Below are 60948 nucleotides of genomic sequence, written 5' to 3' on the forward strand. Positions count from 1 at the left end.
CATTCTATTAATGCAGTAAAACTGTCCCCAACAATATTCTATTAATGCAGTAAAGCAGTCCCCAATAATATTCCACTAATACAATACAGCTGTCTCCAATAACATTCCACTAATACAATGCAGCTATCATTCATGATGTTCTATTAATATTCACTTTCCCAGCAAAACTGTAGGGGGCCTTACTTGTTTGTCCCTGTGCATCTTAGCAAATGACTCCTGACCTTCCCTTTTCCCCACACTGTAGCAGTGCTTGGCAGCTCTCCCCACCTGTGATGCATCTCCTTTCCTTTAGTGCAGAGAAAGCCATGCAGGTGCTTTGCTGCCACCTAGTGTTGTGGTGGTCAGGCACACTGGTGCTCCACGCACCGGCATTAAATATTGTCTTGTAATCCAGCACTGCTATATGCTGCACTGTGGTATGCATTTAAAATGGCTCAGACAACTCAAAATAAAAGTAAAATGAACTTAAACATTGAAGCACAAAATGAGGCGCAGTGCACTTTGGGAAATAAACTGAGAGGCATGTAATTATTTTGTTATGTACTGTAATTTTATTATGGGTTCGGGATTAAAAAAGATTTCCTTCATCTGAGGGAGTCCTCACCCAAGGATAAACGAAGGGAGTTGAACTCACTCTGACAGGAAACACAAACTAAGACAGAGAGATTCTGACCAACCTGCAGCTTTAATAACTGCAGTGGTGACAAGCCCAACTTCAAATGACAGGCTTTTTGTCAAGATCTGAGGCCATATTCATAAACATCCTAAACACTGAAGAAGCAAATAAATTTCTCAGAATAGTAGGGAGCTTTCTTCCATGAGAAGAATCTGCTTGGTGTGATGTATAATGTCTGTAAGAATAAAGAATGTCCTCATAAAAGGACTCCAGCACCAATAAAAACTGAAGAACTTTTATAAAGGGCAATCAGAACTGTAACCCATTAGGGGTGTGTCTTTATCATGATGTGTAGATGGGTAGTAGTGTATTATGCTGTTTGTATTGAAGTGCTGTATTTTAAGAGTTTAGTCAGTGGTGCGTGTGATCATATGATTATGTTCTGTGGAAGTGATATTGTAGAAATGAGCATAAATAACATTATATCACTCAAGCCCCAACAATACACAAAAACAGACACCTAATTTGTGCTTAAAACCCAAAAGTCAAACATTTGGAATGCAGTAAATGTACTTCTCTGTGTTACGCTTTCCCTGAAAGTTCCTGTAACCACAGTAACACCACATTTTCAGTTGTGTATGTCATGTATTTATACACTCAGAATCCTTAAAAATACAAATAACTTTTAACGTTTTTACATACTCTGAGGCAACAGATTGGAATGTGTCATGAGAGGTGGCCTACACATAAGACAGAAATATAAAGGTGGAGAGAGTGTTCTTCACAGCATTTCCAGGTGCAGGGTGTTTCAGTCTCCTCTCTGTGCTAATGTATGACCCACCATGTGACACTGTGAGAGTGCTGTGTCTGTGTCTTCAGTGGGCATCCCAGCAGGCATGTTCTTGCTGCAGCTGCTTACTGTGAGAATGCACGAATACTCCAGACACCATGGTACGTTCTCCAGGTGAGGAGGTGGAGGGAGAGAGGAAGAGGAGGTGGGGGAGAGGAAGAGGAGGTGGAGGGAGAGGAAGAGGAGGTGGGAGAGAGGAGGAGGAGGTGGAGGATGAGAGGAAGGGGAGGTGGAGGGTGAGAGGAAGAGGAGGTGGAAGGTGAGAGGAAGAGTAGGTGAGAGAGAGGAAGAGGAGGTGGAGTGTGAGAGGAAGAGGAGGCGGGAGAGAGGAAGAGGAGGTGGAGGGTGAGAGGAAGAGGAGGTGGGAGAGAGGAAGAGGAGGTGGTGAGAGGAAGAGGAGGTGGGAGAGAGGAAGAGGAGGTGGGGGTGCGAGGAAGAGGAGGTGGGTGAGAGGAAGAGGAGGTGGAGGGAGAGGATAAGGAGGTGGAGGGTGAGAGGAAGAGGAGGTGGGAGAGAGGAAGAGGAGGTGGGGGAGAGGAAGAGGAGGTGGAGGGTGAGAGGAAGAGGAGGTGGAGGGAGAGGAAGAGGAGGAGGGTGAGAGGAAGAGGAGGTGGAAGGAGAGGTCAGTGCAGCTCGTGGATTTCCTCTGCTTCCTGTCTGCAGATCACGTTTCTCTGTCAGACTCTGATGATCGAGGTTCTGTGTCTCACAGCTGAGCCTCTTCTTCTTCCCTGAGAGCCTGAACTCTGTGCTCAGCAGCCTGGCTGATGGAGACTGCACCGTGGGTGCGAACAACCCCCATGCAGATCCTCTCTGGAAAGCAGAATGCAGATTGTGAGGCTCAGGTAATACCACACAGACCCACAGGGGGGCGCTAACACTGTTTTAACTTTCATGTGTCACCCGGTGCTGACTAACAAAGATTCTGGTTTATCCACCAGGTGTCACTATGACTGTCCATACTTTCTCTCAAAGTTTCACAAGGCAGAATAGTAAATATCCACGAATGTTCATGCTCTCATTTGCATATAAATGTGGTTCAGTGTAATTGCTCAACAGCAGTCACTGCATCAGACACAGGTGTGTGTGTGTGCGTGAGTGTGTGTGTGTGTGTGTGTGTGTGTGTGTGTGTATATGAGTGTGCGTGTGTGCGTGAGTGTGTGTGTGTGTGTGTGTATGAATGTGTGTGCGTGCGTGCGTGTGTGTGAGTGTGTGTGTGAGTGTGTGCATGTGCGTGTGAGTGTGCGTGTGTGTGTGTCTCATACAGGACATGATGTCATTTCTCTTCTCATCCTCACTAGAGTAATGAACCTTGAGTTTCTGTTTACATCTGTACTTTTAAAACGTTCTTGTTTTTGGTATTAAGGCTGAAATCAAGTGAAGTCAGACTTTTTAAAGCTTTATTTACACATTGTGACCAACAATATCTAAGTGAAAAAAATGCCCCAGTTTTTCAAAAAAAATATTAAAAGTAAAAACCTTTGAATGTCCTTCAATGGGGTTGAGGTCAGGGCTCCGACTGGGCCATTCCAGGACATTGATCTTCCTTTTTTCAGCCATTCCACTGTAGATTTGACTGTGTGCTCTGGGTCTCTTCCCCTTCTTCAGTTATTTTGCAGAAGGTAAGAAGTTTTTCTCTAACATATTTTGGTACTTCGCAATATTTATTACCCCTCAATCCTCACCAGAGCTTCTGCCCCTGGTAAGGAGAAACAGTCCCAGAGTCTTTCCACCCTACCGCACAGAAAAGACAAAGATGGTTCCTTATATCAGATTCAGCTATTCACCTAGAACCATGTTTGATCTGCAAAAAAACATTTGACGAATACAGGGCTGCACACCAAAAGGTAATGTGCTGTTTGTAGAATACAGGACTGCACACTAAAAGGTGATGAGCTGTATGTGTAATACAGGGCCGCACTCTAAAAGGTGATGTACTGTATGTGTAATACAGGACTGCACACTAAAAGGTGATGTGCTGTATGTGTAATACAGGACTGCACACTAAAAGGTGATTTGCTGTATGTGTTATACAGGGCTGCACACTAAAAGGTGATGTACTGTATGTGTAATACAGGACTGCATACTAAAAGGTGATGTACTATATGTGGAATACAGGGCTGCACACTAAAAGGTGATGTACTGTATGTGTAATACAGGGCTGCACACTAAAAGGTGATGTACTGTATGTAGAATACAGGGCTGCACACTAAAAGGTGATGCATTATGTGTGAAAACCAAGCTGGAAAGGGCTCTGGGAATACACTTTAAAAATATTTGTTATGCTTTTTTCCCCCCTTATAAATCCCTTTTTTGGAACCACCAACTCTTCCTTGGGTTCATCTCACTCATGAGTGTTAGAGCAAGTAAAATGCTGTTGGGAAGCTGGCTTTGCTGTGCTGGGGATAGGAGCTGTTGGGAAGCTGGTTTTGCTGTGCTGGGGATAGGAGCTGTTGGGAAGCTGGTTTTGCTGTGCTCTGCGCTGGGGATAGGAGCTGTTGGGAAGCTGGTTTTGCTGTGCTGGGGATAGGAGCTGTTGGGAAGCTGGTTTTGCTGTGCTGTGCTGGTTATAGGAGCTGTTGGGAAGCTGGCTTTGCTGTGCTCTGTGCTGGTTATAGGAGCTGTTGGGAAGCTGGCTTTGCTGTGCTGGGGATAGGAGCTGTTGGGAAGCTGGTTTTGCTGTGCTGGGGATAGGAGCTGTTGGGAAGCTGGTTTTGCTGTGCTGGGGATAGGAGCTGTTGGGAAGCTGGCTTTGCTGTGCTGGTTATAGGAGCTGTTGGGAAGCTGGCTTTGCTGTGCTGGGGATAGGAGCTGTTGGGAAGCTGGCTTTGCTGTGCTGGGGATAGGAGCTGTTGGGAAGCTGGCTTTGCTGTGCTGGAGCGAGAGTTTCCTCCTTCTTCCCTGTCAGGCTCCAGCGGTGTGCCGGGTGACATCAGCAGAGTAAAATCATTTTTAAAATGAAATGAATGAAGTTCTACAACTAAATGTCACTAATGCTTAAGCATGAACATCCATCTTTCTTAAAAAAGTATTATAAGGTGAAACAACTACACAACAGTGAATGCACTACAAATATCTAAGCATGTCCATTTTACCATGTGTGTAAATGATATAAGATGAAGGCCAGATCTTTCTAATGAGAAAGTAAATGATTTTGGATTTTTGAGTAGGTTGCACATTGTCCTGGCGGTTATGTGTGTGTGTGGGGAAGGGGGGGGGGGGGGTTTGAGTGGATGTCTATAGGTCTGAATCAACCTCTGGATAGTTCCTCTTCTCTAAGTGCTGCCAACAAAAAGAAAGAAGAAGAAGAAAAAGAAAGCTTGTATTGATAGTAGGAACATTACTGCTACTGGTAGTAAGAATACAGAAGGTTTGTAAGTTCAAATCCCAGGTGGGGTAAAGCAATTGAAATCCAATAGCAGACATGAGGTAAAGGCCAGAACTTTCCACTATGAAAAATGATCTGGGATTTTTCACCAACTCAGTTGCAAGTATTGTCATTTGTGTGTGTGTGTGCATATGTGTGTGTGGGCATGTGTGTATGTGCATTTGTGTGTTTGTCTGTGTGTGTGTGGGGCATATCTGTATTTGTGTGTGCATATGTGTGTGTCTCTATGTGTGTGTGTGCATGTCTGTGTGTGTGTGTGTGTGTGTATGTTTGTGGTGCATATGTGTTTATGGTGCATATCTGTATGTGTGTCTGCATGTGTGTGTGTCTCTATGTATGTGTGTGCATCTGTGTGTTTGTCTGTGTGTGTGTGTGTGTGTGTGTCTGTGTGTGTGTGTTTGTGTGTGTCTACAAGGTTGAATCTGTCTCCTGATATTTCCTCTTTCCTCTTCTCTCAGTGCTGCCAACAGAAAGAAAAAAGAAAAGAAAGACAGAAAAGACTGTTAATGTTGTAGTTTAAATTGCAGGCCCAGGTTGGCACTGCTGTTGTACCTTCAGCAAAGCTCTGCACCTGAATGTTTCCACTAAAGGTCCAGCTGTACAGATGGATAATATGTATAACAGACTGTGGTGATTTATCTGTACAGGTGTGTGTGAGGTGATGACAGGTGCAGTTACCTGTGTTGAGTCTGAACTCTTCCCTCTCTGTAGAGATGGATTAACAGCCCCACTGCCAGTGTCACCAACACAAACTCCACCAGCCTCAACACAAACATCACATACAGCACAACACTAGCAATAAGGGAGGAAAGGGTATCTATAGAGAGAGAGAGAGAGAGAGAGAGATGAGGAATGTGAAATTAATGCTTTTCAAATGGAACATGCAATTTAACAAACCATTAACCTGGTTCTGCACATCCACAGTAACAGTGGCTGAGAGAAAACAGATGGTCTTTACCAGGCGCTTTGTGGTCACATTGGTCAGTGCACTCCACTCTACAGAGCTCTGAGATGCTGAAGAAGCTTCTCTCCTCACTGACTGGGTTTGCAGCCACACAGCTGTAGGTGGAGCTGTACTTTTCTATCTCCAGAGGGAGAGACAGGGGGGTGTTGAGATCAGGGCTGCTGGTGTGGGACAGTGTCTCCCCCTCTCTCTGCCAGGACAGGGTGACCTCTCTCCCGTTCTCCACAGAGCACAGCACACTGCAGGTGGGTTTCATCTTGTTCCTGCTGGACACTTGAGGTGTGGACACTGGATCTGTGCAGAGACACAAAAGTAAGGAGAGCCTTCAGCACTGGTCATTACACACTGGCCCCTGACTCCACCCTGTATGTGATTTAATATTTCATATTTTAGTTACACTTCATGCACGACTTAAAATGTTTTAGTAATACAGCTGACAGCACAGTAAACCTAGTCATGATACTTACTGTACACAGTCAGCTGGTAGATCTGTGGCTTATTACCCTGTACTTTATACTCTCCAGAATCCTCCATCTTCAGGTCAGTGATGGAGAAGCGTCCAGTGCTGTTGTCCCACTGCAGTCTGCCTCTAAATCTCTCATTGTACCTGAGTAAATTATGATTGTTCACTTTGGCAACCCTGCTGTTGTCTTTGATTAAGTATCCAATCTGACTCACTGCAGCTGGGAAAGTGATTGTCTCTCCCACAATGCATCTGAGGTCCTCAGACAACACAGAAGACACACACACCTGGAGAGAGAGACAGAAGGAGATGTGGAAAAAAGAAAATTTTATTTTAAATGAATATGTCCTTATTGTATTATTGTATTTAAATATGTATTATTGAAATTATGTCCTTATTGTAATTGGTGATTGTTACAAGTGTTCAGTTTATTACTGTATACAAGATATTTTAATGAGATCTGCAGCACTCAAACCTTTTCAGTCATGATAAAACATGTACGAAATTAAGAGATCAAACACCAGTTTTCTCTTAGATTTTCAGGTTTGTAAGTAACACAGCAATTGACAATATAGTGGTTTTGTATACATACCAGCCCTTTGAATTACAGCATTTAAACATATCATGCCATGTATTCTTTATATGGCCTGAATTCTCAAAATTCATACCTGTGTGCAGAGACATTTTATGAAGGCATCTCTGTGCCATAGCATCCCACATAGGAACTAGTTTAACACCAGGACAGTGATGGTGAGGGAGTTGTAACATATTATGGTCTATTATACACATGAGTAATTTGGTGGTTCAGATCACTGGTTCACCAGGTCAGTAGTCCAGCCCACTTCCTGACTTTCCTCTTTCAGCTGTTTGTGCTCTGAATCAGCTCTCTCACACAACTGTGCCCTAACAAGCAGGGATTCTTTTAGTTCAGTGTGGATGATCCAGTAAAATGTATTAAATGTTGTCTAACCTGGCCAGCTAGCTGTCATTTCAGGTGTAGCTTTATTACTATTTGATACTGCAGCTGTATTGCCTTTCAACTTAGTCTGTTCATCACCATTAATGTTTTGTCTGGATGAATTGAAAATGAGCCCCTCTACCTAATATCACTCCTGCAACAACAAGCAGGTAACCATCAGTATAACAGAGTCCTACCTGCACTTCAGCAGGTAAACATCAGTATAACAGAGTCCTACCTGCACTCCAGCAGGAAAACATCAGTATAACAGAATCCTACCTGCACTCCAGCAGGTAAACATCAGTATAACAGAGTCCTACCTGCACTCCAGCAGGTAAACATCAGTATAACAGCAGGTCTCATGTTGCTGACTGGAGCTCCAGTGTCCAACACTGTCTGCAGCCTGGACTCACTGACTCTGCTCTCTGTGTCTCTGTAACAACACTTCCACCACACTGACAACCACAAACACAGACACACACACACACACACACACACACAAACATACACACATGTAAACTTCTGCTTTATTAACTTCATTTTTCTCACAGTGAGGAGCTGTGAAACATTTTGTAAGAAAAACTGTTTGTCTGTGTGAGAGAGTCTTTGCTCTTTTAATGTGCTGTTTGTTTCTTTAGCTCTTTACAGCAGCCACTGTGAATGTGAGGAGTGAATTTTGTTGTATATGGGATACGTAGGACAGTGTTTCTCAATCCTACTCCTGGAGCCCCCCTGTCCTGCATATCTTCTATCTATCTTTGCTCCAAACACACCTGATTGAAATTAGTGATTACATCAGGTGTGCTCAGCTAATCAAAAGTGCCACTGCTGTATTCACTCAGGTAGGTGGAGCAGGGAAAGATGGAAAACGTGCAGAGCAGGGGGGCCCCCAGGAGCAGAACTGAGAATCAGTGACGTAGGACGAAGGATGTTCAGCGCCACCCTCTAGAGGAGGAGGTGTGAAGTGCAGAGTGAGAGATGAGTGTGGAGAATGGGGTGCAGGGGAATCTCTCCTCTCTGCTCTGGAGCTGTGGGGAGCTGCTCACTTCTCAGTACTGCAGGGCTGCTGGAGCTGGCTGCAGGCTGCAAGATAGGTGCTACCACCATGTGAACAGTGTTGTCATGGCTCAGAGCTTTCCTCCTGCACATTTTCAAGAGCATATTTCAGATGAAGAAGGAAATGAAAATTTATTTTAAAAACATGTCAGCTATTTTCTCTGTGCTGACTACTTAACTTCCTTTTTCAACAACTGTTTGCACAATTTCCTCTTTGCTTGGTGATAAAAAGTTAACTGCAACCTTAAACCTCTTATGATTTAATACTTATTTGATGTAAATGTGCATTCAAGAATTAACTAATTAATGAGGCATAATTAAAAAATTAATTTGTAAAAAACACATGTCACAAAAGACAAAATTCAAAATTCTGTTCAATTAAATACAAAAAAAAAATCAGCTTTCTACAGATCCATCAAGAAACTATGTAATGCAATGATGTGTCATTCAGGATGTACATATCAAGTCTAATCATATTCTCCTATTAGACAGTGAAAGAAGAAAAACATCCCTGGTGGCAATAATCTGCTGTCAGTTAGATCAGGTTTGAGTGCAAGTAGCATCTACAGCCACATCCCGTTACTGTATGATCAACATGCGCCACCATGTGGTCACTGCAGGTACTACCTTCACATGGCCTCAGTATCTGCTAAAAATCGTCTGGAACAGAAAACCTGCTTCTGGTACCTATCGTTAAATATTTCTGTAACCACAAATTTAAGGGCTAAAGAGAAATCTGATGTAACCACCCTCTCTATCTCTCTAGAGCTCCTAATCCCTGACCGCTACATGCAGTGGGTCTTGTTAGTGCTGTGTTTGGCACTTACACACCTGACTGGCTGCACTTTGCGCTGACACTTTGCAGTTTGCCCTGTATAAGAGCACCTGGGTAAATGACAAAATGTCATGAGTTCATTTTTTTAACATTGTCCTCATAACGACCACATCTGGCTCACATACCCAGCCTGTGGGGTATGAACAGCAGGCAGTGTAGCAAGGTGGTAAGGAGTAGAACTCGTAGCCGAAAGGTTGCTGGTTCAATTCCCTGCTGGGGCACTGCTGCTGTACTGTTGGGAACTTAACGTATTAATAGTTGCCTCAGCTGTGTAAATAGATGTTTTTGCAGTCAGTAACACTGATATACTCCACTCCTCTGGAGAGGCCCCACTTCCCCAAAATCATTACATATTCATCACATGGAGATCATTAAAGTATAGTTGTTTATTTGATACATTTTAAAACAGATATTTCAAAGCACAGCAAATATGGAAAGCAGGATAAAGACTGATATGCAGCCATTTTCTCATGAAATGTTATAACAATTTCAAATTGCTTTAAACACGGAGACAAAAGCCTGATTAATATTGCAGGGACCCCGACATGTTGGCGCTAATTGTGTGACATTTGTTATGTGTCGGGTAAACCTCAACCAGTTAAAGACGGAAAATGAAGTTCCACATTTGTCCACAAGGTTAAACTAATGCACAATGATAAAAATCAATCTTCCAATCCAGACCTATCCAACATGTGCCACAAGTCAATAATGTATAGAAACAGAAAAAGTTACATATATGCAAATATCCAGGTTTACCCATGTTTCAAAGCATGATTTAAAGGAGGCTCAGTGTAATTTCTTGACCGCAGTCATTTCTGCACTGAGTAGCAGACATGAGGTGAAGGCCAGAACTTTCTGCTGTGGAAGTGAATGATTTGGTAGAATTCACCTAATGGGTCTCAAGGTGTGCGCGTATGGGTGTGCGTGTATGGGTGTGCGCGTAAGGGTGTGTGTGTGTCTGTGTGTGTCTACAAGGCTCAATCTGTCTCCTAATATTTCCTCTTTCCTCTTCTCTCAGTGCTACCAACAGAAAGAAAAAAGAAAAGAAAGACAGAAAAGACTGTTAATGTTGTAGTTTAAATTGCAGGCCCAGGTTGGCACTGCTGTTGTACCTTCAGCAAAGCTCTGCACCTGAATGTTTCCACTAAAGGTCCAGCTGTATAGATGGATAATATGTATAACAGACTGTGGTGATTTATCTGTACAGGTGTGTGTGAGGTGATGACAGGTGCAGTTACCTGTGTTGAGTCTGAACTCTTCCCTCTCTGTAGAGATGGATTAACAGCCCCACTGCCAGTGTCACCAACACAAACTCCACCAGCCTCAACACAAACATCACATACAACACAATACTACCAACAGAGGAGGAATGGGTATCTATAGAGAGAGAGAGAGAGAGAGAGAGAGAGTGAGAGTGAGAGTGAGAGAGAGAGAGAGAGAGAGAGAGAGAGAGTGAGAGGGAGAGGGAGAGGGAGAGAGAGAGAGAGAGAGAGAGAGTGAGAGAGGGAGAGAGATGGGGGGAAAGAGAGATGAGGAATGTGAAATTAATGCTTTTCAAATGGAACATGCAATTTAACAAACCATTAACCTGGTTCTGCACATCCACAGTAACAGTGGGTGTGAGATAACAAATGGTCTTTACCAGGCGCTTTGTGGTCACATTGGTCAGTGCACTCCACTCTACAGAGCTCTGAGATGCTGAAGAAGCTTCTCTCCTCACTGACTGGGTTTGCAGCCACACAGCTGTAGGTGGAGCTGTACTTTTCTATCTCCAGAGGGAGAGACAGGGGGGTGTTGAGATCAGGGCTGCTGGTGTGGTTCAGTGTCTCCCCCCCTCTCTGCCAGGACAGGGTGACCTCTCTCCCGTTCTCCACAGAGCACAGCACTGAGCAGCAGCTGCCCCTGGACCCTGCAGCTGTTGTGTTTGTGATACGGGGCTTTGACACTGGCTCTGTAAGAGACACACTGATCAGTGCAGTCACTGGCACACGCGCGCACACACACACACAGACACACGCGCACACACACATGCGCGCACACACACACACACACACACAGACACACATACACACGCGCACACGCGCACACACACCCTGTGTCCCTGTGAAGTCTGAATAGCTACATACTTCAATAAGAGCTCCCTCTTTGTATCTTTAAGTCTCTTTAACCAGAAAAATATTGCAGTATCTCACCAAAGCAGTCCTCACCTTGTGTGTGACAGAGCAGGATGGCACTTCATACTGAGCTCATATTTCACATACTTTATTTACGCTCCACACACAGTGAATATCTCAGTAATGCAGCACATTCCCACAAACTGAACATCTCTCATTGACACAGGAGACACACACACAAATAGTGAACATCTCTCTAGAATCCAATAAATAAACTATAAACTAGGCATAATGACTTTCTCTCAGTAACAGAGTAGAAAGGGCAGTGAATGTAACACAGGTACTTACTGTACACAGTCAGCTGGTATGTAGACCATGCATCATCAGTGTATACTGTATACTCTCCTGAATCCTCCATCTTCAGGCCAGTGATGGAGAAGAGTCCAGTGCTGCTGTCCCACTGCAGTCTGCTGTGTAAAATCATACTGAGATTATGCATTTTACTACTCATCACCTTGGCAATCTGAGTGCCATTTGTTGTAATGAATCCCTGCTGTTTCACTGCAGTTGGGAAAGAGACTGTCTCTCCCACAATGCCATTCAGCTTCTTTGACTCAGCCTGGGCAGATGGCATATACACACCTGGAGGGAGGGAGAGAGAGAAAAAGAGAGAGAGAGAGAGAGAGAGAGAGAGAGAGAGACAGAGAGAGAGAGAGAGAGGGAGAGAGAGAAAAAGAGAGAGAGAGAGAGAGAGACAGAGAGAGAGAGAGAGAGGGAGAGAGAGAAAAAGAGAGAGAGAGAGAGACAGAGAGAGAGAGAGAGGAAAAAGAGAGAGAGAGAGAGACAGAGAGAGAGAGAGAGAGAGGGAGAGAGAGAGAGAGAAAAAGAGAGAGAGAGAGAGAGAGACAGAGAGAGAAAGAGAGAGAGAGAGGGAGAGAGAGAGAGGTTTTTGTTGAAGAGCGTGTCTTTGTCATTGGCATTTCTTCCATTACGCGTGCTCTGTTCATTACTGTCTATTAGTCTGTTGCAGCATTCAGAACGTTTCCATTATGATAAATCATGCATGAAATTAAGAGATGAAACACCAGATTACCGCGCTATGAATATTAGAAACCCTTCATTTGAAATGTTGCTTCTGTTTAGGGGCTGTGCTGCACTGGGTGATTCTGATTTCCACTCGTCACATGTCCGTTTCTCAGTTTTCTATATTCAGACTTCATCAACATTCACACACAGCTCTTAAAATAGGCTGTACAAAACTGCGCTCTGTGAATAAACTCATATCTCACTGGAAAAATCACACCTCCCCTGTTTTTATGAACGTATGCTGTGCCAAATACATATACTCCACAATTAAATAGCGGTTAGCAAATGTGCTTAAAGAGTTTTATGGATAATATTGCTATGATTAGGAATGACATATTTCCATCATTAATAATGGGGGGGGGGGGGGGGGGGGGGGGGGGGGGGGTAACCATTGTCAGTGTGAACTGCTGAAACTAAAACTGGGGAACTTTAGCTATAGTTCAGACAGCAGCCAGGAAGGCAAGCAGCCCCACATGCTCTCTGTCTGTGTATAATGCTGCCAGCTCTCTCATGGTACTGCGGCCTATCAGGCAAGCACTCTTTCCTGTGGTCCTGTCTGATCCAGCTACGGTCTGACAGAGAGCTAAACACACTCTTCATCACAGCACTGGAGACAGGATGGTCCTCTTTACTCTAGTGATTTACTGCAGTGATCAGAAGGGGGAAAGTACACCAGAGGAAGGTGTGCACATCAACAACAGCACAGAGCTACTGAAATACTGAAATACAGGCCTGATACACAAGCTACAGAGAGCAGCTTGTGCATGAGAATATGTACACCAGTGACAAAATGCAACAAACAACCAAACAATTCACTTTCAATTCAGACATAAAGTATGTTAAGTATTTTCTTTTGGAACACATCTTGTGTTTTTCAGTTCCTGGGATTCAATCTCCTGAACTAATTGACCATCAGCATAACAGAGCCCTACCTGCATTCCAGCAGGTAAACATCAGTATAACAGAGCCCTACCTGCATTCCAGCAGGTAAACATCAGTATAACAGCAGGTCTCATGTTGCTCAGAGACTGGAGTTCCAGTGTCCAACACTGTCTGCAGCCTGGACTCACTGACTCTGCTCTCTGTGTCTCTATAACAACACTTCCACTACCCGCCTGCCCGCACGCACGCACGCACATTCCTGCCTATCAGTATTTGTTTGACATCAGTGAAAATAATCATCTTGTCTGTTTAACTCAGGTTGTGGAGTCTGACCATCTAAAAACTGAAGGACTCTCTCTGCATCTCTGTGTCTGTTTAAATAAAGAAATATCACAGTATCTCACCAGTGCAGTGCTCTTCAGGTCTGACTGTGACTCTCTCGCTACTGGCTGGGTTTGCAGCCACACAGCTGTAGGTGGAGCTGTACTCTTCTATGTCCAGAGGGAGAGACAGGGGGGTGTTGAGATCAGGGCTGCTGGTGTGGGACAGTGTCTCCCCCTCTCTCTGCCAGGACAGGGTGACCTCTCTCCCGTTCTCCACAGAGCACAGCACACTGCAGGTGGGTTTCATCTTGTTCCTGCTGGACACTTGAGGTTTGGACACTGGATCTGTGCAGAGACACAAAAGTAAGGAGAGCCTTCAGCACTGGTCAGTACACACTGGCCCCTGACTCCACCCTGTGTGTGACAGAGCAGGATGTCACTTCTTACTGAGCTCATATTTCACATATTTTATCTACACTCAACACACAGTGAATATCTCAGTAATGCAGCACATTCCCACAAACTGAACATCTCTCATTGACACAGGAGACACACACACACACACACACACACACACACACACACGTAAATAGTAAACATCTCTCTATTATCCAATAAATAAACTGTGGATAAAGGCATAATGAGCTTCTCTCAGTAACAGATTAGAAAGGGCAGTGAATGTAACAGGTACTTACTGTACACAGTCAGCTGGTATATAGAATTCTGCTTTGGCTCATCATCACTCTGTACTCTATACTCTCCTGAATCCTCCATCTTCAGGCCAGTGATGGAGAAGAGTCCAGTGCTGCTGTCCCACTGCACTCTGCCGTGTAAATTCATACTGAGGATATGCATTTTACTACTCATCACCTTGGCAATCTGAGTGCCATTTGTTACAAAGAATCCCTGCTGTTTCACTGCAGCTGGGAAAGAGACTGTCCTGCCCACAATACCATTCAGCTTCTTTGACTCAGCCTGGGCAGATGGAATATACACACCTGGAGGGAGGGAGAGAGAGAAAAAGAGAGAGAAAGAGAGAGAGAGAGACAGAGACAGAGACAGAGAGAGAGACAGAGAGAGAGAGAGAGAGACAGAGACAGAGAGAGAGAGACAGAGAGAGAGAGAGAGAGGGGGGGGGTAGGTTTTTGATGAAGAGCGTGCTTTCTTTGTCATTGGCATTTCTTCCATTACGCGTGCTCTGTTCATTACTGTATATTAGTCTGTTGCAGCATTCAGAACGTTTCCATTATGATAAAGCATGCATGAAATTACGAGATGAAACACCAGATTACCACACTATGAATATTAGAAACCCTTCATTTGAAATGCTGCTTCTGTTTAGGGGCTGTGCTGCACTGGGTGTTTCTTATTTCCACACGTCACATGTCCGTTTCTCAGTTTTCTCTATTCAGACTTCATCAACATTCACACACAGCTCTTAAAATAGGCTGTACAACACTGCGCTCTGTGAATAAACTCATATCTCACTGGAAAATCACACCTCCTCTGTTTTTATGAACGTATGCTGTGCCAAATACATATAATACACAATTAAATAGCGGTTAGCAAATGTGCTTAAAGAGTTATGGATAATATTGCTATGATTAAGAATGACATATTTCCATCATTGATAATGGGGGGAGGGAAACCATTGTCAGTGTAAACTGCTGAAAGTAAAACTGGGGAACTTTAGCTATAGTTCAGACAGCAGCCAGGAAGGCAAGCAGCCCCACATGCTCTCTGTCTGTGTATAATGCTGCCAGCTCTCTCATGGGACTGTGGCCTATCAGGCAAGCACTTTTTCCTGTGGTCCTGCCTGATCCAGCTACGGTCTGACAGAGAGCTAAACACACTCTTCATCACAGCACTGGAGACAGGACGGTCCTCTTTACTCCAGTGATTTACTGCAGTGATCAGAAGGGGGAAAGTACACCAGAGGAAGGTGTGATCTGATCAACAACAGCACAGAGCTACTGAAATACTGAAATACTGAAATACAGGCCTGATACACAAGCTACAGAGAGCAGTTTGTGTGAGAGAATTTATACAACAGTGACAAAATGCAATAAACAGTCTCACCATTCAGATAGAGGTAATTCAGACATAAGTTATGCTAAAGCATTTTCTTTTTGAACACATCACATCTGTGTGCTTCAATTCCTGGGATTCAATCTCCTAAACAAATTCAACATCAGTATAACAGAGTCCTACCTGCACTCCAGCAGGTTAACATCAGTATAACAGCAGGTCTCATGTTGCTCAGAGACTGGAGTTCCAGTGTCCAACACTGTCTGCAGCCTGGACTCACTGACTCTGCTCTCTTTGTCTCTATAACAACACTTCCACTACACTGACACACACACACACACACCCTCACAAACACACATTCACGCAAACATACCAACACAAACTTCTGCTTTATTAACTTCATTTTTCTCACAGTGAGGAGCTGTGAAGCATATTGTAAGAATAACTGTTTGTCTGTGTGAGAGAGTCTTTGCTCTTTTAATGTGAAGTTGTTTCTTTAGCTCTTTACAGCAGCCACTGTGAAAGTGAGGAGTGAGTTTCGCTGTATATGGGATACGTAAGATAACTTAGGATATTCAATACCGCCCTCTAGTGGAGGAGGTGTGAGGTGCAGAGAGAGAGATGAGTGTGGAGAATGGGGTGCAGGGGAATCTCTCCTCTCTGCTCTGGAGCTGTGGGGAGCTGCTCACTTCTCAGTACTGCAGGGCTGCTGGAGCTGGCTGCAGGCTGCAAGCTGGGTGCTACCACCATGTGAACAGTGTTGTCATGGCTCAGAGCTTTCCTCCTGCACATTTTCAAGAACATATTTCAGCTGAAGAAGGAAATGAAAATTTATTTTAAAAACACTTTTTATGTCAGCTATTCTCTCTGTGCTTGAACTGACTACTTAACTTCCTTTTTCAACAACTGTTTGCACAATTTCCTCTTTACTTGGTGATAAAAAGTTAACTGCAACCTTAAACCTTATTTAATACTTATTTGATGTAAATGTGCATTCAAGAATTAGCCAATTAATGAGGCGTAATTAAGAAATTAAATGTGTAAAAACCACATGTCACAAAAGACATTGTCAAAATTCTGTTCAATTAAATACAAAAAAAAAATCAGCTTTCTACAGATCCATCAAGAAACTATGTAATGCAATGATGTGTCATTCAGGATGTACATATCAAGTCTAATCATATTCTCCTATTAGACAGTGAAAGAAGAAAAACATCCCTGGTGGCAATAATCTGCTGTCAGTTAGATCAGGTTTGAGTGCAAGTAGCATCTACAGCCACATCCCGTTACTGTATGATCAACATGCGCCACCATGTGGTCACTGCAGGTACTACCTTCATATGGCCTCAGTATCTGCTAAAAATCGTCTGGAACAGAAAACCTGCTTCTGGTACCTATCGTTAAATATTTCTGTAACCACAAATTTAAGGGCTAAAGAGAAATCTGATGTAACCACCCTTTCTATCTCTCTAGAGCTCCTAATCCCTGACCGCTACATGCAGTGGGTCTTGTTAGTGCTGTGTTTGGCACTTACACACCTGACTGGCTGCACTTTGCGCTGACACTTTGCAGTTTGCCCTGTATAAGAGCACCTGGGTAAATGACAAAATGTCATGAGTTCATTTTTTTAACATTGTCCTCATAACGACCACATCTGGCTCACATACCCAGCCTGTGGGGTATGAACAGCAGGCAGTGTAGCAAGGTGGTAAGGAGTAGAACTCGTAGCCGAAAGGTTGCTGGTTCAATTCCCTGCTGGGGCACTGCTGCTGTACTGTTGGGAACTTAACGTATTAATAGTTGCCTCAGCTGTGTAAATAGATGTTTTTGCAGTCAGTAACACTGATATACTCCACTCCTCTGGAGAGGCCCCACTTCCCCAAAATCATTACATATTCATCACATGGAGATCATTAAAGTATAGTTGTTTATTTGATACATTTTAAAACACAGCTATTTCAAAGCACAGCAAATATGGAAAGCAGGATAAAGACTGATATGCAGCCATTTTCTCATGAAATGTTATAACAATTTCAAATTGTTTTAAACATGGAAACAGCCTGATTAATATTGCAGGGACCCCGACATGTTGGCGCTAATTGTGTGACATTTGTTATGTGTCGGGTAAACCTCAACCTGTTAAAGACGGAAAATGAAGTTCCACATTTGTCCACAAGGTGGCACTAATGCACAATGATAAAAATCAATCTTCCAATCCAGACCTATCCAACATGTGCCACAAGTCAATAATCTATAGAAACAGAAAAAGTTACATATATGTAAATATCCAGGTTTACCCGTGTTTCAAAGCATGATTTAAAGGAGGCTCAGTGTAATTTCTTGACCGCAGTCATTTCTGCACTGAGTAGCAGACATGAGGTGAAGGCCAGAACATTCCACTGTGGAAGTGAATGATTTGGGAAAACTCACCTAAGGTGTGCTGTCAATTGTGTGTGTATTGGTGTGTGTGTGTATTGGTGTGTGTGTGTGTTGGTGTGTGTGTGTATTGGTGTGTGTGTATATTGGTGTGTGTGTATTGGTGTGTGTGTGTATTGGTGTGTGTGTGTATTGGTGTGTGTGTGTTGGTGTGTGTGTGTATTGGTGTGTGTGTGTATTGGTGTGTGTGTGTATTGGTGTGTGTGTGTATTGGTGTGTGTGCATTGATGTGTTTGTGTGTATTGGTGTGTGTGTGTGTTGGTGTGTGTGTATTGGTGTGTATGTGTATTGGTGTGTGTGTGTGTGTGTGTGTGTGTGTGTGTGTGTGTGCGTCTGCGTGTGTGTGTCTACAAGGCTCAATCTGTCTCCTGATATTTCCTCTTTCCTCTTCTCTCAGTGCTACCAACAGAAAGAAAAAAGAAAAGAAAGACAGAAAAGACTGTTAATGTTGTAGTTTAAATTGCAGGCCCAGGTTGGCACTGCTGTTGTACCTTCAGCAAAGCTCTGCACCTGAATGTTTCCACTAAAGGTCCAGCTGTATAGATGGATAATATGTATAACAGACTGTGGTGATTTATCTGTACAGGTGTGTGTGAGGTGATGACAGGTGCAGTTACCTGTGTTGAGTCTGAACTCTTCCCTCTCTGTAGAGATGGATTAACAGCCCCACTGCCAGTGTCACCATCACAAACTCCACCAGCCTCAACACAAACATCACATACAACACAACACTAGCAACAGAGGAGGAATGGGTATCTATAGAGAGAGAGAGAGAGAGAGAGAGAGAGGGTTGTGGGTTTGAAAAATGGGACAAACACCCAGTCGAAACCCTGCATGCAGAGATCTGTAAGTGTATCCTCAAAGTACAGAGGAGCACACCTAACTGCATGCAGGGCTGAATTAGGCCACTATCTCCTATCAATTAAAATTGAGAAACGAGCCATCAAATTCTGGAAACATCTCAAATCAAGTGACCCCAACGCTTATTGTTTTAAAGCCCTGAAAAGCCAAGAGATGAGCACAGAAATAAGTCCCCTCTGCCAGCTAGTCTTGAGGCTCACACAAACTAATACGACAAACAAGAATAACCAGACTAATACAACTAACAATCAGCCTCAGGACTATGCCACCCTCGCACAAACAATTCGGCCTAACCAAATTATAAAAACACAAAAAGAAAACTGACATATTGTATTGAAACAACAAAAAGTCAAAGTAAACTTCAATGCTATTTGGCCCTAAACAGAGAATACACTGTAGCAGACTACCTGTCCACAGTGTCTAATACAAAACAAAGGAAAACCTTGACCAGGTACAGACTAAGCAACCATAACCTGGCTATTGAAAGAGGCAGACACAGGCAAACCTGGCTGCCCACAGAAGAGAAACTATGTACCCATTGCAGCCAGGGCATGATAGAAACAGAGCTCCACTTCTTGAGTGAATGCTGCAAATTCAAAGCTATCCGGAAGAAATTCTTTCCTGAATTCAAAACCATCTACCCACACTTTGAAAAGTTTGAGGACAGTAAGGTTCTAAGAATATTACTAGGCAAGGAACAAGATAGTGCCAGAGTCGCAGCTAGGTATGTGGATGCCTGCCACAGAGAAAGAGAGTCACTCCATCGGTAAAACACTTCACACACACACACACACACACACACACACACACACACACACACACTTCTGTATTTGTTGTTTGTTTGTTTTAATGTATGTAGAAATGCTTTGGCAATACAAATGGAGTTTTTGTCATGCCAATAAAGCTCATTTGAATTTGAAATTTGAATTTGAGAGACAGAGAGAGAGAGAGAGAGAGAGAGAGAGAGAGAGGGAGAGAGAGGGAGAGAGAGAGAGAGAGAGACAGAGAGAGAGTGTGATGGGAAATGTGGAATTAATGCTGTTTAATGGGTGCATGAAATTAAATCTAAAACATTAAAATGACTCTCAATATCTAACAGTTACTGGGAGATAAGAGGTCGTCTCTACCAGGTGCCTTCTTAGGGACAAACTGTCAGTGCAGAGTCACTCGCACACAACCACACACACACACACAAATTTATCAGCACAGCATCTTGCATTCAAGCACACACACACCAATCTCTACAAGCTCTTTTATACACACACACACACACGCACACATACATACACACATACACACACACACACACACTCAGGCACGCACGCATGCACGCACACACACACTCCTTCCTTCCTATCAGCACTTCCGTTTACCTCTCATTGTGAAGTCTGAATGTCTGCATACTTCAATAAGAGCTCCCTCTTTGTCTCTTTAAGTCTCTTTAAACAGAAAAATATTGCAGTATCTCACCAAAGCAATGCTCTTCAGGTCTGACTGTCACTGTCTTGTTACTGGCTGGGTTTGCAGCCACACAGCTGTAGGTGGAGCTGTACTCTTCTATCTCCAGAGGGAGAGACAGGTTGGTGTTGAGATCAGGGCTGCTGGTGTAGTTCAGTGTCTCCCCCTCTCTCTGCCAGAACAGGGTGACCTCTCTCCCGTTCTCCACAGAGCACAGCAAAATGCAGGTGAATCTGATGTTCCTGCTGGACACTTGAGGTTTGGACACTGGATCTGTGCAGAGACACAAAAGTAAGGAGAGCCTTCAGCACTGGTCAGTACACACTGGCCCCTGACTCCACCCTGTGTGTGACAGTGTGTGTGACAGAGCAGGATGTCATTTCATACTAAGCTCACATATACAGCTAAACCATCATATTTCACACCTCATTTACACTCCATCCACAGTCAATATCTCAGTAATGCAGCACATTCCCACAAAACACACAAACCTAATACCTCTCAATAACGCAGCAGACACACACGAATAGTAAACATCTCTCTGTAATCCAATAAATAAACTGTGGATAAAGGCAAAATAAGTAACTCTCAGTAACAGAGGAGAGAGAGCAGTGAACATAACACAGATACTTACTGTACACAGTCAGCTGGTATATAGTCTCCACTTTCTCCCCATCACTCTGTACTCTATACTCTCCTGAATCCTCCATCTTCAGGCCAGTGATGGAGAAGAATCCAGTGCTGCTGTCCCACTGCAGTCTGCCGTGTAAAATCATACTGATTTTATGCATTTTACTACTCATCACCTTGGCAATCTGAGTGTCATTTGTTGTAAAGAATCCCTGTTGTTTCACTGCAGCTGGGAAAGAGACTGTCTCTCCCACAATACCATTCAGCTTCTTTGACTCAGCCTGGGCGGATGGCATATACACACCTGGAGGGAGAAAGGGGGGGGGGGGGGGGTGGGGGTGAGAGGGGGAATAAGAAGTAGGTTTATATAATATACATTTCATTACTGTATATTAGTCTGTTGCAGCATTCAGAACGTTTCCATTATGATAAATCATGCATGAAATTACGAGATGAAACACCAGATTACCGTGCTATGAATATTAAAAACCCTTCATTTGAAATGCTGCTTCTGTTTAGGGGCTGTGCTGCACTGGGTGTTTCTTATTTCCACTCGTCACATGTCCGTTTCTCAGTTTTCTGGAAAATCACACCTCCTCTGTTTTTATGAACGTATGCTGTGCCAAATACATATACTCCACAATTAAATAGCGGTTAGCAAATGTGCTTAAAGAGTTTTATGGATAATATTGCTATGATTAGGAATGACATATTTCCATCATTAATAATGGGGGGGAGGGTAACCATTGTCAGTGTAAACTGCTGAAAGTAAAACTGGGGAACTTTAGCTATAGTTCAGACAGCAGCCAGGAAGGCAAGCAGCCCCACATGCTCTCTGTCTGTGTATAATGCTGCCAGCTCTCTCATGGGACTGCGGCCTATCAGGCAAGCACTCTTTCCTGTGGTCCTGTCTGATCCAGCTACGGTCTGACAGAGAGCTAAACACACTCTTCATCACAGCACTGGAGACAGGATGGTCCTCTTTACTCCAGTGATTTACTGCAGTGATCAGAAGGGGGAAAGTACACCAGAGGAAGGTGTGATCTGATCACCAACAGCACAGAGCTACTGAAATACTGAAATACAGGCCTGATACACAAGCTACAGAGAGCAGCTTGTGCATGAGAATATGTACACCAGTGACAACATGCACTATTACAACCAAGCTATTCACATGGAGATAATTCAGACTTAAGGTATGGTAAGTGTTTTCTTATTGAACACTAATTCAACATCAGTATAACAGAGTCCTACCTGCACTCCAGCAGGTAAACATCAGTATAACAGCGGGTCTCATGTTGCTCAGAGACTGGAGTTCCAGTGTCCAACACTGTCTGCAGCCTGGACTCACTGACTCTGCTCTCTGTGTCTCTGTAACAACACTTCCACACACACACACACACACACACACACACAAACTTCTGCTTTATTAACTTCATTTTTCTCACAGTGAGGAGCTGTGAAGCATATTGTAAGAATAACTGTTTGTATGTGTGAGAGAGTCTTTGCTCTTTTAATGTGAAGTTTGTTTCTTTAGCTCTTTACAGCAGCCACTGTGAACATGTGGAGTGAATTTCGCTGTATATGGGATACGTCGGATAACTTAGGATATTCAATACCGCCCTCTAGAGGAGGAGGTGTGAAGTGCAGAGAGAGAGATGAGTGTGGAGAATGGGGTGCAGGGGAATCTCTCCTCTCTGCTCTGGAGCTGTGGGGAGCTGCTCACTTCTCAGTACTGCAGGGCTGCTGGAGCTGGCTGCAGGCTGCAAGCTGGGTGCTACCACCAATGGGTGAAGAGTGTTTATCATAACTTACATACTTCAGCTAGTGAAGGAAATGAATATTTATTTCATAAACACTTTTTCTTATGTCAGTTATTCCCCCTGTGCTTGGTCTGACTACTTAACTTCCTTTTTCAGAAACTGCTTGCACAAACTCCTCTTTGCTTGTTGATAAAAAGCTAAAGTTAACTGCAACCTTAAACCTCTTATGATTTAATATTTATTTGATGTAAATGTGCATTTAATTAGCTAGAGGGGAGAGGGACAATACACCATTTTGATTTTGAATTAAATTTTGAATTTTAAAATTCATTTGTAAAATACTTATTTCAAAAAAGAAATTCTCAAAATTATGTTCTATTCTATGATTCTAGTAGCCGCCAAAACCAGTAGCCAGCAAAACCAGTAATCAGCCACCTTCATTATCTGCCCTGGAGCTGTGATTCAGACCTGCTACAAAGCAAATCAGCAGGCTGCACTGAGGCACATTGGAGGCTGAAGCCGAATCCAGCAGAACCAGCATTCAAACAGGAACCAGCAAACGGCCTCTGCTCTCATGCATGTAAGCACTAGCTAGCAGCATATCAGCAGGGGGCTGCCCTCTCCAAGAGTTTCAGCTTTGATTTCTGACACCATCTGCATGGTACCTGCTGCAGGTTAACAGGAGCTGAAGGCAGACCCTTAAACTGAACGCTCTCCCCTTCCCCCTTTCCATTCCACACTGCTGCGCAGCAGGGCTGATAGGCTCACTGGGCCACACTGCTGCACTGCTCTTCACTTCTGGATGATATTCATACCCAGCAGAACAGCAGCAGCCTTTTACTCCTTTCAGACAGCAGTTTGCTACCTGCACCCTTTACCTTTTTAACATTGTCCTCACAACCAACCACGTCTGACTCACATACGCAGCCCGTGGTGTATGAGGTGAGTCTCTTTGTGTCTGAGCCAAGCACAGTGTCTAAGAAGGCTGAGAGCACTTTGACCTCTACAAAAGGAAGTGATGTATTCAGAGGAGCCAAACCTCAGGCGTGTCACAGAAAGCCTGCACAGACTGGCTGTGTCCATCCAGGTCTCTCCCTCCGAGGCCAGCAGCCTGATGAAGGCAGCCAGCCACACCTGGGCTGATTATCAGTGAGCTGCAGGTGAGTGTACCTGTAGGAGAGGCTGCTTCTGTCCACCATCCTGAAGGTGTTTGGGTTTGGAAGGAAATGAGAGTAACCTTAAGTATTCCTGCCAGGTAACAGGTTGGCAGAGAAGCATAGTGGCAAAGGAGCAGAAAGTGGCTGGTTTGACTCCCTGCTGGGGCACTGCTCTTGTATGCTTGGGCAACATGCTTAACCTACAATTGCCTCTGTCAATATCCAGCTGTATAAATGGATAACATGTGGAATTGTAACCTATGTAAGTTGCTCTGGATAACAGTATCTGCTAAATGACAATAATGTGAAGTATTTGCATTTGTTATAAGCAGACTAATGGCCACACATTCAGGTCATATGAATTCTTTTAGTGGGAGTGACTACGGACGATGAACTACGGGGAACGATACAACAGTCCCTGGAACACAGGATCAAAATACAGTACTACACATAAAATTAACATCAAATACTAGAGGTTGCAGGTATTAGGAGGCGGAACTGAAGCGGAAGAATCGGCAGCCTGTTCATGGACAGGCCCACAGCAATATGGGCAACAGCACGTATCTGCGCTGTGATGGGAGAGGACTGTGTACCATCACACTGTCATTTCACTCATCATTTCTTGTTCTCTGTTTATTCTCTGAAGTGAGTATCTCATGGCAACAGTGCAATCCCTGCAGACCCCCTACACTCTGCCTGGCCCATTCTCCACATCATTGCTGTCAATCACTGAAGGCCAAGGCCATTGGCAACTTCATATTTAAGATGTAATTTATGTATTTATTTTCTGCTATGAATGGCTTTAATTTGTGTTTGATCAGCCCTGAGTTCTGAGCATGCTCAGTATTTTCTCTTCAAAGCCTGTAAGTGACTCATTGAGGTTTCTATCTGTGGTTCACAGACTGTGTTCATACACTTCATCTGCTAGCTCCTGCACCCCTTCAAACCACACTAACAGTCACTGCATCTCACAATGGAAAGGAAACAAACAGTTTCTATATGTGATAAAATCAGTAAATATGTTGTTGAAATAATTGATTGCACATTAAAGTTGTTGATATCAAAGATACAAATTGCAATGAACAAGTTGGACCAAATTTTAATCTCTGCTCTACTACTCCTTAATTTGTTGATACATTTTGGTATTTTAAGCTTATTCTAATGTGAAGTGTAATGTTTGTAAGACTACATTCTCTTCAGTCGGTCAGATGAAAAATCTCAGTGCGAAGTTTACTTAGTGTGAAGTCATGTGGCCCAAACTGTTCTGTGTAACTTTGTTTAATTTTCTCATTTAATAATGGATCCCCCTGAGAATCCTTTTACTGGCACCGAGGAGATGAAGCACTTTAGCCGCTTCTGTAAGTCATGTTTTTCAGACCTGGTACCAGTCTTGCTGCTCTTCCCTCTGCTGCATCTAGGGCTTCTATATCTTTTTTTAGTACGATGACCACAACTGAACACAGTCTTCTAAATGCTTTTGCCACAAACTTTCCACTTGTTTTCTACACATGTAGACCTGTTGGCCTTCGCAAAGGCTCCAGCACTTGTTCTGACATAGTTGGTTCTACAACAACATCACATTATCTTTGTACCCCACAAAGTTTTCAAAGTGTTCTTTGGAGAATGAATTTCTTTGCCTCTAGCAATCTTATGTTTTATAAAATATATTCATAAACTGTACACGCGTAAATCCATATGAATTCCTGCTTGTGTATTTGTTTGTATGTATCTGTGTGCACTGTATGTGTATGCATGCATGAATGTGCGTGTGGCTGCACATGTGTGTTTCAATATGCATTCATATTTGTGGGTTCCCGTGTGTGTGTGCAGATCGAGGTATGCACAACTAACTGGCCTTACAGCCACTCCTGTTAAGACAACCCCCATGTCATCATTTCCCCTCTGATCCTCAGGGTTTGGTACAGGACCACTGAACTGCTGGCTCTTAATGTAGCTTAATAAACTGTGGTTAACATGTTCTGTGGCATTTGAGCATCACTAGATTGACTGAAACATGCTTGGTACTGTTCAGAGATGTTAATGCCAGAAAATTCACATTCCATTATTGTCAATTGTGTCTTTTTAAAGCTTTTTCCTTTTGTTGTTTTTTTTTCTCTGTTTTGTTGAGGGAGTGATTATAGGTGTAGATATTTTGTATATGTGTATGTGTATGTGTATGTGTATGTGTATGTGTATGTGTGTGTGTGTGTGTGTGTGTGTGTGTGTGTGTGTGTGTGTGTGTGTGTGTGTGTGTGTGTGTGAAAATGTGAATCAAAGGTTTGATTGATTGAAAGGGCAACATCTTGCTATGGTGAAAAATACAGTTGTCTGTTTTTCTTCTATTAGTAATGAACATGTACATAATGAACATAAAAACTACCTAAATACCAGTTCCTCCAGGAAAGAAGCTGGACAGTGTTGTGCTCTCTTTATTTGACTTAACTGGCAAAGCATTCACACCCAGTGTGAGTACATGCAGAGAGCTCTCAGAATGGGGGGTGCTGAGCGGGTGTTTATAGGTCTGAATCTGTCTGCTGGTATTTTCTCTTTCGTCTTCTCACGATGCCGCCAACAGGAAGAAAAAAAAGAAACAAAGAAAGATTGTCAACTTTTCATTGATATTAACATTTATACTGCTGGTAGTAAGAACATTACTGCTGCTGGGAGTGAGGATGCAGAAGGTTGTAAGTTCAAATCCCAGGTTGCCACTGCTGTTGTACCTTCAGCAAAGCTCTGCACCTGAATGTTTCCACTAAAGGTCCAGCTGTACAGATGGATAATATGTATAACAGACTGTGGTGATTTATCTGTACAGGTGTGTGTGAGGTGATGACAGGTGCAGTTACCTGTGTTGAGTCTGAACTCTTCCCTCTCTGTAGAGATGGATTAACAGCCCCACTGCCAGTGTCACCAACACAAACTCCACCAGCCTCAACACAAACATCACATACAACACAACACTAGCAACAGAGGAGGAATGGGTATCTATAGAGAGAGAGAGAGAGAGTGACGGGAAATGTGGAATTAATGCTGTTTAATGGGTACATGAAACTAAATCTAAAACATTAAAATGACTCTCAATATCTACAGTAACAGTTACTGGGAGATAAGAGGTTGTCTCTACCAGGTGCCTTCTAAGCGACAAACTGTCAGTGCAGAGTCACTGGCACACACACACACACACACACACACACACACACACACACAAATTTATCAGCACAGCAGAGATGGGGGAGTGTTGAATTAATGCTGTTCAGTGAGGAACTGAAACTGAGCTGAAAGAGAGAACTGAGTCTCCATATCTACACTAGAGAGGTGCCAGAGTACAGCTATGGGTACAGCACTGCTGATAATGAGCCCAAACAGGGTCAATGGGAGAGTGTTGAAGTCATGTGCACATCAGCTGTGTGACATTGCTAACACTATTTTTCAAATTTCCCTGAACTCCCAAAAGGCTCATTAAGTTTGTAAAATGACTACTGACACCCCGGTCCATAAGAAGAAATTCTCTAAGGAAATGAATAACTTCAGGCTAGCCTCTTACCTCACTGACAATGCAGTATTTTGAGAAAATAAACAGCATTCAATACAATTCCAATCCCACCAGAGGAACTGAAGCCTGAATTTAAACTAGACCCTTGCATGGCTTTCAGATTTTCTAACCAACATGAAAATGACAAAGTTTATTATTATTATTGTTAATTTATCAGAATGGGTTTCAGACTGTGATTACTGTTAATATTTCATTTATTTCCATCCACACTATTAGACACACTTTGTTCTTATTTTTGCAAGTCACTCTGGGTAGGAATTTCTAAAATGCCCAAATGTAGTGTAATATGATCACTTTTGTCATCCAATGCATTTTACCAGACAGAGTTCTTCTTGCTGTTTCTTTTTATGTTTTCTTCTCTGCCTTTCTCTTCCTATCCTGCCAGATCTGCTCCTTACCCTCCTCCCTACAGAGCTCTGAGATGCTGAGGAAGCTTCTCTCCTCACTGACTGGGTTTGCAGCCACACAGCTGTAGGTGGAGCTGTACTCTTCTATCTCCAGAGGGAGAGACAGGGGGGTGTTGAGATCAGGGCTGCTGGTGTGGTTCAGTGTCTCCCCCTCTCTCTGCCAGGACAGGGTGACCTCTCTCCCGTTCTCCACAGAGCACAGCACACTGCAGGTGGGTTTCACCTTGCTCCTGCTGGACACTTGAGGTGTGGACACTGAATCTGTGCAGAGACACAAAAGTAAGGAGAGCCTTCAGCACTGGTCAGTACACACTGGCCCTGGACTCCACCCTGTGTGTGACAGAGCAGGATGTCAGTTCATACTGAGATCAATACCCAGATGTACCCTCATATTTCACACTTCATTTACACTCCATGCACAATGAATTTCTCAATAATTTAACAGGCAGGACACTGAACACAGAGGTGATACTTACTGTACACAGTCAGCTGGTAGATAGAGTTTGATTTCTGATCAGTATCTACCACTCTGTAATTCCCAGAATCCTCCATCTGCAGGTCAGTGATGGAGAAGAACCCAGTGCTGCCATTCCACTGCAGTCTGTCTCTGAGGATGTCCTTGTTGATGATATAGAAAATATGATCCACCCTGGCAATACTGCTCTCATCTGTGGTGAAAAATCCATTCTTTTTCACTGCAGTGGGGAATGTGACTCTCTTTCCCACAATGAATTTCAGCACAGTCACCTCAGCATGTGCAGAGGACACACATATACCTAGAAAGAGAGGAAGAGGAACATAATGCTCTTGGTGGCATATCTATTAAGAAGCACCATAAGGGGCCCACAGTGCCAGCAGCCCAGAAAGGAGCATCCTAGACTCCCAGCACTAACATCAAGCAGCCTCAGGACAGAATCTTACAGGCACAAACCACCAGAATCAGAGACACAGTAAGCACATCAAAACACGAAGCACATAACCTCTTTGAAAACAGACATGGGCCATTCTAAAGCTAAACAGACACTGATGAACTTAAAGCTAAACAGACACTGGTGAACTCTAATGCTAAACAGACACTGGTGAACTCTAATGCTAAACAGATACTGATGAACTCTAATGCTAAACTGACAGCACACTGTGGTGGACTGTTTAACCACAGTGACTGATAAAACCCTGATAAAAACGTTGTTAAACTACAGGCCCAGTCACCCTTAGACTTGCTGAGACAGGCAGACAGACCTAGAGAGGGCAGGCTGTGCTCACACAGAGATGGAGGGGAAATGCAGACAGAGCAGCACAACATCAAAAATCGAAAAGAAAATTCAAAAGAAAAAATGCTTTATCTGCATGACATGGTAGCTTTAAAGAACAATACAACAATGTACAAAACTGTAAAGTATCCCTACTGTCCATCCCAAAAGACACTGAAGTAATGAATCTGTTGTAATTTTAATATTATTTCCCCCTGTTTTAAGGTGGTGTACTTTCTGTGTCCTGAGAGGTTAAATCAGCAATACACTAATCAAGTGCATGCTGAGTCCTATGTCCAAGGACATAGAAACAGATGAGACATTTAATGTGGAATGGTTGCTGTGCATCACCCTGGCAGGTGCTGCACATTAGTGGTGGTTTGAGGTGAGTGCCCCCCATGACTGTACTGTAAGTACGTTGAGAACCTTGACATTATTATATTGAGACAACAATGTGGTTTGTGACGCTTTATATATATTTATACGTAAGCCTTCACTTTTCATTAGCCTTTGTGGAAATGTTCCATGACACCTTGCTTTCAATCTGACAGTGAGTTAGATCTGATCTCCACATAAGCCACACAAAAAAAATAATTTACATGATTATCCTCCCATGTTTGCTTGCTAACTTTATTTTAATTAGTGCGCTTCAGAGTGACACGGATGAGGTCTACAAGACCTACATGTAACCTAGCTAATGTTAGCTAGTCATTGATAGATGGTTTATTTGGGGTGTGTTTTTAAATCGCCTGTTGACAGCAGTCAAAGACTTGGCCATCACTAAGTGACCATACTGTGTATAGAGGCTCCGATCACTCATCAAATGAATGTCCATTGTTATGCAGTTACCACCATACTCCACAGTATTGGAGGGGTGACAGCTAAATATGTTTGACAGCTAGTTACATAGGATAGCTGAACTAAACAGCACATCAGTCAGGTAAGCTACACAGATAAGGACACACTCATGCCAAAAATTCAGACTGAAAGTTTAACAGTACACAAAGACAACTAATGTACAAATTACAATCAGATCCATTTACAAATTAAAAATGACATTGAAAGATGGTCAATCTTATCATTAGATTTCAACTCAAGAATAGAAGTAATTATAATGAACATTTTCCCCAGGCTACTCTACTTTTTTCAAGCTCTTCCTATCAAGATCCCACAAGAAATGTTTAAAAAATGGGATAAAATGATTTCCAGATTTATCTGGAATGGTAAAAAGCCACGAATAAAATATTGCACGTTACAGTTAGCTAAAAGTAAAGGAGGTATGGCACTCCCAAGCTTAGAGGATTATTATCAAGCAGCACAGCTAGAATCAATAATTAAATTGTGTGACAAGGAATACACTGCGAAATGGAAGAATATTGAAATGAGGGTGGGAACCATCCCAATCCAGTCCTTGCTTGGCCATACCAAACTAATAAAAACACTACAAAGCTCACTAGATCCAATAACCTCCCACACGCTAGATATTTGGACAGATTTAATCAAAAAGTACAGGTTAGAAAAACAAGCGGGACTATTGAGGTGATCTAAGTGTCTATCACCATGTCTAAGTGACTGGACATTCAGAAATTGGGAGGGAAGGGGTATCACAGCACTGTGCACACTAACTAAAAATGGAAAAATCATGAGTTTTCAAGAACTGAAAGAGCAATTTGTGCTAGAAAATTGTGATTTTTTTTAGATACTTACAGTTGAGGGATTATCTTTTTAAGGAAATAGGGAACTTAAAAAATCTAAATGGAGTAATCAATGTAATAATACAAGTATATAATGGAATAAGATTTAAAGCAATTTCTGTATTGTACCAAAATTTGAGGGAATCTAGAGGCATCTCTACTATGTACATTAAAGCCAAATGGGAGAAGGAATTAGAAGTTGAAATCACACCTGAAGGTTGGCTCAATATGTGTGAAACACAACACTCCACTATGAGCTCAAAAGTATGGAGGGAGTCTGGGTGGAAAAATTTAACTTGCCATTTTATATCACCTAAGATTAAGAGTAAACTAAGTGGCACACAACAGTCCTGTTGGCGACTATGTGGGAGTAAAGAGGCTAATCATACGCATATTTTTTGGAGATGCCCAAAGCTACACATTGTAATGAAAGGCATTCTGGGATATGCAATACAAAAGGAATGTGAAATGATGTATTTGGGAAATCTAAAGGAACATGTTATTAAAAGCGACAGATACCTAGCTAAGATATTATTAATCACAACCAAAAAGGCAATAACAAGAAATTGTAAATCTGAACCCCCCACTATAGAGCAATGGTTGGAAATAGTAAGGGAAATTTACAATATGGAAAGAGTGACCTATCGCCTGAGACTGAAAGGAACAGTGTAAAACACAAAAAGGATAATAAGGTTTCAGTCAATGAATACAAACCCTCTCCTCGGTTTACCGATACCTGTAGCCATGAGTTCATCAAGACAATTTCAACAATCAGTTTGGTTTATTTTTGAGTCTGATATTGGATATGCTTTGTTTATACATTGCTCCTTTTTTGCTTTGTTTTGATTTTACACCTAATCTTCTGGCTGTAAGAACTCAATACCTCAGAATGAATGTATATGTCTGAAAAACCAATAAAGATTAAAGTTAAAAAAAAAAGACAACTAATGTTAGTTGTTAGTACACTGTTGATTATTTCTTCAACATACACAAAGACAACTAATGTTAGTCACACCATAATTCAGTCCATGATTATCCAAAAAAGAACAATAATTCAATGAAAATATCTTGTATAGTGCACAATGTAGGAATTCTTATATCTCTCTTAGTATCAACCTTATATCATATCCGGGATATAACATGCATATTATATGTATTATATATAACAGCTAGTTGTTAGTTTATACTGTAATGTTGTGTTTAATGATGATGATGCTATGAAGTAGTAGAAAATCAATGTTAACACTAACAGATATGCAAGAGTTACATAGTCTCAACACTGTAATAAAAGTTGCAACTTTTAGCAGTTTAGCATTTTTTATCTTTACTGATCAACAAGATATTGGAAACATTCAGAATAATTTGCCTGATATTATATATTTAAATATATATCAAGACAACAGTGATAAAGAAACATCAGTTTTTTTACCTCCCTGTGCTTAAAGAAATTATTATATAAATTTTAAACTGCAAATTTGAAGAGTTGACTCCATCGACCAAACTTTTTTGTGCAATGTAAATGCAGGTGAGATTGACATAGTCCATTTCTATAGATTTTATTTATTTAAACAGCCAGATATTTACTATTGCAACTGATTTTACATGCCTTATCCACCATAGCACTTATCTCTGTCCCACAGGTTCTCATAATATTACAAAACTTATTGTAGTTACTTCTAAAATATAAAAGCTATCTGAGCTAATAGTAAATGGTGATATGACAACATTAGATAAGAACATCAGATAAGAAAGGAAAGAGGAAATCTATCTGAAAATCAACACTGCATTCAACATCACATACCTTGACATATTGCAACATTAGAATAAGATCTCTGTATTTCTCACATAAGTGATCCCCATTAAGGCAAAAAAGACAGGGCTTTATGGGAATTCACTCCACTGCCTTTCGACATCAGTGCAGGAGATATTCCTAACTCAGAATGTTTATATTAACATGCTTACATAGAAAGAGAAACCATTCAAATTGTGTACATACAAATGGATCATTTAGTTATCATATTCTGCAACAATTACATCATGTAATTTATTATACAGGTGGAGCTGGCTGTTTATTGTGTTTAATATGCTTCAAAAGGTTAACAAAAATAGATCCTACCTGAAACCCAAAGGATCTCGAGAAAAAGTGCAATATGTCTCATCTCCTCTGGTGCCCTAGATTAATTATTTCAGTGTGAAAGGGCAAAGCTGTCTGTGAAGTTCTGTTTTTAGCAGGTTTCATACATGCTGACTCCTCCTCCTTATTGTAATGTCCATTTTCATCAAAGCTTCAGTGCATTTTGACTAATACCTCATTTTACAGCCCACACACACATATCTCAGATTTGGTTCCCTGTCAATCATAGAAATAAGATATTATTGCATTTGATGGATGCGTCTGACTGTTATTCCACATGTCCAAGACAGAAATAAAACAGACTGTTTGAGATTGATTAAGCATATTCACACTGCACCACCATACTGGTGGGAATGCATATATCATGAGCTTTTTAATGCCTAAATGGTGTTGTAAAGGTTTCAATGCAAATATCCTAAAACTTAAACAATGAAATAAAGTTTGCAATATGCAATACTTACTGGTAGATAATTCATTCATGTCATTAGGAAGATAATTTATATTCTTAATAAGTGTTTATCAAAAATTTTCAATAATGATTGATTTAAAAAATATATGTTTCAAAAGATAATTGACTGTGTGTCCATAAAATTGATCAAAAAAGGTGATTAGCATTTAAAAGGTGCACAACAGACTGAAGACTAAAACTCCTCAGGCTATCAGGGTGATGATACTGCCCTCTACAGCAGCCCTGAGAAACTGCAGAATGACCTGTGTGGGCTGGAACAGGGCCAGCATGCTCTCTCCTTTGGCTTTCTTGGGAGCCTTCCTACACATCATTTTTTGCTGACATCACTGAGTGGGGTACTTTAATAAGCACATACTGAGGGGGGAAAGGTGGGAAGTTTAAATCAAGAAAAATATAAAAATAATAGAAAAATACCTGCAATTACAGGATTCCGGTCCAGGGGCGTTGGCTGGACTGTTAACCATCAGGGGCTTTTTTTCTTGCATGTGAGGGCAACACATTAAATGTGAAAATTGGAGAAGGAATTTTAGTTACGCAGTTTATTTTCGTGCTCATTGCCAATAGACGTCAGTCTTAAAATAGCCCACGCATGGACTTCTCCCTGCCACGTTTCTCACGGTTTCATTACCGCTCGTTCACTCCGTTTTCCCAGCATCTTCGGTATGTTTTTTTATATAAAATATCTGTTATTGTGACATATTGGATGCGACCTATTTTTAATGCTGTGTCATGTGTTTAGGCTGCTTTGCTATTTCTCACGTGTAACGAAATGGTTAGCTTGTGTGACATTTTAGCCATTCACTTTATTGTTGGTATGACATTTTAAGTCATTTACTTTTCACGTTTTAAAAGACATCTGTAAATGCATTGATTCTACTTAGTTAGACCAACTTTGTTAATTAGTAGGCCTAACTTCGGTCTATTTGGATTCGTGCAACTCCAGGAACGTGAGTTTCTGTTTTCTCTGTCTAGTTTCACCCTTTCTATCAATAAATAACATCGTTTTTATAACCACGGGTTGTTGATTGGGAAGGCATTTAGCTGCCTGTCAGATTACACTACAGAGTGTGAGGAGGACAGAACAATGGCACCTTTTTTTCCATTGTAGATAAAGCGCAAACTGGTGAGGCAATTTCTGACAGGCGATTGTTCGTTCACCGTCTGAAGGCTCCCGATACGTTCATGATCGTTCATGACCATTATCACTGACACCTGATGTGACACCCCCTGTGACTAAATTTCATTGTCACATGAGGTTCATATTGTTTCAGCCTACAAATTAACTAAGATTTTAAATTTGTTTTAAACAAAAGTTAATGCATGCCCAATTCTATGTGCATCCTTCCACAAAACTTCCTGATTCCACCAAGTAACTGGAACTGGAATTGTGCTTAAGGTGGTGGCTCGTTATTGACTTCTGGATCATGGGTGTAACAAATCTGATGTCTTTGTCTAAGCGTCAGAGTTTCCCCTCACTGCACCAAATCAGAGAGGATCCTCCCTGTGTATTCTATGTGTACTCAAAGCGTCATGAGACTAGGGCCCTCTTTTATGATATGGATATCATATGGAATGAGATACGGAGATATGGAATGCCTCCTGTCTTCTTTGTTATCTACAGCTGCTTTGAGTACTATTCCAGGGAACATAAATCCAAATCCCAGGAAAATGGTGCCATGGTGGAACAGTGATTATGGTACAGCTGTTAAGGACATGAACAAAGCATATCAGAAGCTTTGCTGGTGTAGTGTATATGAACATGGGACATATTTGCAGATGACACCCAATTTATTCCAATCAGTCTTGAATCAAGCCTTGAACGCTCAAACAATGAATATGTTTTCTGGAATTATTTCAATTCATTCAAAGAGCAAGCAACTCATGCTCAATAAACTCATGCTGCCTAATAAATTGGAACGTTATGCCCTGCGTGACCCCTCACCCTTCCAATGCCATAAAATACCACCCTGCCATCTGAAAAGGGACTTTGTTTCCACTGCTCATAACTTAGGAAACTACAGACACCCTGGCACCCATCCACGTGTTACACTTAACACCCCCATTTCTCCTTTTTCTCAGTGGGTGAAATGTATGTTTGTAGAAAAGGGCAAAGGGTTCCCCCTAATCTGCACAGCCACCCTCAGAAGCCTCCTTTTCATGAATTTTGTGCCCCCCGTGGATTGCAGTTGCTCCCCTCTGTATTTTCTACTGGGGCTCAGATTGTTTCCTGTGTGCCAGTATGTCAGCGCCTGCACTATGAGGAGTAGCAGCTGGTGAAGACATGGCGGCCTCAACATTGCAGCGCAGCACACCACATTACTGGCATTCAGCAGACACTCTTATCCAGAGCGACTTACGTTGGTTACAGTTTTTTTTTTTTACAATGTTATCTATTTATACAGCTGGATATTTACTGAGGCAATTGTGGGTTTAGTACCTTGCCCAAGGGTACAGCAGCAATGCCTCAGTGGGGAATTGAACCAATTTTAAATCGAACCCTTTCGGTTACAAGTCCTGATCTTGTCACTAAAGATTAGTGTTTTTTTTACCGCCCGTATTGTCTGTACCTGGGTCCTTTCCCTGCAAACCCTGATAGTAAGTCTATACAGGTGAGCTGCTGACAGGAAGAGGGAGAGGAAGAGGTGAAACCCATTGGTTATGCCATATGCCACAGTCAGTTTGCCATGCAGGGGTGAGAGGGTGTGGGGAGTGTGTCCTCAGGGGAAATGGAAGGTGTGAGAAGGGTGAGAGAGCATTAGGGCACATCACTCCTCAGGTCACTCCTGGCTAAGGTCTGATTCGCCACGGTGGAAACCAGTCAGCTGGTCAGCAGGTGTAGATGCAGTATCAGGTAACGGGCAGTAATGGAGGCAAGGACAGAGCATCGGATGAAGGCAACCAGCTACACCTGGACTGCTTATCAGTGAGCTGCAGGTGAGTGTACCTGTAGGCGGGGCCACTCCTGTTATGCCTCTACTCCTCAGGAGAGGTCCCACTTCCCCAAAATCATTACATATTCATCACATTTATTTGATTAATTTTAAAACAGCTATTTCAAAGCACAGCAAACATAGAAAGCAGGATAATGACTGGTATGCAGCCATTTACTCATGAAATTTTATAACAATTTCAAATTGTTTTAAACATGGAAACAGCCTGATTAATATTGCAGGGACCCCGACATGTTGGTGCTAATTGTATTACATTTGTTATGTGTCGGGTAAACCTCAACCTGTTAAAGACGGAAAATGAAGTTCCACATTTGTCCACAAGGTGGCAATAATGCTCAATGATAAAAATCAATCTTCAAATCCAGATCTATCCAACATGTGCCACAAGTCAATAATGTATAGAAATAGAAAAAGTTACATATATGCAAATATCCAGGTTTACCTGTGTTTCAAAGCATTTAAAGGAGGTTCAGTGTAATTTCTTGACCGCAGGTCATGGGGGGGTGTGTGTGTGTGTATGGGTATGGGGTGTGTGTGCGTGTGTGCGTCTGTCTATAAGGCTCAATCTGTCTCCTGATATTTCCTCTTTCCTCTTCTCTCAGTGCTGCCAACAGAAAGAAAAAAGAAAAGAAAGACAGAAAAGACTTAATGTTGTAGATTAAATTGCAGGCCCAGGTTGGCACTGCTGTTGTACCTTCAGCAAAGCTCTGCACCTGAATGTTTCCACTAAAGGTCCAGCTGTACAGATGGATAATATGTATAACAGACTGTGGTGATTTATCTGTACAGGTGTGTGTGAGGTGATGACAGGTGCAGTTACCTGTGTTGAGTCTGAACTCTTCCCTCTCTGTAGAGATGGATTAACAGCCCCACTGCCAGTGTCACCAACACAAACTCCACCAGCCTCAACACAAACATCACATACAGAACAACACTAGCAATAAGGGAGGAATGGGTATCTATAGAGATTGAGAGAGAGAGAGAGAGAGAGAGAGAGAGAGAGAGAGAGAGAGAGAGGGAGAGAGAGAGAGAGAGAGATGGGGGGGGAAGAGAGATGAGGAATGTGAAATTAATGCTTTTCAAATGGAACATGCAATTTAACAATCCATTAACCTGGTTCTGCACATCCACAGTAACAGTGGCTGAGAGGAAACAGATGGTCTTTACCAGGCGCTTTGTGGTCACGTTGGTCAGTGCACTCCACTCTACAGAGCTCTGAGATGCTGAAGAAGCTTCTCTCCTCACTGACTGGGTTTGCAGCCACACAGCTGTAGGTGGAGTTGTACTCTTCTATCTCCAGAGGGAGAGACAGGGGGGTGTTGCGATCAGGGCTGCTGGTGTGGGACAGTGTCTCCCCCTCTCTCTGCCAGGACAGGGTGACCTCTCTCCCGTTCTCCACAGAGCACAGCACACTGCAGGTGAATCTGATGCTGCTGCTGGATACTTGAGGTGTGGACACTGGATCTGTGCAGAGTAAGGAGTAAAAAGTAAGGAGATCCTTCAGCACAGTCAGTACACACTTGCCCCTGACTCCACCGTGTGTGACAGAGTGGGATGTCACTTCATACTGAGCTCACATACCCAGATATACCCTCATATCAGTTATGTTTCTCACAGTGAATATCTCAGTAATACAGTGCATTCCCACAAAGTAAACATCTCTCATTGACACAGCAGACACACACACACACACACACACAAATAGTGAACATCTCTCTGTAATCCAATAAATAAACTATGGATAAAGGCATAGTGAGCTTCTCTCAGTAACAGAGTAGAGAGGGCAGTGAATGTAACACAGGTACTTACTGTACACAGTCAGCTGGTATATAGAAGTCTGCTTTGGCTCATCCTCACTCTGTACTTTATACTCTCCTGAATCCTCCATCTTCAGGCCAGTGATGGAGAAGAGTCCAGTGCTGCTGTCCCACTGCAGTCTGCCGTGTAAAATCATACTGAGGTTATGCATTTTACTACTCATCACCTTGGCAATCTCAGTGCCATTTGTTACAAAGAATCCATGCTGTTTCACTGCAGCTGGGAAAGAGACTGTCTCTCCCACAATGCCATTCAGCTTCTCTGACTCAGCCTGGGCAGATGGAATATACACACCTGGAGAGAGAGAGAGGGGGGGGGGGATAAAAAGTAGATTTATATAATATACAGTTCATTACTGTATATTAGTCTGTTGCGGCATTCAGAACATTACATTATGATAAAGCATGCATGAAAGTAAGAGATGAAACACCAGATTACCGTGCTATGAATATTAAAAACCCTTCATTTGAAATGTTGCTTCTATTTAGGGGCTCTGCTGCACTGGGTGGTTCTTATTTCCACACGTCACATGTCCGTTTCTCAGTTTTCTCTATTCAGACTTCATCAACATTCACACACAGCTCTTAAAATAGGCTGTACAACACTGCGCTCTGTGAATAAACTCATATCTCACTGGAAAATCACACCTCCACTGTTCTTATCAAAGTATGCTGTGCCAAATACACATCTTACACAATAATAAGGATTTAGCAAATGTGCTTAAAGAGTTATGGATAATATTGCTATGATTAGGAATGACATATTTCCATCATTGATAATGGGGGGGAGGGTAACCATTGTCAGTGTAAACTGCTGAAAGTAAAACTGGGGAACTTTAGCTATAGTTCAGACAGCAGCCAGGAAGGCAAGCAGCCCCACATGCTCTCTGTCTGTGTATAATGCTGCCAGCTCTCTCATGGGACTGCGGCCTATCAGGCAAGCACTCTTTCCTGTGGTCCTGTCTGATCCAGCTACGGTCTGACAGAGAGCTAAACACACTCCTCATCACAGCACTGGAGACAGGATGGTCCTCTTTACTCCAGTGATTTACTGCAGTGATCAGAAGGGGGAAAGTACACCAGAGGAAGGTGTGCACATCAACAACAGCACAGAGCTACTGAAATACTGAAATACAGGCCTGATACACGAGCTACAGAGAGCAGCTTGTGTATGAGAATATGTACACCAGTGACAAAATGCAATATACAATTGCATGCAGCTAATTCAGACTTAAGGTATGGTAAGTGTTTTCTTGTGTTTTTCAGTTCCTGGGATTCAATCTCCTGAACTAATTGACCATCAGTATAACAGAGTCCTACCTGCACTCCAGCAGGTAAACATCAGTATAACAGCAGGTCTCATGTTGCTTAGAGACTGGAGCTCCAGTGTCCAACACTGTCTGCAGCCTGGACTCATTGACTCTGCGCTCTGTGTTTCTGTAACAACACTTCCACTACACTGACACACACACACAGACTTCTGCTTTATTAACTTCACTTTTCTCACACTGAGGAGCGGTGAAACACATTCTGTTAATAACTGTGTGAGAGATGTGAACATGTGTCAGGGTACATTTCTCCCTTAAACTGAACGCTCTCCCCCTTCACCCTTTCCATTCCACACTGCTGCGCAGCAGGGCTGATAGGCTCACTGGGCCAGCAGGGCTGATAGGCTCACTGGGCCACACTGCTGCGCAGCAGGGCTGATAGGCTCACTGGGCCACACTGCTGCACTGCTCTTCACTTCTGGATGATATTCATACCCAGCAGAACAGCAGCAGCCTTTTACTCCTTTCAGACAGCAGTTTGCTACCTGCACCCTTTACCTTTTTAACATTGAACCACAACCACGTCGTCTGACTCACATACGCAGCCCGTGGTGTATGAGGTGAGTCTCTTTGTGTCTGAGCCAAGCACAGTGTCTAAGAAGGCTGAGAGCACTTTGACCTCTACAAAAGGAAGTGATGTAATCAGAGGAGCCAAACCTCAGGCGTGTCACAGAAAGCCTGCACAGACTGGCTGTGTCCATCCAGGTCTCTCCCTCCGAGGCCAGCAGCCTGATGAAGGCAGCCAGCCACACCTGGGCTGATTATCAGTGAGCTGCAGGTGAGTGTACCTGTAGGAGAGGCTGCTGCTGTCCACGGTCCTGAAGGTGTTTGGGTTTGGAAGGAAATGAGAGTAACCTTAAGTATTCCTGCCAGGTAACAGGGTGGCAGAGTAGCGTAGTGGCAAAGGAGCAGAAAGTGGCTGGTTTGACTCCCTGCTGGGGCACTGCTCTTGTATGCTTGGGCAACATGCTTAACCTACAATTGCCTCTGTCAATATCCAGCTGTATAAATGGATAACATGTGGAATTGTAACCTATGTAAGTTGCTCTGGATAACAGTATCTGCTAAATGACAATAATGTGAAGTATTTGCATTTGTTATAAGCAGACTAATGGCCACACATTCAGGTCATATGAATTCTTTTAGTGGGAGTGACTACGGACGATGAACTACGGGGAACGATACAACAGTCCCTGGAACACAGGATCAAAATACAGTACTACACATAAAATGAACATCAAATACTAGAGGTAGCAGGTATTAGGAGGCGGAACTGAAGCGGAAGAATCGGCAGCCTGTTCATGGACAGGCCCACAGCAATATGGGCAACAGCACATATCTGCGCTGTGATGGGAGAGGACTGTGTACCATCACACTGTCATTTCACTCATCATTTCTTGTTCTCTGTTTATTCTCTGAAGTGAGTATCTCATGGCAACAGTGCAATCCCTGCAGACCCCCTACACTCTGCCTGGCCCATTCTCCACATCATTGCTGTCAATCACTGAAGGCCAAGGCCATTGGCAACTTCATATTTAAGATGTAATTTATGTATTTATTTTCTGCTATGAATGGCTTTAATTTGTGTTTGATCAGCCCTGAGTTCTGAGCATGCTCAGTATTTTCTCTTCAAAGCCTGTAAGTGACTCATTGAGGTTTCTATCTGTGGTTCACAGACTGTGTTCATACACTTCATCTGCTAGCTCATGCACCCCTTCAAACCACACTAACAGTCACTGCATCTCACAATGGAAAGGAAACAAACAGTTTCTATATGTGATACAATCAGTAAATATGTTGTTGAAATAATTGATTGCACATTAAAGTTGTTGATATCAAAGATACAAATTGCAATGAACAAGTTGGACCAAATTTTAATCTCTGCTCTACTACTCCTTAATTTGTTGATACATTTTGGTATTTGACAGCTTATTCTAATGTGAAGTGTAATGTTTGTAAGACTACATTCTCTTCAGTCGGTCAGATGAAAAATCTCAGTGCGAAGTTTACTTAGTGTGAAGTCATGCGGCCCAAACTGTGCCATGTAACTTTGCTTAATTATCTCATTTAATAATGGATCCCCCTGAGTGTCCTTTTACTGGCACTGAGGAGATGAAGCACTTTAGCCGCTTCCGTAAGTCATGTTTTTCAGACCTGGTACCAGTCTTGCTGCTCTTCCCTCTGCTGCATCTAGGGCTTCTACATCTTTTTTTAGTACGATGACCACAACTGAACACAGTCTTCTAAATGCTTTTACCACAAACTTTCCACTTGTTTTCTACACGTGTAGACCTGTTGGCCTTCACAAAGGCTCCAGCACTTGTTCTGACAGAGTTGGTTCTACAACAACATCACATTATCTTTGTACCCCACAAAGTTTTCAAAGTGTTCTTTGGAGAATGAATTTCTTTGCCTCTAGCAATCTTATGTTTTATAAAATATATTCATAATCTATACACGCGTAAATCCATATGAATACCTGCTTGTGTATTTGTATGTATCTGTATGTGTATGCATGCATGAATGTGCTTGTGTATGCACATGTGTGTGTCAATATGCATTCATATTTGTGGGTTCCCGTATGTGTGTGCAGATCGAGGTATGCACAACTAACTGGCCTTACAGCCACACCCTTTAAGACAACCCCCATGTCATCATTTCCCCTCTGATCCTCAGGGTTTGGTACAGGACCACTGAACTGCTGGCTCTTAATGTATCTTAATAAACTGTGGTTAACATGTTCTGTGGCATTTGAGCATCACGAGATTGACTGAAACATGCTTGGTACTGTTCAGAGATGTTAATGCCAGAAAATTCACATTCCATTATTGTCAATTGTGTCTTTTTAAAGCTTTTTCCTTTTGTTGTTTTTTTTTCTCTGTTTTGTTGAGGGAGTGATTGTAGGTGTAGATATTTTGTGTATGTGTATATGTGTGTGTGTGTGTGTGTGTGTGTGTGTGTGTGTGTGTGTGTGTGTGTGTGTGTGTGTGTGTGTGTGTGTGTGTGTGTGTGTGTGTGTGTGTGAAAATGTGAAAAGGTTTGATTGATTGAAAGGGCGACATCTTGCTATGGTGAAAAATGCAGTTGTCTGTTTTTCTTCTATTAGTAATGAACATGTACATAATGAACATAAAAACTACCTAAATACCAATTCCTCCAGGAAAGAAGCTGGACAGTGTTGTGCTCTCTTTATTTGACTTAACTGGCAAAGCATTCACGCCCAGTGTGAGTACATGCAGAGAGCTCTCAGAATGGGGGGTGCTGAGCGGGTGTTTATGGGTCTGAATCTGTCTGCTGGTATTTTCTCTTTCCTCTTCTCACGATGCCGCCAACAGGAAGAAAAAAAAGGAATAAAGAAAGCTTGTCAACTTTTTATTGATATTAACATTTATACTGCTGGTAGTAAGAACATTACTGCTGCTGGGAGTGAGGATGCAGAAGGTTGTAAGTTCAAATCCCAGGTTGGCACTGCTGTTGTACCTTCAGCAAAGCTCTGCACCTGAATGTTTCCACTAAAGGTCCAGCTGTACAGATGGATAATATGTATAACAGACTGTGGTGATTTATCTGTACAGGTGTGTGTGAGGTGATGACAGGTGCAGTTACCTGTGTTGAGTCTGAACTCTTCCCTCTCTGTAGAGATGGATTAACAGCCCCACTGCCAGTGTCACCAACACAAACTCCACCAGCCTCAACACAAACATCACATACAACACAACACTAGCAACAGAGGAGGAATGGGTATCTAGAGAGAGAGATAGGGGGGAAAACAGATGAGGAATGTGGAATTAATACAATGAGAAAATAAAACTGATCTATAAGTGTGAACAGAACCTCCATATCTACAGTACAGAGGTGGAAGTGTACACTAGTGAGTAGCACCTGCCCCAGGTCCCTCCAACTGCTGTGTTTCTGACACACACTCATCCTACAGCATCACTGACACACACACTGATCACTACAGCATCACTGACACGCACTGATCACTACAGCATCACTGATACACACACACTGATTACTACAGCATGTCTCACACAATCACTGTCTCCATTTACAAACTGAACCATCACAGTATCTCACCAAAGCAGAATTCTTCAGGTTTGACTGTGACTGCCTTGTTACATGTCATTTCATACTAAGCTCACATATACAGCTAAACCATCATATTTCACACCTCATTTACACTCCACCCACAGTCAATATCTCAGTAATGCAGCACATTCCCACAAACACACAAACTGAACAACTCTCATTGACGCAGGAGACACACACACACAAATAGTAAACATCTCTCTATAATCCAACAAATAAACTGTGGATAAAGGCATAATGAGCTTCTCTCAGTAACAGAGTAAAGAGGCCAGTGAATGTAACACAGATACTTACTGTACACAGTCAGCTGGTATGTAGAAATCTGCTTTGGCTCATCCTCACTCTGTACTCTATACTCTCCTGAATCCTCCATCTTCAGGTCAGTGATGGAGAAGAGTCCAGTGCTGCTGTCCCACTGCAGTCTGCCGTGTAAAATCATACTGAGGATATGCATTTTACTACTGATCACCTTGGCAATAGCAGTGCCATTTACTGAAAAATATCCAATCTGTTTCACTGCAGCTGGGAAAGAGACTGTCTCTCCCACAATGCCATTCAGCTTCTCTGATTCAGCCTGGGCAGATGGCATATACACACCTGGAGGGAGGGAGAGAGAGAAAAAGAGAGAGAGAGAGACAGAGAGAGAGGTAGGTTTTTGTTGAAGAGCGTGCTTTCTTTGTCATTGGCATTTCTTCCATTACGCGTGCTCTGTTCATTACTGTATATTAGTCTGTTGCAGCATTCAGAACGTTTCCATTATGATAAAGCATGCATGAAATTACGAGATGAAACACCAGATTACCACACTATGAATATGAGAAACCCTTCATTTGAAATGCTGCTTCTGTTTAGGGGCTGTGCTGCACTGGATGATTCTTATTCCCACACGTCACATGTCCGTTTCTCAGTTTTCTCTATTCAGACTTCATCAACATTCACACACAGCTCTTAAAATAGGCTGTACAACACTGCGCTCTGTGAATAAACTCATATCTCACTGGAAAATCACACCTCCACTGTTCTTATCAAAGTATGCTGTGCCAAATACACATCTTACACAATAATAAGGATTTAGCAAATGTGCTTAAAGAGTTATGGATAATATTGCTATGATTAGGAATGACATATTTCCATCATTAATAATGGGGGGGAGGGTAACCATTGTCAGTGTAAACTGCTGAAAGTAAAACTGGGGAACTTTAGCTATAGTTCAGACAGCAGCCAGGAAGGCAAGCAGCCCCACATGCTCTCTGTCTGTGTATAATGCTGCCAGCTCTCTCATGGCACTGCGGCCTCTCAGGCAAGCACTCTTTCCTGTGGTCCTGTCTGATCCAGCTACGGTCTGACAGAGAGCTAAACACACTCCTCATCACAGCACTGGAGACAGGATGGTCCTCTTTACTCCAGTGATTTACTGCAGTGATCAGAAGGGGGAAAGTACACCAGAGGAAGGTGTGATCTGATCAACAACAGCACAGAGCTACTGAAATACTGAAATACAGGCCTGATACATGACCTACAGAGAGCAGTTTGTGTATGAGAATATGTACACCAATAACGAAATGCACTATTACAACCAAACTATTCACATGGAGATAATTCAGACATAAGGTATGCTAAGTGTTTTCTTTTTGGAACACATCTTGTGTTTTTCAATTCCTGGGATTCAATCTCCTGAACTAATTGACCATCAGCATAACAGAGCCCTACCTGCATTCCAGCAGGTAAACATCAGTATAACAGAGTCCTACCTGCACTCCAGCAGGTAAACATCAGTATAACAGAGTCCTACCTGCACTCCAGCAGGTTAACATTAGTATAACAGGGTCCTACCTGCATTCCAGCAGGTAAACATCAGTATAACAGCAGGTCTCATGTTGCTCAGAGACTGGAGCTCCAGTGTCCTACACTGTCTGCAGCCTGGACTCATTGACTCTGCGCTCTGTGTTTCTGTAACAACACTTCCACTACACTGACACACACACACAAACTTCTGTTTTATGAACTATGTTTCTCAGTGAGGAGCGGTAAAACACATTCTATGAATAAATGTTTATCTGTGAGAGTCTTTGCTCTTTATGTGCAATTCGTTTCGTTAGCTCTTTACAGCAGCCGCTGTGATTGTGAGGAGTGAATTTAGCTGTGATGAGACAATGTTGGAATGTAGGATACTCAACACCGCCCTCTAGACAAGTCCACGCCCCTCTCCTCATAAATGGAGAACGGGTGGAAACTGTCACCACCCTCATTTTTCTGGGCACCCACATCTCTGCAGATCTCTCCTGGACATCCAACACCGAGGCCTTAGTGGAGAAGGCTCAGCAGCGGCTGTACTTCCTGCATGTCCTCAGGAAGAACAACCTGGACAAGAAGCTGCTGCTGGCCTTCTATCACTCCTCTGTGGAGAGCATATTAACATACTCTCTGGGGGTGTGGTACGCAGACTCCACAGCTGAGGACAGGAAGGCTGTGCGGAGGGTTATTAACACCGCCCAAAAAATTGGCTGCCCTCTGCCCACCCTGGACGACATATCCAGATCCAAATTTGTATTTTACTGTATTTATTGTATTTTATTGTATATTTTGTATATTTTCTCTCCTATGTCACGTGCCTTATTTGTACTGTGTGTACATAAATGTTCCTCAGTGCGCTGCTGTTGCAGACCACCAACAATTTCGTTGCACCCCCACCGTGCAATGACAAAGTCTATTCTGATTCTAGAGGTGGTGTGAAGTGCAGAGAGAGATGAGTGTGGAGAATGGGGTGCAGGGGAATCTCTCCTCTCTGGAGCTGTGGGGAGCTGCTCACTTCTCAGTACTGCAGGGCTGCTGGAGCTGGCTGCAGGCTGCAAGCTGGGTGTGGTGCCACCATGTGAAGAGTTGATTAGAGTGTCTTTTCCTGCACTTTGTCAAGAACATACTGCAGCTGGTGGAGGAAATGAACATGCAGTATTTTACACCACATTAGCAATTTTAAAAACATTTTATTCGTCTTTCAGTCCTTCACAGTTCCTCTTTCTGTCCTCAGTCTGATCAGAGCTTCTTTTTCCAAAAACTGCACAAGTCCAAGATACTGATAAAGCTACAACTGGCTGTAACCTTTACATCTCTAATGTGCATTTGTAGTAATTTTGAGCTAGTTACCATTTCATGTCACATACATTCTTCATGTTGATTAAATAGCAAATTATATAAGGGAGACTACTGATGGAGTGTTTCCTGAGGATTTTAAATATTAATTTCAGAGTAAATGCATTTCTCACAAACATCAAATTTTATTCCAGAACAGCAGAAAGAAACCACCACTTCCTTGCTCTTGGAAAGCTCTATGGAAGCTTGTAGCCTTTTTTAAAAAAAAAAAAAAAAAAAAAAAAACCCTTAATGGTCACATATCTAGGTCACGTGACTATAGATCATTTTCTAGCAGAACGATTTCAAAGTGCTTTAGCCACAGACAAGAATCTAATATCGCGAGCACCTGGACATGACGGCGCTAATTGCGTTACATGTGCTATGGGTGAAGTAAACCACGTTCAATGGAAACATTACATATTACTTGCTTTTAGCACACACATCACACAGCTAATTACCTTAGAAATATGAAGACACTTGAGGGATAATGGAATAAATTTTAAGCTCCAAGTTAGATGGATGGAATTCCTAAATTCCTTGTAGCATACCTGCCTCCTATAACAGTTGAGCAGGAGGGACCCAGACACAGATCACACAAAAACACAGAAGGGTTTCCAAAAAAAAAACAAAGACTCTTCACTAGAAACAAGCAAACCTGAGGCACAGGAAAACACTCAACAAAGACTAAACCAAGCCACAGGCAGGGTTTAAATAGAGCACCAATCACACAGAGCCTAATTACACACAGGTGAAAACAGATTAGGCATAAACTGTTCAGGCACAGACAGGAAGACAGTCCCTCTGGTGGAAGCTCAGGGAAGCAGCAGGCAACCGGGCCAGACTGGCTGTCACGAGGACGCCTACTGGCTGTTGCGGGAAGCAGTCTCAGAAACCCTGACACCTCCTCCCAAAGAATGGGTCACAAGAAAATGTTTTTGGAAATGATCATATAAAAGGAGGTTCAGCCATTTGGATGGAAAAAGGGTTGCAACAGGTCTAGGATTCAAACCAGGTTCCTTCACATGGACGCCACATGAAAAGTAAACCAGGGCTGCACACATTACAGAACTATCTTCAGTCTCATTCAAGGTAAGTGTGACCCCTTGATATGACCGGCAACATGGCCAGCACTTTGGAGACAGAATCAGGCTGTCAGAAACAATTCACACAATCATTGTTTGTGATCTGCATAACTGTGGTCTTCATAATTTTTGTTTTTGTGACCCCAGGCAAGCTGAGAGAACTGTTTGGCTGACTAGCCATTAAGCCGTCTCTCTACCCTCAGTAGATGGTCAATATCTCCTGAATACTGCCATTTTACAGGATTTCTGTCATTATTATTATTAGATTCACCTACACTATTAATTGTCTGAGCTTGTATCTTACAGTGTCTGTGTAACATATAAGATAAGATAAAACTTTATTTATCTCGAAGGAAATTATTGTGCCGGAAATTGCTCACTTACAGTATCAAAACAATGCAGCAATGAAGACAAAAATAAAAATAAAATAGAGTAGAATAAGACAGAGTAGGTAAGCAATGCAATAAATAGAGGGTAAAATAATATATAAATAAGTGAGACACAGTGTAATGACACAGTAAATACAGAATGAAATATTCAAGTAACACCATTAGCACAACCATGAGCTGTATATGAGTATTGCACAACCATTAAGTGTTTGGTAATATTGCCTCGCATATTGCACAGTATTATGTTTCTGTTGCGGTATTGTATATTGCACCAGGTAGATGCTGATGGACATGTACATGTTGCACAGGAAGATGCTGATATGAACATACACATATACATACTGGACATATTGGCGAACGGTAGGGGAATGGTTTTGGCAGCATGTATTGTCCATTTTCATTGGTTCAGCTGTTCTTCCTGCAGAGGGGGGAGGAGTTGTACAGATTGATGGCTTCCTGTGGCGTTCCATAGTGCACCTCGGTGGTCTCAGCCTGCAGCTAAAGGTGCTCTGATACGAGTGCAGTGTGGCATACAGGGGGTGAGAGGGATTGTCCATGATCCTGCATAGTTTCTGCAGTATCCTCCTCTCCACCACCTCTCCCAGAAACTCCAGTTCCACTCCCAGGACAGATGCAGCTTTCCTGATGAGCTTGTCGAGTATACTGGTGTCAGCTGCCTTCACCCTGCTACCCCAACACACTACAGCGTAAAAGATCACACTGGCCACCACCGAGTGGTAAAACATCTGCAGCATGGTTCTGCACACATTGACGGATCTGAGCCTCCTACAAGTGGCTCTATAAATTTTAAGAATACATTTATGAACCCTTTGGAATTATCTGAGCAGCAGATAAAGAGAAATGGTCCAGTAGAGCTCTTAACTGCTGTGCAGGTCTGATCAGCAGCTAGAGGAAATGTTTAGCTGAGGTTATTGCTGCTAAAGGAAGTTCCACCAGTTACTAAATCTAAAGGTTCACATACTTTTTACAGCCTAGACTCTGATTGTTTAAACCACAATGTTCAATAAAGACATAAAAAAATAATTTAAACTAAATTAACAAACTAATTGTTAGTGTGTTGTTTGTTCAATCAGGTTATGCTTATCTATTTTTATTTCTATATCTATTTTTATGACATAAATGAAAATCTGACATAATTTTAGGTGCAATTAAGGCAGTAATGCAGGTAAAGGCTTCACAAACCTTTTCCCGCAGTGGGAATATTAGCCATTTTAAAGGGGAACTAAAAATTGTAGCTTACTGAAAAAATGGGTCCAATGTGTCCTAACTGTGTCCAATGTACAAAAAACTACACAATCAGAGGGAACCAAGAAGAATGAAATGAAAATGACTCACTGAGGTTTCTATCTGCGGTTCACAAACTCTGTTCATACACTTCATCTGCTAGCTCCTGCACCCCTCCTCACACAGCAACTGCATCTCACAATGGAAAGGAAACAAACAGTTCTTTTCTATATCTGATAAAGTCAGTAAATATGCAGTTGAAAAAATTGATATCGATGCCTTTAATGTGTAACCAAAGTGACAAATAGCAATGAATTAGCCACAATTTAATCTCTGTCTACTTACAACACCTTGTTTTGCTGATATATTTTGGTATTTGACACCTTATTGTAATATGAACTGTAATGATTGTAAGACCACATTCTCTTTAGATGAAAAACATCAGTGCCAAGATAGATGCAAAAAGAAACTTCGGGTAGCAGAGCTTTGGAATAGTGCTTTCGTTAGTGTGAGCTCACATGGTCCAAACTGTTCCATGTGACTTTGCTTAATATTCTCAATTAATACTGAGTCACCCTGAGTGTCCTTTTAGTGGCACTGAGGAGTGGGTATTTAGCTCCTTTCCATAGTCGTGTTTTTCAGACCTGGTGCAAATCAGCAATCTGCTCTTCTCTCTAACACATCTAGGGCACCTATATCTTTTCTGAGTACAGTAACCACAACTGAACACAGAATTCTAAAAGCCTTCACCACATCCTTTTTCCCCTTCTATTCTTCATAAGAATATAGATGCCAGCATCCTGTTAACGTATTTAACTGCACGAATGTCTGTGCATGTACATGTGTGTCAGTATGCATTTATACTTGTGGTGCCTGTGTGTGTGTGTGTGTGTGTTTACTCTCAGTAAAGCACTGAAAAGGATGTCTGTAATTTTACCAGCACAGCAAACGTCCTGTGCTAGAACAGGTGAGAACTACATGTTGGTTTCAGCCACATGTTTTTATGCACACGTTGCAGAACTGCCAGAGCTAAATGACAGCCACAAACACATCCTGCAGAAACAGGAGTTTACAGAGTATGGGAATATATCATGTTAAAATTCATAATGTTCAGCTACAACAAAAATCACATCAGATGAGCCAGTGAGGGTGTTACTGTAGAAATGTGTTTGTTTTCAGTGTGTTTTTCTGTTCAACTATAAACATGCACATAAAGATGTGTATTAAGCGTTTTCCAGCACTGAATGCAAGTCTAATCTCTCATCTGGCTTTGGTCACCATCCAAAACTGAGAACATGTACTGGGGCATTTGGGCATCATCCCTCATATACACTAGATTGATCTAAACACCCCTGGTAGAGTTTGGAGAAGTTAATGCCAGAGCAGGCACTAAACCTGATTTTCTGAACCTGCCGAGAAACGTCCATGTTTTAGAACCTGCTCCTCTGATGGGGGGGGGGGGGGGGGGGGGGGTGGACATCCATTGTGCAGGTCACTTCAGTATGAATGTTCACCTTTCCTACAAACGGTTATAAGGTGGAATAACATTTTTAGGTGTGTGTGTGTGTGTGTGTGTGTGAGTTTTCTCCTTTACTGAAAGTGTGAAAGGGTTTGATTGTCAGAAAGGCCTTCATCTTCCTACAGTAAAGAAGGTAAATACAGTTGTCTGTTTTTGTTCATTGGTAACTCTTATCTAATGCAAAATGTATATGTTTATGCAATGAACATATAACCAACTGGACAGTGTTGTGTTATAAAGAATTTATTGCCAGAGCATTCAGTGTAAGTACATGCAGAGAGCTCTCAGAAATGATTCCAGTTCCTACATAATGCTCTACCATTAAGCAGATGGATTTAACTCAGTCTGGTTTAGTAAAGCTTTTAATTCAGTCTGGGAATTAATTTAGGTTTATTTCAGCACAGATTTGTTTTGTCTCAAAGTGAGACTTTGATTTCTGATCACACAATCAGTGGGTAAAATCTCTCTAAAATTTTGCAACATAGCTCATTCAAAATCCCAAAGGAGCTAAATAATGTTCTCAGACAAATGACTATAATCACCACTTCCAATCAATAGGGTCATAACTAAAGGAGCTTGTGAAGAAGGCAGTGTGGCGTAGGGGGGTCATAGGAAGGTTTCCAAAGACAATGACCTTTATTTACAAAAGTGCCACAGCGCTCAGGTGGTCAGTATATACAGTGCCAGCCCAAAACAGCAGAGGTCCATCAAAAAGCACACACACACACACACTCACACACACTCACACTCACACCCACACTCACACCCACACCCACACCCACACCCACACCCACACTCACACTCACACTCACACTCACACACTCACACACACACACTCACACACACACACTCACACACACACTCACACACACACTTACACACACACACACACACACACACACACACACTCACACACACACACTCACACACAACAAAAACAACAAAGTAAAGCAACAACACAGACAGGAAGGTAGCCAATGTGCACTTACACTCACACAGAATACAGGCTTAGAAACTAGCCTCTATCCCAGTCTCCCCCCTGAGTGAGCTAACCCGCCAGTTTAAATGGACTCACCTTGAACTGATCCACATCACATGCAACACAGAGAATGTGCATGATCGAATACATAATAATATTTCTGTACTGTTTTACACAGTAATCAACACTCTTTCAATCTAAATATTCCATAAGCAGATGCACACTGGAACAAATTACAGCACTGAGTGTGTGTGTGTGTGTGAGTGTGTGTGAGTGTGTGTGTGTGTGTGTGAGTGTGTGTGTGTGTGAGTATGTGTGTGTGTGTGTGTGTGTGTGAGTGTGTGTGTGTGTGTGTGTGTGAGTGTGTGTGAGTGTGTGTGTGTGTGTGTGAGTGTGTGTGTGTGTGAGTATGTGTGTGTGTGTGTTTTTGTGGGGAGTTGGTGTTCATAGGTCTGAATATTTCCTCTTTTCTCTTCTCTCCATGCTGCCAACAAAAAGACAGACAGAATGAGCGTCAGTATAGAATTCATAGTAAGAGCATTAATCCTGCTAGTAATGAGAACATTACTGCTGCTGGTAGTGAGAACATTACTGCTGCTGGTAGTAAGAACATTACTGCTGCTGCAAAAGATTGTAAGTTCAAATCACAGGTGGGCACTGCTGTACGTGCGCTGTTGTGTGTGTGAGGTGATGACAGCTGCAGTTACCTGTGTTGAGTCTGAACTCTTCCCTCTCTGTAGAGATGGATTAACAGCCCCACTGCCAGTGTCACCAACACAAACTCCACCAGCCTCAACACAAACATCACATACAGAACAACTCTGTGAACAGAGAAGGGATGGACATCTAGAGAGAGAGAGAGGGAGAGGGAGAGAGAGAGAGAGAGTGAGTGATGGGGAATGGGGATGGGGAACTGAAACTGAGCTGAAAGAGAGAACAGAGTCTCCATATCTACAGTACAGAGGTGCCAAAGTACAGCTGTGAGTACCACAGTTGGCACTGCTGATAATGAGTCCAAAGAGGGTCAATCAGTCCCTAAGAAGAAATTCCCTAAGGAAATGAATAACTTCAGACTAGCTCTCACCTCATTGACAATGCAATGTTTTGAGAAAGTAATCAAAGCCCTAGTAAGAGTCAGCAGTTTTTTATCCTGGTTCCACAGGTTCTCTGCAGAGTTTCGTTCTTTCTTTGCTACTGTACACAATTTCAGGAGCCAGAATCTAAAAGGACATATCAATTAACAAGCTGATGACTCTGTAGAAAAGTCAGAACTCATTTTTTGACATTATTGTGACCAAGACCAAGGAAACAGTCTTTGATTTCAGCAAACAATGACAATGACAACTACTGCTGGAAAATGCTGAAACCGATGGCTCCTATAAACACCTTGGAACAATCACTGAAAATAAACTGCTCTTAATGCTGAGCCGAGTTGCCCTCTTTCTAGCACTTGCTTTCATTCAATGCTTTCTGTGTTTTTAATACTTGTAATGTTTTTAAATGCTCTTTTCAATGCAGCACCTGCTGCTAGTGCTTTCAGCTGCTTTGATTCTGATACAATGCTCAAAGACTGATCACTACAGCATCACTGACACGCACTGATCACTACAGCATCACCGATACACACTGATCACTACAGCATCACCGATACACACTGATCGCTACAGCATCACCGATACACACTGATCACTACTGCATCACCGATACACACTGCTCACTACAGTATCACTGAAACACACTGATTGCTAAAGCATCACCAATACACACTGATCACTACAGCATCACTGACACACACTGATCACTACAGCATCACTGACACACACACTGCTCACTACAGCATCACTGACAAACACTGATCACTACAGCATCACTGACACGCACTGATCGCTAAAGCATCACCAATACACACTGATCACTACAGCATCACTGAAACACACTGATCACTACAGCGTCACTGACACACACACTGATCACTACAGCATCGCTGACACACACACTGATCACTACAGCATCACCGATATACGCTGATCACTACAGCATCACCGATACACACTGATCACTACAGCATCACTGTTACGGCCCGGTCTAGGGTCAGACCGTAACAGGGGAAAAGAGGGGAGACCACGGTCGCGAACACTGGGGAAAGTGTAACAGAATTTATTACACTAACATTTAAAGACAAATAAAACATATAACATAAATCAAGTGGGTAACCGGGAACACAAACTCAGGAGTCGACAAGCCAAAATAACAAACAAAACACAATCTAACTAACGAGAGAGGGAAACTAACTGACCTAACAAAATAAATCTCAAAACAAAAGATACAGTAAAACTTCCCTTTCTCCCTTCCTACCGAAACCAACGTGAAAAAGGGATGTAAAAGAAAATGGCATCGACTCCCTACTTCCCACACCCAACCACAGTGTCACGAAGACCAAAAACAATACTCACAGATACATAAGGACGGGAACCTAAGCATACGCACAACGATGAACGATCAATAATAACAAAATGCTGAAACGACAAGTGGTCTGTTCCCTTGCGCGGACTGAGCCTCTTTGAATGGAGCGGGCCGGCCAGGAAATGAGGGAAGGCTCCAATCACGGGCGAGGGGAGGAGACACCCAGCGAAGGACACACCTCGGGGAAGGGATGAGACGGACCTGGGGAAAACGTAAAACGACGCACGCACGCAGCCGGGGCAAAACACATACATCGGGGAAAACGAACAAACACAAACACAAACAGTAACGACCATGGTTGTAACAATCACCGATATACGCTGATCACTACAGCATCACCAATACACACTGATCACTACAGCATCACCGATATACGCTGATCACTACAGCATCACCAATACACACTGATCACTACAGCATCACTGACACACACATTGCTCACTACAGAGTCACTGACACACACACTGATCACTACAGCGTCACTGACACACACACTGATCACTACAGCATCACAGCTACACACACAATGATCACTACAGCATCACTGACACACACTGATCGCTACAGCATCACCGATACACACTGATCACTACAGCATCACCGATACACACTGATCACTACAGCATCACTGACACACACTGATCGCTACAGCATCACTGACACACACATTGCTCACTACAGAGTCACTGACACACACTGATCACTACAGTATCACTGACACACACACTGATCACTACAGCATCACCGACCAGAGGTGGACACCCCAGCTTCAGAAAGTAAAAGTCCTGCCACGCATTTGTTCCACCCATGCACTACACCAGCTGAATTTAATTAGCACAACTCTTCAGCCAGGTAGAGGAGCTAATTAGTGAAATCACCTTGTTTAGTGAATGGCTAGAACAAATACATGGTAGGACTTTTACTTTCTGAAGCCAGGGTGTCCACCTCTGTCGCAGACATACTGATCACTATAGCATCACTGATACATGCTGATCACTACAGCATCTCACGCGCACACACACACACACACACAAACACACACACACACACACACACACACACACACACACGCACACACACACACACACACAAACACACACACACACACACACACACACACACACACACACACAAACACACACACACACACACACACAGTACAGTGTCAGTTGTACACACAGAGAATGGCAATATTTAATTCATGAAGGTTCATACCAAATTAGGATCTTGTAATGCATTCATCTCTCCCACTTCATCTTTTGCTTTCTCTATCTCTCCCAACAGTCTTGGTTTCCCTCTCTTTTAATCTCACACTTTCTCTTTATGTCTCATCCTGCAAACATGCACAGATCCTCTCTTCCTCTCTTCCCAGATCTGCTCCTTACCCTCCTCCCTACAGAGCTCTGAGATGCTGAAGAAGCTTCTCTCCTCACTGACTGGGGTTGTAGCCACACAGCTGTAGATGAGAAGCTAAGCTAAAACTGTGAACTGGATAGCCATATTGACAGTAACAGCAGCTGAAAGATAACAGATGGTCTTTACCAGCTATTTTCTCTTCACTTTGGTCACTGTGGCCGTTACACTCCACTCTACAGAGTTCTGACATGCTGAAGAAGCTTCTCTCCTCACTGACTGGGTTTGTAGCCACACAGCTGTATGTGGAGTTGCATTCTTCTATCTCCAGAGGGAGAGACAGGGGGGTGTTGCTATCAGGTCTGCTGGCGATGTACAATGTCTCTCCTTCTCTCTGCCAGGACAGGGTGACCTCCCTCCCGTTCTCCACAGAGCACAGCACACTGCAGGTGGGTTTCATCTTGTTCCTGTTGGACACTTCAGGTGTGGACACTGAATCTGTGCAAACACAAAAGTAAGGAGAGCCTTCAGCACTGGTCAGTACACACTGGCCCCGGACTCCACCCTGTGTGAGACAGAGTGTGTGACAGAGCAGGATGTCATTTCATACTGAGCTCACATATACAGCTAAAAACTCACATTTCACACCTCTTTTACTCTTCATATGGAGTAAATCTCTCTGTATAACATACAGGACACTGAACACAGAGGTGATACTTACTGTACACAGTCAGTTGGTAGATAAAGTCTGATTTCTTATCAGTATCTACCACTCTGTAATTCCCAGAATCCTCAGTCTTTAGGTCAGTGATGTAGAAGGACCCAGTGCCGCCATTCCAGTGCACTCTGTCTCTGAGGATGTTCTTGTTGGTGATATAGAATATACGATCCACCCTTGCAACAGTGCTTTCATTTTTGATGAATAATCCAGTCTTTTTCACTGCAGTGGGGAATGTTACTGTCTTTCCCACAATGCATTTCAGCTCAGTCACCTCAGCATGTGCAGACGGCATGCATATACCTAGAGAGAAAGGGATACACTTATTTAGGTCTGAGCTCAATGAAAACAAAATCAATCCATTCGTGAATCTTACCATCAGTTTACTAATCCTTTAATAATTTGTATCCTCAATTTAACATTCTGCACCCAAAGTTTGCTAATGCATATCTTCAATTTATCAATCTGTACCAAAATTCAGTAATTCGCAGACTCAGATGAACCAGAATTCTGGGTAAGGCAGACTTCATGTAAAGCAGTTGGCAAGTGTTTTTGACAACAGAAGTTGCTCATGTTGATTATGTGTTGTCTTTGTATTTTATACTTACTGCACAGTTTATCTACTCACCTCTGCTCTTGCCTAGCACCTTCATAAGAACATCACATAGAATTTCACATAGAGTTTGGATTGATAAATAGTGGGCAAAATCTATTACATATAGAACCAGTACATACAGTTCAATGAAAAGATTCACTCAAAAAGATTTGTTCAGTCGCGAAATGCACAACACTATTACCCAGAATTCCTGACCCCAAAATAAAACAGAAAAGATCGAAAGTCATTTATTAATCTATGACTACGGAGTGAAAATAATGGCAAAAGATACAGCGACCAGAAAATTCGAGGGCGTGTATACCCCTGCTCTTGCATTTATTTACCCTGCTCACGCTCAAACACTGTCCTCGCGCTCACACTGCCCCACCTCGCGCCAAACTGTCCCTCCTCCTGACATTTTCTCGTCTCGCTCGGATAATTTCAACTGCAACATTGCTGCCAAAATTCTAGGCAACAGGAATTTGCCATAATACATGAGTCCAAATGTAGCTGCCCATTTTGTCTGCCCAGTCGAAACACTGATTCCCTATAATATCATTGATTGGGTGAATGGAATAATGCGATTTAAACAGAATGCCGAGGTGGGCAGCAGACACCTGGCAAATGAAGTTTAATCTGACCAAATGTAAAGTTCTACAGTGTAGGTCAGATTTTTGGGCTGTACAAAACTAGAGTGTGCTTAACATTGAAAAACTACAGGTTAACGGTTGCCGTTGCCGGTGCCGTAGAGGCACCGGTCATTTGGAAAGGACAGTTAACAGTTAACACAGTTAACATCCCCCAGTCAATATAAAATGAGGTCTTTTAAGCCTTTTAGATCCCGGTTTGTCAGTTCAAAATACAGACGAACCGTAGTACGAAAGTAATCAGTAAAACAGGGTTATTTACACAACGCAATCCCTGACGGAATTAAATGAAATATACTAGAACAGCTAAACAAACAGACAACGACAAATAATAAATGAATTAATGAATAAGTCCATTAGATGTAAGGAGTTCCCAGTTTACACTGGAGCAGACCTGGGAATTTTACTGGGACGGACTCACCACTGCAGCCGGATAGCATTCCTGGCTCCATTAACCCAGGAAGACCCGTTCACATTTACTAATCCATAGTATCAAAAGGCGTGATGCTGGTGTAGGGTGTAAAATTTACTTTCAGTAAAAAGCTACCTCACTTCACAAAAAACCATAAAGAAAGATAGACTCCAACATCCTTAAACATTTATTTAAACAGCATGTCCACAAATTGGTTATAATTCAAACTCAATTTTAAACAGCATGTCCACAAATTGGTTATAATTCAATCTCCATTTTTTTCCAAATATTAATTTCCATTTCTTTCTTTTATTATATATTTTAAACTTATCAGTGCAGCTTTTTAAAAAGTAAATGCTTTTTAAAATCCCCCGGTTACCAGTGATATCCTACCTGCACTCCAGCAGGTAAACATCAGTATAACAGAGTCCTACCTGCACTCCAGCAGGTTAACATCAGTATAACAGAATCCTACCTGCACTCCAGCAGGTAAACATCAGTATAACAGAGTCCTACCTGCACTCCAGCAGGTAAACATCAGTATAACAGAGTCCTACCTGCACTCCAGCAGGTTAACATCAGTATAACAGAGTCCTACCTGCACTCCAGCAGGTAAACATCAGTATAACAGAGTCCTACCTGCACTCCAGCAGGTAAACATCAGTATAACAGAGTCCTACCTGCACTCCAGCAGGTAAACATCAGTATAACAGAATCCTACCTGCACTCCAGCAGGTAAACATCAGTATAACAGAGTCCTACCTGCACTCCAGCAGGTTAACATCAGTATAACAGAATCCTACCTGCACTCCAGCAGGTTAACATCAGTATAACAGCAGGTCTCATGTTGCTCAGAGACTCGAGCTCCAGTGTCCAACACTGTCTGCAGCCTGGACTCACTGATTCTGCTCTCTGTGTCTCTGTAACAACACTTCCACCACACTGACAACCACAAACACAGACACACACGCACACACACACACACATACACACACAGACAGACAGACAGACACACACACACACAGACACAGACGCAGAAACACACACACACACACGCATACACACACATCCACTCTGTGAATGTGTAGCTGCTGTAGTTTGTTTAGAAGCAGAGGTCAGTGCGTATTTGTGGAATGAATTTATCTGTGATGAGACAAAGCACAGTTTATGCCCTCAACCGCTGCAGAGGACAATCAGAGCATATTTGGGCAGAATAAAGATATAAAACAGCAGCTAGAATGGCCATTCACACTATGTAGGTTGGAGGACACTACAGAGGGTGAACTACTGGCATTAAACCAAGTGCATTAATGGTAACTACTGCTCTGTTTCTACTGCTACTGCTCTATTTCTCCTCAGATGTCCCACTTCCCCAAACACATTACATCTTGATTACATAGAGAAATATAAAATTGCAGTCAGAAGAGTGCCTTTTACATGTTTCATTTTGTAACAGAGCTGTTTCAAAGCACAATATACATTGAAACTAGAATGCAGTGACAAACTCTAAGGTAATACCGCAAGCAGCCACTCTGTGGCGCCACATGTGTGGCATCGTTATTGGTTTCAGCGTCATGTGAACCAGTATGCAGTTAAAAGCACAGATCACCTCTCCATGGTGCCTGAGGTGGTACTTTGTAACTTACAGGGAGTAAATTTGCCAAAGTGAGCTATGTGGTTTTCGACAATAAGATGCAGAGCTTTCGTTACAGTTCTTGACAGTATGATACTCTCACCCGTTTTCACTCCTCTTGTTCTGTTCAGTATAGGAGTGAAAACAGGTGATGTTCATGCCCCTGCATATTTAACTCTGAAGTCTTTTGGCAAACAGGCTGGGAAGGAGACAAGTCAACTTTCACAAACTTGGGAGTAACTGCTGCGTTTTGACATTGGCGTTGCTTGCAGGTTTGCTGTTCAGTTAGGTAGCCTACCCAGCTACCATACACGTCTCTGCTGTCACCGTTTAAATACTGTAGAACGTTACAACTGCAGCAGTAGGCTCTTTTCTCATTGGATGAGTGAAACGCAGAATCCACAGAATCCAGCTCTGACGTTTTAGCTTGATGATCGAAAGACCTGTCGACACCTGAAAACGAAAGTTTTTACAACTAAGGATCTTCTCGCAGCAGATGGCAAACACGCAGATTATTTTCTCATTTTCTGTATTTGCTGGTAAGTGCTACATAAGCAAATCTGCATTTGTATGTCATCTAGAAACCGAGTGAGAAAACCACATGATCGTCATCTGAAAATCCCGTCTAAGGTTGGTGTGCAGATATGAACACCGCCCTTACAAAGGAATCGAAAGTAAATTGGCTAGTCAGACAGCCATTTATCAATGAAAAACGTGTCTAATATTTGTTATTTGCGATTAAATTTAACAGAGACAGACGCATTATCTAGGGAAAGTAAAACAAAGGCAGTTCGGATGCTCAGTGGTAACTGAGTGGAGGGGAAACTTCTAGCACAGCGCTTGTCATTCCAAAGTGATATGGTAGTCCTTAAAAGGTCTCATCGCATCGTAACACACAGGGAAATGTTAGATTGGAATGTGAAATTAAGAAACTGAGTGAATTTTGACGAAGAAAAAAAAAACAATGTGAATCAATGGTGTTGCGAAGGGCTACGAAGCAAAAGGTTCGAGTGATCAATCAGAGCAAGGTATTGACCTCACTACTTTTTAGGCTAAATCCGAGTTAGGAAACGCTAAAACTTTTGGCGTTTCCTACGGCATGTCGGATAACACTCGGATTTCGAAGTGTGGTATGACTGAATGTGGCGTCATGCGTAAGGAGTTTCCTAAAAGACATAAGCAATACTAACAGGTGCTCGAAACTGTTGACCTGTGTCA

At 42.5% G+C, this 60948-nt stretch overlaps 1 protein-coding gene across 1 annotated transcript; it reads right to left on the minus strand.

Moving 5' to 3' along the window:
* Nucleotides 1–52280: 52280 nt before the first annotated feature.
* LOC118769938 (signaling lymphocytic activation molecule-like) lies at nucleotides 52281–58500 on the minus strand. Its single transcript, XM_036517364.1, has 5 exons — nucleotides 58491–58500; nucleotides 56447–56746; nucleotides 55915–56223; nucleotides 52617–52755; nucleotides 52281–52393 (listed from the first exon to the last, which is right to left on the minus strand). The coding sequence occupies exons 2-5, from the start codon at nucleotides 56736–56738 to the stop codon at nucleotides 52354–52356; spliced, it is 780 nt and encodes a 259-aa protein (XP_036373257.1). The 5' UTR covers nucleotides 56739–56746; nucleotides 58491–58500; the 3' UTR covers nucleotides 52281–52353.
* Between the last annotated feature and the right edge of the window lie 2448 nt (nucleotides 58501–60948).

The sequence above is a fragment of the Megalops cyprinoides genome, chromosome 22, assembly GCF_013368585.1.
Source record: "Megalops cyprinoides isolate fMegCyp1 chromosome 22, fMegCyp1.pri, whole genome shotgun sequence".
Lineage (NCBI taxonomy): Eukaryota > Metazoa > Chordata > Actinopteri > Elopiformes > Megalopidae > Megalops > Megalops cyprinoides.

Bases quoted from the DNA above. Each gene is read 5' to 3' on its own strand.
- LOC118769938 (XM_036517364.1), bottom strand. From the start codon at position 56,738: ATGCCGTCTGCACATGCTGAGGTGACTGAGCTGAAATGCATTGTGGGA. The intron at 56,224-56,446 runs GTAAGTATCACC...GTGTTTGCACAG, and splicing joins CTACCAACTGACTGTGTACA to ATTCAGTGTCCACACCTGAA. The intron at 52,394-52,616 runs GTAACTGCAGCT...TTTTGTTGGCAG, and splicing joins AGAGTTCAGACTCAACACAG to CATGGAGAGAAGAGAAAAGA.